At 35.7% G+C, this 58526-nt stretch overlaps 1 pseudogene; it reads right to left on the reverse strand.

Annotated features, from left to right (window-relative positions):
- Positions 1–34163: 34163 nt before the first annotated feature.
- Positions 34164–35453, reverse strand: LOC125873782 (uncharacterized; annotated as a pseudogene).
- Positions 35454–58526: the final 23073 nt, after the last annotated feature.

Genomic DNA, 58526 nt, shown 5'->3' on the forward strand with positions numbered 1-58526 from the left:
TTCTTCTTCTTCAAGTCAGAAGTGTTTTGGGGGAAAATGAAGGGGCTTTAGGTTTTTAGGTTTGGGAAATGATTATGTGGCACTGACGTGTAAATGGATTGAAGTTTGATTGATTGCAATTTCCATGTGGGAAACGTGGATCTCACGCGCACAATCAACAATAGATATTTACGAAAGTTTTATGCCACATCAGCCCACAGTATTTAAAAGGAACACATTATGGATGGTTCAAGGATTCAATAGGAAAATAGCATAGTTGAGGTACCTGTGGGGAAAACCCCAACAAGTTTAGGGATATGTTTATGTGTTTGGCCTTGTTTAAATTAGATTTGTTTACTGTATTAGTATTTGTTTTACTTTTATTCCCATTTCGGTTTGTAATTTGTATAAAATCCTAACTCTAACTCTATTTATGAAATAACTTGGGGAATCACTTAAGGAGGGAGGGGAATTACGTGTCAATTATTTATTTACTACAATTTATTTGTGCTAGAAAGCATGCCTATAGGACTATGATTATTGTTTGTTCATATCTAGCAATTTCACATCAGATCTGATCATGCTAAATATAAATGGATTTATTTTTTACTTTCATTAACCAAGTTAATCACTTACTACAACTTGTTTCTAAAATTTGGTCATTTGGTTAAGTACTAACTTTTTTGTCCCTTGCATCTAGGTATCTAATAAAATAATTCATAAATTGTTCGCAATTGTTTGTTTTTATTTTTGAATGTGTCCTTGCTCAAATTATTTTAGGACTTTACCAATAGTTTAGTATGTTCAAAGTTATATATCATGCCTGTAGAATTTTAATTAAATCTCTCTTGTATTTTGGGTGTAGAAATTTTGCCTATAGGTTGTTGATATTGGTTTTACCTTATTCTTCACTTAGAAATCATGCATATAGGACTCACTAAGTAAGTTCAATCTTAATTAATAAGATTAAATAATTTCAAAATGTTTACTCTTAATAAAATAATATGTAATAAAAATGTACTGCTTTTGAATATTATTTCCAGCATGCTAAAATTGTTTTAAATACCTGCTGCCTGATTAAATCCTGTTTGTAATTAATTTCTACATTCTGAATATTGTCTGCCACTTAAAATAAACCATTGAACTTTTAGCATTCTACTGCATTAATAATCTAATTTGTTTCTCCATTAGTAAATTATTTTCTATTTTGTAACTATATGTCTTCTGGCCATTTTTAAACAAATCCTATGACATAATCATTTTGTTTATATTTCTCTTTGTCAAAGTCATGGTTTAACTCTGTTTTCAAAATTTGGATTGGGCATGACCTTTTATTAAAATTATATATAAATACTATCTCCTAACTAGTAACATCCCGCCTTAGAAGGAATTAGAAACAGAAAGAAGTCATTTTTGGAAATTTTGGCAAGATATGTTGAGTATGAGTTTGGTCAACTTCAAACGACCATAACTTTCAGTACATGATGAGTTATGTGGGCTATAAGTTATCAAATGAAACGTATTTGAATTATCTTTCCAACGCCGCCGAGTTTGTAATTTTTGAGCTCATATGAGGGAGATATGCTCGTTTGAATTTGGGTTGTCCAGTTAAGGAAAGTTACCCAGATTTAAGAGGGGTATTTAGGTCTTTTCATTGCCTAATTAAGCTATTTCATTTTTAGTAATTTATTTAGGGTCTAAACTGATTTGGTTCAGTTTACGTACTCCAAATTAACTCTAGGGATTTGAGAGAAGAGAAAAGAGGAGAAAAACCAGGGTTTCATCGCGTTCTTGAGATTTCACTTGTGTATTTCTCCAAGGGTTAATCCCTACGAGGTATGTGAGATCACATAGCAGTGGATTCTTTCATCCACGCGCCAATCATGATTAAATTCATAATATTTACATTCTTCAAAGTAGAGTATATGAGTTCTTGTTGAATTTTGTTGTAGTTTTGTTTGATTCTTGATTAATGGATTTTAGAGGAGTTCTTGAGATGATTTGATGTAATTTAAGGTTGTTTTTGAGTAGATTCTAGTATACTTTAGTTCGGTATTAAAATCTAAGTGTTTGGGAAATAAACCAATCGAATCTAAATGATTTATGGTTGAAAAACGAACAAGAAGATTCATGGGTTTTATAGGCAGGGGGCTAGCGCACCACGCCATTCAATATGTGTCCCAACCCACAAGTACCCCCTAGATGTAACAAGACACAGAGAACCCTGAAAGGCTCCATGTAAGCCACTTATCATATCATAACATAAGTAATAGAACAACAAGAGTAAAAACGTATTTCCAGTTCAAAATTTTCATAAAGGTAAGCGGAAGTCTAGACTTGTCTCAATTAGCCATCTATTACAATACTTGAATCAAAATAGGGTCTCAGCCCTTACAACATAATCTAGAAATGAAATACAAGAATGAAATTACAATGATAATATTTGTCCTCGAATCATGAGGACTCACCATAAGCAAGGAGAAACGTACAAATCCAAGCTCTAGCAACAATGGACTAAACCCTACAGTTGGGGAAAATGTAGGAAAATAAGAGTTAGTACAAAGTTGCAATAAGTATGATAGTCATGCACAAATCATGAAAACATGATGAAAGGGACTTTTTAGTTGAATGTATGCAATTTACTAAGTTAAATCATCATTTGAAGATAATGGAAAAAGCATAAGTCATAAGTATTTTCATTACATGGTTCATCATAACATAAAAGAGACATACCATAAATACCCTCAAAGCATACTTGTGCAATGCATGAATAAGATCTCATAATCCCACCCATGCAAACAAAAGCTTCTCGAGTAACCATAGTTCACAATTCATATTCTTTTCATAGTGGGAATAAGCCTTAACCGACATATATAGACCATGTGAGCTTAATATGGAATCATGTGTTACCCACACAGAAAAGGGTTGTCCTACTTGTTGTAGCACTCCGAAAATCTAACGACCTAAGCAAGAGCCTAAATGATGACTAATGACTTAATGAGAGTAGAAATGATGCTTCAAGACTTAAATCGAAAGTAACTAAATTGGTAAGAAAGTGTTAGTGCTTAAACGTCAAGAAACGACCACGACGTCCGAAAACTAGTGCATGAACTAGTGAGGTGCTAGGTCTTGTGACTTGACTTTAGAGTGTCGTAGGTGGATTAAAGTTTGAAAAAGGGTTTAAAATGTAAGATTTCATGTTTAGGGTCCAAACGTCCAGGTACGACTCCCTAAGGATCACCCAAGGGGTCCTTGAGGAGAACCCAAACTTGGAACCAAAAAGAAAGAAGAAGCTGTCCAAAACAGGTAGGACTCACGAGGGGAAAACCACGAGGCGCAGGTTGAATCATGCCTCGTGGAAGGGATTCATGAGTCCATGCTTAGAATCCTCCAAGTGTCCTCCAAATCAACTCCCTCAGTCCCTAACCACGAGCATGTAGTACGGTCCGTAGACCGACTCACGCTTCGTGGAAGGGTCTCGTGAGTTGAGACTTAGTCTCCTCACCAAGACCCTTGTCTGCACCCTCTCAGTACCAAACCATGAGTGGCCAGCATGGTCCGTGGTTCAAACCACACCCGTGGGCTGGGACTCGTGGATGGCACTCGCGCTCACTGCCTCCACACGATTTAAGTAGGGGTAGTTTAGTAATCTACTAATTAATTTCTTACGGGTTAAAAATGTTTATAAATAGTTATATTAGGTACTTTAGGGTATTATTAAGGGATAGCAAGTCTTCCACCTTATAACTCCAAAATCACAAAAATCAAAACCCACTTCTCTCTAAACTCTCTCTCTAAAGACTCTAGAAGAAGAAGATTACATTGGAGTTAGGGTTTCAAGGTTTCTTCCCAAATTGCTTAGAGTTTCTCCATTGATTCTCAAGGAATCAACTAAGGTATGGTTGCTCTTCACTCTTGGGATCTTTTCCCCAAGCGGCCCTCTCGAAAGAATTGGATTTCAAAGTTTCCCAAATTCTAGGTTTTCTCTCAATTTCGTGGGTCACTTTCCAAATGTGTTTTCTTTGATTTATAATGATTAATTATGGTTGTATATTATGGTTTGCGGATGAATTAATGTAGTGTTGTTGGTTTTGAACAAATCCCCATAAGACCCATGAATTCCCCTTCTTTCCCACTTTAAACCCTAGTATGACTTTCATGGTGAATGAAGGATGAGAATCTAATATGTAATTGTGGAATTCATTATGGTATTATCATGTTTCTCTATATGACGAATGATTATCATTGAATTAGGGTTGAATCTTGATGTGATCCTTGAAGGCCATGTAGGAATATTGTTAAATTGATGAATGCTTATATATTGAATTGTTGATCCACTTATGGTGGAGGTGCTACTTGATTATGAATGGTAGTGATTGAGTTATGTTTCCTCTTCTCTACAACCCCAAATTGTTGACAAGTATGCTATCATATGAACATGAGTGTTAAGCTATGATTGTGGTAGTGTTGGTATGATGAATAAAAGGTAAATCTCATGAACACTATATGACTATGCTATGAATGAACATTGTTATATGTTGATGGTCCTATATATGATGAAAGTTTATTCTTATCTTAGAACTTGTGAGCTATATGATGAATGATGGGTTGAATCCCTAATGCATTCCTTATTGAATTAATGTGTAAGTAAAGGCCTAATATTACTTTAAAAGGGAATTATTCTTAGCACCGAGTGAACATGAATATGAGATGGAAGCTTTTACATTTAGCAAGTCCGGCTTCCCATATGGGTTCCTTTTACGTTTAGCAAGTTCGGGTTCCCAAAATATATATGTTGTCTCATGAGATGGAAACCTTCTGCGTTTAGCAAGTCCGGGTTTCTAGTAGCAATCTCCTTGTTCCTTAACTATGTTTGCTCACATAGGTATTAGCTAGTGGATCCACCTAGATGCTATTATGTCAGTTCTACCTTGGCAAGTGGAACGCTCTCTTTCCGGTGTGGGAGTAGAACACTGGATTCCATGAAGCTCACATGGTCTATGTCGGTTATTGCTAATGTCCCTATGTTTTAAGAAGATGATCTAATGTATGAATACGACTTATGTAAATGACTTATGAACTCTAACTAGGACTACTTGAGGGATACTACTTAGTATAGGTGAGGGTATGGGACTTTACCTATGCATTGCACAAGTGGGTTCTTTGAGAAGTTCTTATGTGAGTCCTTCATATATGGTAAGGTATGAATTATGTTAAGGTTGGTTTCACTTATTATGATGTTTATTATGTATGTGACTATACTTATGTCTTCTTGATAGCTTTACTTAGTATATATTGGGGTATGGGACTTCATATGTACATTGCACAAGTGAACTTGAAAGGGGGTCATGGGTGGTGTCTTATGATGGTGTAATGTAAATGGAACTCAAGTATGTAAGGTATAGGTTATGGCTTTTTGTTATGATCATGAATGTTTTTTACCTTGTAATGTGGATTGGCTAAATGTTCCTTGAATATGCATTATGGCTTCTAACTTGAAATAGCATGTTTTCAACTAAAGGTCCATTTTTGCATGACTTAAATGGTTTTAATTGCATGGCTTCCATACTTTGTACAATTGATTGTGCTAACCCATATTTCTTTTTTTTTCTACTAAGTGTAGATTCTGGGAACTGATTGTGCTACTAAGAGACTCAAGCTTGGATTTAGACTCTCTCCAAGACTTTTTGGTTTGTCCTCAAGTTCCGGGGACACACACACTATGACACTTATGTTCCTTATATTGTAATAGACTTCCTATGTACTTGTCATTTTGAGACAATTCTATTGTAAAAGGCTATGGTCCCTAATCGAGATTCTTATGTGTACTTAGATGGTTTCATTGAGATGATGATGTCTAGACATTCTACGTTCTATTTTCTATTATGAGACACTTTGACATTGATGTTGAAAAGCTTTTAAAATTCCGTGTTATTCAATGTCTATATGCAATGACGAATATGCTATGGGCTTGTATAAGACCCCTTCGGGGTCAAATACGTCGTGTTACACCTAGGGGTGCTCTCGGGGTGTGACACTTGCCTAAGGTAAGACCTTCTTGTTTTAGATTTTAGGTCGATCCACTAGCTAAATATCCTACGGGGGCATGTAGTTATAGGATAAGGAGGTTGTTACTAGCCCGCCCTTTCTAGTGGGGGAGCTTCCATCTCAAGAGATTGTTTCTAGAAACCCGACCTTTCTCACAGATAGTTTCCATCTCAGAGTCAATATACAATCAGTGGTAAGCATTTGTCCCATGGAGTACTCATTAAGTCATAACTTGTTCCATTAGGATAGATCATTAGATCATGTGTGAGAATAACCTTTCATCGTCCATGTCCACATATAACATTAGATTCAATTAGGTGAGAATTGCCTTTCAACCTAGAATTTCCATTATGTGAGAAAAACCTTTCACATTATGTTCATTATGTGTTCATGAGAATTTCATTTCAATCAACACAACAACATCATCATAATCATGGACACTTCACTCTCAAAGTGTTCTTATTGCATATACATAAATCTCATAATCATACATAATTCTCATACTTTTCCCTTCAAGGACCATAGATCATATTCAATCAACACATCTAGATTGAATACATTAGACATGGATAATAACATGATTCAAATAGTTCAATTACTACAAGCATAATCTCATAATATCCTTCTTTCATCAATTCATCCACATCATAAGTCATAAATGGGAAATATGGGGATTTCATGGATTCTTGGGTATTTCAACATACAAACCATAATAAATCATCAATTCAATCATAATATAATATAATTAAATAATTAGAATCATTTTTTAAAGGAATCCATGATTTGGAGTAAAACCCTACCTTTTGGGGAATTACTAGTTTTGAAATTGAGTTTGGAGGGACTCCATGGATGAAGAACATCCATGGATGAAGGACTACCATACCTTAGCAATGAAATTGAGTATAAAACCTTGCTCCTTCAACCCTGCATTCATCTTCTTTCTTCTTCTTCCTTGGAGTTCTAGAGAGGATTTTTTGGAGAGGGTTTGGGTCTTCTTTTTGGGATTTAGAATTATGAGGAATATGACTTTATTTGGGAACTTAAAAACCTTATATAGTTAGTCTAATTTAGTGTAAAACGACATCACTTAATATTAAGTAAAACCAGAAAACCCCAAAGTGCCCCTACACTTAACTGCCAAAATGCAGTTTCAAGCCTCACCCACGACCCCACGACCACAGTCTGTGGCGGACTCACGTGTCGTGCTATCAATCTGTGGTCTGGTCAAAGAGTTTCAACCATCCACGCCCCCTGACCTAAGGATGGTGGACCCACCTACGAGGCGTGTGTCCTGGTCTCGTGGGTCACTACCTCAGATGGCCTCCATGGTGCCCACCTACGAAACTGACCCAAGTGGCGTGGAAGGGCCTACGGGACGTAGGTCCCCTTCGTGGGTCACTATCCATGCAACATTTTTGGGTCCTCCTCAAGGACCTATTGTTGGTCCTTGGGGGTCGTAACTTGACGTTCTAACACGAAACTCTATATTTTTAGGTACAGAGAGGTACGTTTACGACTCTAACCCTCATGTTAAGCTCTAGTTTAGCCTACTAGTTTCCAAAGTGTTACAATATCTCCCTCCTGGGAACATTCATCCTCGAATGACAATCTAGACACCTTGGGGAAGTAAAGACTCAAAACTAGCAGCCCATCATGCATGAAACATCGAATAATACAAAATTCAAAGGAGGCAACATCAGCTCCAACTCAAACATAATCAATGCAACATAAGGAAGTAGAAACTACATCTAACAACCCACTATGCATGAAACTCAACATTTCTCATATTTATAGGAGGAACAACTTCTCCAACTAAAAGCATGCTCAACACAATATCATGAAGCCAATATGCAATTACTCTCAAAAGCATACCAAAGCAAGTTCATCAACTCATCTTATGAAGTCAAATAGGCAACTCATAATAAATGCACAGAAACATGAGGAACATAAATCATGAAAACTAATTCTCTTACTAAACATGAATTTCTCAAGAACATGCATAGCATAAGGAAATCATGGCAAAACACATAGACACACATGATTCCCAAAACACTAAAACTCAAGAGGAACTACATACCTCAAGCTTGAATAGGAGTAGAAGGAAAGAAATGAGGATATCGGGACTTCATATTGGCCTCGACCATCCAAGTAGCACCCTCAACTAGATGATTCCTCCATAAAACCTTCATGAAAACAATTTTCTTGTTTCTCAATCTCTTGACTGGACACTCTAGGATCTTTACCGGAACCTCTTCATATGAGAGACTTTTATCAACTACCAACCCTTCTAGGGGAATAATGGTAACCGGATCTCCAACACATTCCTTAAGCATAGAAACATGAAATACCGGATGAACCAGAGCCAACTCATAGGCAACTTTACCAACTCGTTTCAAAAAAATTTATGGGCCTACATACCGAGGACTAAGTTTCCCTTTCTTGCCAAACCTCATCACACCCTTCATGGGTGACATTTTCAAATAGACCCAATCGTTAACTTCAAATTCTAAATCCCTTCTTCTCACATCGGCATAAGACTTTTTTCTACTTTGTGTCGTTCTCAACCTCTCTCTAATGAGCTGGACTTTCTTAATAGATTCATAAACCAAGTCGGGACTAATAAGAGCAATTTCACCTAACTCAAACCAACCAACCGGATACCTACATCTCCTACCATACAAGGCTTCAAAGGGATCCATACTAATACTTTAATGATAACTATTATTGTAGGCAAACTCTATTAATGGAAAGTAGTCATCCCAATTACCCTTGAAATCTATAACACGTGCCCTTAACATGTCTTCCAATGTTCGAATGGTACGCTCCACTTTCCCATCGGTTTGGGGATGAAAAGTCGTGCTAAGCTTAACCTTAGTACCAGGCCGTTTTTGGAATGACTTTCAAAAGTGTGAAGTAAATTGAGTACCCCGATCCGAAATAATAGATAAAGGGACCCATGCAAGTTCACTATCTCACTTATATATAACTTGTCATAGTCTTCCGCTGAATGAGAGACCTTGACAAGAATGAAGTGGGCTGATTTTGTCATAGATCTATAATGACCCAAATAGAATCATGTTGCCTTCGGGTGCGAGGCAAACCCACAATAAAGTCCATATTTACATCTTCCCACTTCCAAGTGGGAATACTTATATTTTGGGACAAGCCTCCCGGCCTATGATGTTCAACCTTAACTTGTTGACAAGTAGGACATTTGGCTACAAATCCCATAATATCCTTCTTCATACCATTCCACCAATAAACGTTTCGTAGATTACGGTACATCTTAGTGGCTCACAGATGAATAGAATATCGAGAACTATAAGTTTTCTCTAAATTTACTCCCTCAAACCATCAACATCCGGAACACAAAACCGACTTTGGTACCTAAGCACCCCATCTCCCCCTAAGGAGAAAGACTCAACAGACTTCTTGAGTACCGACTTTTTTAACTCAACTAATATAGGATCAAGGCCTTGTTTAGACTTTACATCCATCACAAAGGACGATTCGGAACCATTATGGACCATGACACCACCGTTAGTGGAATCCACTAGTTGAACACCTAGTCGGGCCAACTATGCACCTCACAAACCAATTCTTTCTTTTCAACCTCTATATGAGCCACAATACCCATGGACAATCTACTAAGTGCATCCGCCACCACATTAGCTTTGCCGGGGTGATAAAGTACACTCATTTTATAATCCTTCAAGAGTTCTAACCACCTTCATTGCAGAAGATTCAAGTCCTTTCAACTAAACACATATTGAAGACTCTTGTGATCGGTGAAAACATCTACATGGACCCCATACAAATAATGTCTTCATATTATTAAGGTGAGCACAACCGCTGCTAATTCAAGATAATAGGTCGGATAATTCTTTTCATGGACTTTATGTTCCCTTGAAGCATAGGCAATCACCTTACCATTTTGCATAAGCACACATCCACACCCAATTTTAGAGGCATCATAATACACCACAAAACCATCCGTACCCTCTTGTAAGGTCAACACCAGAGCAGAAGTAAGTCTATCTTTCAACTCTTGAAAAATTTTCTCACGAGCTTCCGACCACACAAACTTAACTTTCTTTTGAGTCAAAGTTGTCAACAGGGAAGCAATAGAGGAAAACCCCTCAACAAACCTCCTCTAGTAACCGGGCAAACCCAAAAAGCTTTTAATGTCTGAAGGAGTTAGAGGTCTAGGCCAAATCTTGACTGCATTCGTGTTCTTAGGATATACCTCAATACCCTCACTTTACACAATATGACCAAGGAAAGCTACAGACCTTAACCAAAATTCATACTTAATAAACTTTACAAAAGGTTGTTAGTCCTTAAGAACTTGAAACACAATTCTCATATGGTCCACGTGTTCATTCTCACCCCTTGAATAGATCAAAACATCGTCGATAAAAACAACCACAAACATGTCTAGGTATTGCCTAAACACTCTATTCATCAAGTCCATAAATGTCGTCGAGGCATTTGTCAACCCTAATGACATAACCACAAATCATAGTGACCATACTGTGTTCTAAAGGCCGTCTTGGGAATATCAACCCCTCTCACCCTCAATTGGTGATAACCCGAACGAAGGTCAATTTTGGAGAAATAGCTAGCCCCTTGAAGTTGGTCGAACAAGTCATCAATTCTCGAAAGGGGATATTATTCTTGATGGTCAATTTATTCAATTGACGATAGTAGATGAACATTCTAAGAGACCCATCCTTCTTTCTAACAAACAACACAGGAGCACCCCATAGAGATATACTCGGTCGGATGAAACCCCTATCTAGCAATTCCTTTAATTGCTCTTTCAGCTCTTTTAACTCTTTTAACTCCGTCGGAGCCATTCTATAAGGGGAGATTGAAATAGGTTGTGTATCCGGTAAAAGATCTATGCCAAAATATATTTCCCACTCGGGAGGAATACCAGGCAAATCATCGGGGAAAACATCTAAAAACTCATTCAATATCGGAACTGACTCTAGAGAAGGGGTTTCGGATTCAATATCCCTCACCCTAACAAGATGGTAAATACACCCTTTGTAGATCATCTTCCTAGCTTTAAGACAAGAGAAAAATTGACCTTTTGGGATAGAATTTCCCCCCTTCTACTCTAGGATAGCCTCATTTGGAAATTCAAACTTAACCACCCGAGTCCTACAATTGATAGAGGTATAACATACATGCAACAAATCCATACCCAAAATCACATCAAAGTCTAACATGTTTAACTCCACCAAATCTACCAAAGTAATTCTATGGGACAAGGAAATGGGACAACTTCTACAAACTCTTTTAGCCACTACCGAGTCACCAACCGAGGTAGAAACTGAAAAAGGTTCTAATAACACTTCGGGGAGCATATTAAACTTCATGGACACATAAGGTATCACAAAGGACAAAGTAGCACCGGGATCTAATAAGATATACACATCAATAAGAAAGACTTTTAACATACCGGTCACCACATTTTGGGGAGCTCTCCTGGTCATCTCGGGATCGAAGAGCATAAAAGCAGTTTTGCTTTGGGGCATTGGAGTTTGAACCGCTTGTTCCTTGCCTTCTTTCCCCTTGGCCGAAAGTATTGGGCACTTTCTCAATTGATAACCACTCTTTCCACAACCAAAACACACGTCGGTGCCGGCTAGGCACTTAACATCATGATTCTTCCCACATTTTGCACAATTTGGCCTATTCACATAAGAGCCACCACTACTACCTCCTTGAGGTTTAGGGTTAGAAACCCTATCCTTGTTGACCCTTGGGGAAGCATTTGAGGAACCTTGGTTGGAGAACCTTTATTTGAACCTTGGTCGACCTTGTCCATCAGACTTAGCATTAGAGAAATTCTCATCACTGGTTCTAGCTCTTTTCACCTCTCTATTCTTTTCCTTGAGTTTCTCTTCTTTCATTTATTGGGTATGCATCATGAGACGTTAAATATCCATATTCGGGATAAGCATTGCTACATGGCATTCTTTAACTACCATGTTGAAAACTCCCAGAAAAAATTGATTCATCTTAGCCCATGAGTCTACCACCATAGTTAGAGCATACTTGGATAGTTGGGTGAACTTTAGAGCATACTCTTTCACACTCATACCTCCATGACGAAGGTTAATGAACTCTTGCATCTCTTCTTCCCTCAACTATAGGGGAAAGAATCTATCAAGAAATGCCAATTTGAACGACTCCCATTCTAGCAGACACACTCTTATGGGTCTCTCACCCTTCCACTAATCATACCAAACTTGAGCCACATCGTTTAGTTGATAGGCAGCTAACTCCACCTTCTCTTTCGAAGAAACCCTCATAATAGCAATTACTTTATAAACGTCGATAACCCTTTGGGGAACCTCTTCCACTTTGGAGCCATGAAATTCAGGAGGGTTCATTCTTGCAAAATCCCTAAACCTTGAAGCGGCTGAATTCACATTAGGATTCACATGAGCCATAACATCTCTATATGCCAAAACTGTCACCGCTTGAGCTTGAGTTGTCAAAACTTAAGCTTGAGTCGTCATAAGTTAGGCCAATATTTGAAAAGTCGACCTAGCCTCCACATCCGACATAGTCAAAGGATTAATCGGAGCTTTATTAGCTTGAGGAGCTTGATTAATTTGAGGAGCTTCCTCATTCACATTGTCACCCTCCATTCTTCTAGCGTTAGCCCTTCGTGTATTTATATCCTGAAGATACTAGAGAAGGGTTAGGAGAGGGACTTTATAGAGTTAAACTCTCTGGCACGACTAAGAGTAATGAAAGAAGTGAAATTTTCCTAAACATCTTATATCCTCTTATTCATAAGTGTGGCGCGCTTCACACTCATGAACAAGACTCTACTAAATGTGGCTTATGAGACATCATCCTAGAATCATTCTAAGCCTTGTGCTCTGATACAAAGTTTTTCATAGCCCAGGGGTGCCCGTAGATGTAACAAGGCACATAGAACTCGGAAAAGCTCCATGTAAGCCACTTAGCATATCATAACATAAGCAATAGAACAATAAGAGTAAAATGCATTTCAAGTCCAAACTTTTCATAAAGGAAAGTGGAAGTCTAGACTTGTCTCAATTAGCCATCTAATACAATACTTGAATAAAAATAGGCTCATAGCCCTTACAACATAATCCAGAAATGAAATACAAGAATGAAACTACAATGATAATATTCGTCCTCAAATCACGAGGACTCATCAAAAGCAAGGGGAAATGGATAAATTCAAACTCTAGCCACAATGGGGACCACCTTGGGAACCGAACCCTACACTTGGGCAAAATGTAGGAAAATATGGGTTAGTACAAAGTTGCACTAAGTAGGATAGTTATGCACAAAATCATGAAATCTAATGAGATATCCTAATGAAACAAGTTATGACTTAATGAGTACTCTGTGGGATAAATGCTTAGAACCGAGTGGATATTGACTATGATATGGAAGCTCTTCCATGAGAAAGGCCGGGTTTCTAGTAGCAATCTCTTGAGATTGAAGCTCCCCTACTAGAAAGGGGGGGTTTCTAGTAACAATCTCTTTATCCCATAACTACTTGACCCCGTAGGATATTTAGCTAGTGGATCCACCTAAAAGCTAACAAATGATGGTCATACCTTAGGAAAGTAGGACACCTCTTTTCGGTGAGGGAAACACCGGATTCCATGTTAAGCTCACATGGTCTTTGTCGGTTAAGGCTTATGCCCACTATGAAAAGAATATAGATTATGAACTATGGTTAGTCGAGAAGCTTTACTTAGCATGAGTGGGATTATGGCTTGTGCTATGATACAAAGGTTTTCACAATCCAAGGGTGCCCCTAGATGTAACAAGGCACATAGAACCCGGAAAAGCTCCATGTAAGCCACTTAGCATATCATAACATAAGCAATAGAACAATAAGAGTAAAACGCATTTCAAGTCCAAACTTTTCATAAAGGAAAGTGGAAGTCTAGACTTGTCTCAATTAGACATCTATTACAATACTTGAATAAAAATAGGGTCACAACCCTGACAACATAATCCAGAAATGAAATACAAGAATGAAATTACAATGATAATATCCGTCCTCGACTCATGAGGACTCATCAAAAGCAAGGAGAAATGAACAAATCCAAACTCTATCCACAATGGGGACAACCTTTGGGAACCGAACCCTACACTTTGGGAAAATGTAGGAAAATATGGGTTAGTACAAAGTTGCACTAAGTAGGATAGTCATGCACAAAATCATGAAAACATGCTAAAATGGACTTTTTAGTTGAATGTATGTAATTTACTAAGTTAAAGCATCATTTGAAGATAATGGAAAAAGCATAAGGCATAAGCATTTTCATGACATGGTTCATCATAGCATAAAAGAGACATACCATAAATACCCTCAAATCATACTTGTGCAATGCAAGAATAAGATCCCATAATCCCACCCATGCTAAGTAAAGCTTCTCGAGTAACCATAGTGCATAATCTATATTCTTTACATAGTGGGAATAAGCCTTAACTGACATAGACCATGTGAGCTTAACATGGAATCCGGTGTTACCCACACCGAAAAGGGGTGTCTTACTTTCCTAAGGTAAGACCATCATTTGTTAGCTTTTAGGTGGATCCACTAGTTAAATATCCTACGGGGTCAAGTAGTTATGGGATAAAGAGATTGTTACTAGAAACCCACCCTTTCTAGTGGGGGAGCTTCCATCTCAAGAGATTGCTACTAGAAACCCGGCATTTCTCATGGAAGAGCTTCCATCTCATAGTCAATATCCACTCGGTTCTAAGCATTTATCCCACGGAGTACTCATTAAGTCATAACTTGTTTCATTAGGATATCTCATTAGATCATGCGTGAGAATAACCTTTCACCGTTCATGTCTACATATAACATTATATTCAATTAGGTGAGAATTGCCTTTCAACCTAGAATATCCATTATGTGAGAAAAACCTTTCACATTATGTTCAGTATGTGTTCATGAGAATAGGCTTTCAATCTACACAACAACATCATCATAATCATGGACACTTTACTCTCAAAGTGTTCTTATGCATATACATAAATCTCATAATCATACACAATTCTCATACTTTGCCCTTCAAGGACCATAAATCATATTCAATCAACACATCTATAATGACTACATTAGACATGGATAATATTATGATTCAAATAGTTCAATTACTACAAGCATAATCTCAAAATATCCTTCTTTCATCAATTCATCCACGTCACAAGTCATAAATGGGAAATAAGGGGATTTCATGGATTCTTAGGAATTTCAACATATAAACCAAAATAAATCATCAATTCAATCATAATATAGTTTAATTAAATCATTATAATCATTTTTGAAAGGAATCTATGACTTGGAGTAAAACCATAGCTTTTGGGGAATTACTAGTTTTGAAATTGAGTTTGGAGGGACGCCATGGATAAAGACTATGCAAGGATGAAGGACTACCATACCTTAGCATTGGATTCCAATGAAATTGAGTAGAAAACCTTTCTCCTTCAACCCTAGCTTCACCTTCCTTCTTATTCTTCCTAGGAGTTCTAGAGAATATGTTTTTTGAGAGGGTTTGGGTGTTTCTTTTGGGATTTGGAATTATGAGAAGGATGACTTAATTTGGCACTTACAACCTTATATAGTTAGTCTAATTTAGTGTAAAATTACGTCAATTAATATTAACTAAAACTGTGAAACCCCAAAGTGCCCCTACACTTAACTGCCAAAAGGCAGTTTCAGGCCTCACCAACGACCCCATGACCCCGGTCTGTGGGTAGACTCACGTGGCGTTGTTTCTATCTGTGGTCTGGTTAGAGAGTTTCGACCATCCACACCCCTTGACTTATGGATCGTGGACCCACCCACGGGGCGTGGGTCCTGGTGTCATGGATCACTGTCTCTGGTGACCTCCATGGTGCCCACTTACAAAACTGACCTACGTGGCGTGGAAGGGCCTACGGGATGTAGGTCCCCTTCGTGGGTCACTGCCCAAGCAACATTTTTGGGTCCTTCTCAAGGACCCATAGTTGGTCTTTATGCGTCATACCTTGACGTTCTAAAACGAAACCCTATATTTTTAGGTACGGAGATGTACATTTACGACTCTAACCTTCATCTTAAGATCTAGTTTAGCCTACTAGTTTTCGGAGTGTTACAGTGCACCAACTTGAGGAGTCTGAAGGATGGGCTCTAGGGCGCCGCGCCACTCAGTGCGCCCCAACCAAGGTTTTGAAGGATAGGGTCTGGCGCCCTGCGCCACTCATTACGCCAGGATCGCCAGGTCCTCTACCCTTTCCCTCTTCTTTCCATTTGAGTTCCCTCGAATCGTACCTTTGTTTTCTAGTTGCTTTCTACACCCTAAGGTATGTGTAAACATTGAGAGGATCATCTATAACATGAGATCATAATCCTTGAATCCATAATTCAAATTCAAGGTAGAGCTAGGAGTCAAGTCAAGAGAGTTCTTAGAGTCTTTCACAAGTCTTTTACAATCGTTTTAAACTTGTTGTAATGACTTAAGCATCAAGTTTGAGAAAGAGTAGAACCGAGTTCATCTCTTTAAAATGATGTATGGGGACTAAGTACTCCCAAAGAGCAAATGTTTTCTCATTTAAGATAAAAGGAAACACAGATTTCAAAATGAGTTTCCATGAGCAGTTTTTAGTTCCATCTCTTTTAAGAGATAAGTTTTTGAATAATAAACTCAATCCATAGAGAAAGAGTTATGTTTTTAAACATATGAGCAGAGTATATTTTGGGAGTAGTATTGAGCACCAATATGGGATGAGTTCATAATAACTCAAGTCTCCATAAACCATGTAGTCATTGTGGGTAGAAAGGTTCATACTTTTGAGATGATTCCCTAATACTTTTAAGCATAGACTAGTGAATCCACTTAGTTGAGGCATTATATATCCCGGCTAGCTATAGGACAGTTTTGGCAGCATGGGCGAGACGTCGTATCATAGTGATGGTTGTCAGTTAGAGAATCTCCCAATAAGAGTTCATTTTTTGTATTCTTATATAGAATTGAGATATTGTTGTATTTTTCAATACTTAGAGATATTATCTACCTGTTTAAAATGCTTATTATAAAATGCATCTTTATTGTTGTTTTATTTCTACATTGAGTTGAGTATCCATGAGTTTAGTAAAGCTGAGGTAAGTGTTTCTTTCAAATTTCAGTTTAAGCTTATGTCATGTTTAGCTTTCTCCTCGCATGCTCGTACATTCAATGTACTGGTGCCATTTGGCCTGCATCATTTTATGATGCAGAGACAGGTAACTAGGATCAACATCCAGCGCTTCGTTGATCAAGTTAAGCATTCAGAGTCAATTGGTGAGCCCCCATGCTTTCCAGAGGATCCATTTTAATATTGTTTTAGTATTTCAGTCGTTAGGATGATCGGGGGTCTTGTCCCGACATCCCTCATAGTATTAGAGGCTTCATAGACAGATAGTTATAGTTCTTTAATCTTTACATTTAAATTGTTTTGTTATAAGACTTGAGTTGCCACTTTGGCTAGTTGAATGTTTTTTTCTAATACATTCTAAGTTATTTTGAGACATTTGAATAAAGTTGCATTTGATTTCTTGTATTAATGCTTAAAGTCTTCTGCTAAGAGTTTAGCCAGGCCAAGGTTCCCTAGGCGGGACTGGCACTCGAGAACCACTGTGGGGCCAAGCAAACCCTTTGCCTGGTTAGACTCTCAGCGGAAAACTTTAAGCATTAATAAAATAAATCAAATGCAACTTTACACAAGTGTCTCAAAATAACTTAGAATGTTTTAGAAATAAACATTCAACTACCCAAAGTGGAAACTCAAGTCTTATAACAAAACAATTGAAATGCAAAGACTAAAGAACTATAGTTATATGTCTATGAAGCCTCTAATACTATGATGGATCTTGGTACAAGATCCCCAATCATCCTAACAGCTGAAATACTAAAACAATATAAAAAGGGATCCTCCAGAAAGCAAAGAGGATCACCAACTGACTCTGAATGCTGAACTGGATCAACGAAGCGCTGGATGTTGATCCTGGTTACTTGTATCTGCATTATGAAATGATGCGTTCAAATGGAATCAGTACATTGAATGTACTAGCATGCGAGAGGAAAGCTAAACATGACATAAGCTTAAACTGAAATCTGAAAGAAACACTTACCTCAACTTTACTCAACTCATGGATACTCAACTCAATGCAGAAATAAAACAGCAATAAAGATGCAATTTATAATAAGCATTTTAAACAAGTAGATAACATCTCAAAGTATTGGAAAATACAATAATATCCACTACAAGAAAAATGGTTTTTAGCGAGGGGAAATTCGATCGCTATAAGTTCGTCACCGGTTGCTAAAAGCTTTGTCGTTAAAAGTCGATGATCAAAAAAATCTAGTCGTTATTTTCATTTTAACGACCAAATTTTCCTTTCGTTTATTGTCATTCCAGTCATTGAAAACCTTCAATTACAGTAGCAAATTCAATTTGTATAAGTTCTTTTAACAACTAGATTTTACCTTTCTTAATTGTGTGTGTACTAGATTTAACAACCAAAAACGTGATCAGTATATGCTTATTATCGTAGAAATGTTTAAAAACTAAATAGTCATCTTTCTTGAATTGAGATATGTATTAACTTTCGTAGTTAATTACAAAGAATTAAGCATCACAATACAAAATTATACATATCAAAATTGTACGACTCCCAACTAAATGAGAATATTATGTAACATGTACACATGATATATAATATCATTAAACAACTCCTATAAAGATAAAAAGAAAATGTCTCTCTTGTGCTTCAACTTCTTTTAATTTCTCAGTCACATATAATTTCTCTGCACTTTCTTCAAGGTTCTTACGATTTCAATTTTTTGATTTGTACAAAGAAAAAAATCAATGTTAGTTTAGTATAAAGTACTCCAAATGGCTACTAGTTTACCTATTTTATTTAACAAAACAAAGCCTTAATATAGGTTGCTCAAAACAGTACACATTTTTAGTATGACAACAGATATAGTCACACAAACAACTAAGAGGAAAACAAATAAATGCAATCATAGATGGAATACTTCCTGGAACTCGATTGACAAGACAATGATTGTGGATCCACTTATTATGCCCTTTTTAAGTTAAAAAACCTATAGATATCCACCAAGTCACCCGCAACAAACAAAAGATTATGATACAAGATTGCAAGTGTACATATCTAACAAAAAAAATCTCTTTTTTAATATCTCACGTGACGTTTATATCTTTACCAGTCAATTTTGATTGCATATCATACAATACTTCCTACTCTATTTATGAAAAAATAGAGTCATCAAGCAAGACAAATCATTCTTATATAAGCAGATACTACCCAATGAAAATTTTGCAATGGCTAGGAAACAAACAAAAACCTCTTGAATATTTAGATAAAATCACCACTTTCCAAGCTAATTAACCATTTACCTCTTATGTGACCAATTCCTTACGTTTAAAGTATCGCCATGCTACTATAGGATATCCACCATCGTAATCACTCCCGCATAAAAAGCCACATCACGCTAAGAGATCATTTACTGACAAAGAGATGCATTGTATTACACATTAAAAGTTCACATCAATGACCATAGGTATATATACCTACAGTCAAATGTTACAAGTTTGTGTGTTACATTAAAAGTTCACATCAATGACCATAGGTATATATACCTACAGTCAAACATTACAAGTTTGTGTGGTAAGATGAAGTGATGGCTACATGAAAAATAATTAGACTCACACATGAGAAGGCAGAAGATATAAGTAGATAAAAATGTGTCATTTCTAAGAGTTAAAGTTACACAATCACACGGTTTTAAAATTTACCAAGTTATAATGGATACATAAATGATCAGATAGTGACTCAACAACACCAAAATCCCAACAAGAACTGTAATGTCCGTGAAATATATAATATAAGACCACTACAGAAAACCTGGAATGTGCTATTTAAGCATATTTAATAAAAAGAAAGTAAACTTGTAGTCGTCATTCATGTGATCTGTGATGCAAATTTGTCCCGATGATTAATGTGCAAAGATAGAAAGTATTAGCATCTTTTATTATAGAATTATAACTCGAGGACAAAGCAAGAAAGTGAAGTAACTGACCCAAAATTCTTCCAATTGTGCTGCATTGATGGCCAAGCCTTTTGCCCATCAAGAAGGCGCTTACATTTGGAACATGTGACAACAAAATATGGACATAATTATAAATACATTTTTTCAATGTATAGCTGCAAATTGGAACCTATCCTGCTTTAGTTACTATGTTGTTTAGCTGACATGCAACTAGCACATAATTATTTGAGGTACCATTATTCATAATTTTCTCACTAAGTGAATTCAACTACTTCATATTAATGAACATCAATTGCTTCATATTTAACATATAAGAGAACCATCAAGATGAAAAACCACATTCAAATTGGAAGTCCAACTTTAGTTTCTCAATGTCTTTAACTAAGGATATAAATGTAGACCTACTTTCATGTAAAATTTCTAAGTGGAAGCGCTAAAAATATCTCAACGGCCATATATTTCCAAGTGAGTAATCTCGGGCAGGTACTAATATTTGTCATATGCAGTCACAATTGGTCATTTACAGAGAGATCAGAGGCTCTTTTGATGTTTGTATTTGTGTTAATCAAATTGCAAAGGCATTAAAAAAATTTAAGTCCCAACTCCCGTTGTTGTTATTAATTCCAACATGTTTTCTTACTCTCTTTTATCATTGTCATTATATAGGTTCTTGAAAATAGTTTATGCACATATTTGGTTCACATCAATTAGTGGCATCGGTTAGGTCCTGATACTCTAATAGCTTTGTCAAATGTTCATTGCTAAACTATAGCGCATTAGAGATGCTTCAGTTAAACTGCACTGGAACTCATACTGTTTTCCATCTTATTTATTTTATTACATGATCTGTAAATTGAATCTCATTGAATTGAGTTCCTTTCCTAGGAGGTAACTGTTGTAGGGAAAATATTCTAATTTTTCAAAAATGGATAAAATTCAAAAACAATTAAAACTGAAAGGAAGAGAGTTAAACTAAACTGGATAGGGGAGTTCTAGCTTTTTCCTTATCCAACCTCATTATTGAATATTACCTCACCTAAGTTAAATATGAGAACAAAAGTTCTACATGAGCTATGAAAAAATAGAACTTCATACTATTATTTAAAGTAGTTTTTGGTTTTATAGTTTATTTCGAATTCTTAAAGGTAGTTCCTTTCAGATTGTCTAACTGGACAAACCTAAAACCTACTATTTGATAAGAAGGTTAGCAAACAAAAATTGAATTTCATTATCGTTTTGACTCAAGGGACTACGATTTCTTAGTTTACAATATTCACTTATAATTTTTTTGGTTTGGATAGACTAATTTTACGTCTAAGAATTATAGAAAGGAAGATAGAGAGGCCGAGTGGGTTCTTTCTCAGAAACCTCTATAAGAGATAATCACCAATGTTTGAACCTAAAAGTGAGGACCGTTTATGATTGTTGAACAAGCTATGCGTTGAGTCAAAATAGTCATGTCTCTCATATACATTTACTCACATCTAGTGTTTACATGAAATAAATAATTGCATGACGAGTGTCTTGCATACATATGCATAAGTATATTCACTTTGAAGATTATATGACTTGGTTTGGTATCATTTTGAAGCAGAGCCAACACAATTTTTAGCTGCAACTCATAAACTTAGAAAAATATCCAACGAACGAAGAGAATTTCATATGGTCAGGAAAAAATTTTATGGAGAAAAATTAATTGATCACTCGAAGATGATGCTAAAAGTTAATGTATTTTGTTTACTTTCTCTCAAAAGTTGTTTTAACATGGGTTCTTAAATTCTAATTTTGTCAACAGACAAGAATCAATTTATCAGATTCAACTAATGGAACATTTCCCTCATCCATAGTTATACAAATGAATCAGATTACACCTCACAAACACCAAAAAAATTTAGAAGTCATGCAACAAGCTTATTTAAACTCATACTATTTTAAAAATAACATTATCTAATACTCCATAACTACATGAATTAAAGCAGATATCAATTGTACAATTGAACTTCCTAAAGCAATGTAAAAAATAAAAGTTGTCGTCCTGTATAGCTCATATATTTGTTCCATTATGTGGAAAACTTTCCAGTAGTCATTTTTTTAGATACCATTTAAGAAACATAACTATGACTTTAGCTTTAGAAATCTAAAGAAGCTAGAGAAAGTCCTAACCATAACTACAGAAAGTAAAGCAGAACTAAAAACACAAAAAACTTCAGAAGTCATGTAACAAACTTAATTCACCTAAATCTATTTGTAAAAACATCAGCATGGAATACTCTATAACTATCGAGAGTAAAGAGGGTGTCAGAAATGCAAAAAATGCTAAAAATGCAGCAGAATATACAAAAAAACCACAATAAATTATTTCTAAAGATGTCTGTAGAGACCAAAGTACAAGAAACTACAAATATAAGATAGAACATTAATACTGCTTCATATCATATACTTCTTTTCAACAATAACACCAATTCCTTTTTTCCCTAATTGACTATCTACCATAATTTTTATTTTAAAAGGGGTGATTGCACCCAAAGTGGCCGATTTGAGAAATCCAAACAGAGGAGTTGAAAACAGAATGCGGTATATCAACACCCAAATATACTTGTGTATGTTACAGTTAACTTCTTTGGTAGAAAGTTGTGTGGTGGCTACTGTAATAAACAGTACTTACACTTGAACCTCTTTAATTCCTCAATTAGTCAATCACATCAATTATAAGAATTACCCGTAAATAAAATAAGTAATTAAAAAATAAGATGCACCTCACATATAAATACATAAACTAAAATTAATATGCACTTCACATATAAAAGCAAAAACTTACACTGATAAGAATAGCACTCTAAGAATACCTTTTTTAATCATTAGCAGCAGTTGAATAGAGCAAGACCAACATACAAGAATGTGCGATGAGCAATTACGAGAGAACTTGAAGTTCTTTTAACACAAATATGTGTTTGTGTCTGCAAAATAAATTCTCAACTACAATAACACAAGAAGATTCATAACAATTGATTTACAATTCTATTCACTCAAGAAGTATAGATCAAGCATAAAAAAATAGAATAGAGATTAGAGTAATTGATAGAGAAGTGTGATGTAACCTTGAGAAACAAGAGATTAGGTGATAAAGCTCAGATTGCAATACCATAGAGAGGAGGAACCGACTTGCTTATTTTCCTAATAAATTAGTAAAAGAGGAGATCTAGCAGATCTCTATGTTTTGGGAAGCGGTGGGTGAAGAGTTGCAGATCTGAAAAACAAAAAGGAAAACATATAATGCCTTTTATTTTTTATTATATACTCCCTCCGTCCCTATTTACTTGTCCATATTTCCTCTTTTAGATGTCCCTATTTACTTGTCCATTTTGACAAGTCAAGAAAGGACAAAAAAAATTTCCTATTATACCCTCATTTAAACTTCTTGAAAATTTAAACTTCCCCCAACATTGATTAGTTATCTTGAATAAATTTATTTTGGAATCATAATTAATAAGGGCAAAATTGTAACTTCACTATGCTAATCATTGTTGCCTTAATATGTGTGTCATTTCTAAAGTGGACAACTAAATAGGGACGGAGGGAGTATTAAGTAATATTAATTATTGGCTGAAATCAGGATTTTTAACATCCGGATATTATCTCTAGCTAATATTAAACTAAAAATTAACTTTTAACGAGTGGAAAAATTTTTTTGTTACATATATATTTTTAACGACCAAATTTGAACCTGATCGCTAAGAATTTGTTGTTAAATGTCAAATTTCTTGTATTGATCTCAGTTGTATATAAGAATACAAAAATAAACTTAGTTTGGGAGATTCTCTAACCAACAACCATCACTTGAGCTATGTGATGATATAACATCTCGCCCACACAGCCCGAACTGTCCTATAACTTGTCGGGATATAGAATGCCTCAACTAAGTAGATCCACTAGTCTATGCTAAAAAGCATTACAAAATCATCTAACAAGTATGACCCTTTCTACCCACGATGGCTACATGTTTTATGGAGACCTGAGTTATTATGAACTCATCCCATATCGGTGCTCAATACTACTCCCAAAATATACTCTGCTCATATGTTTAAAAACATAACTCTTTCTCTATGGATTGAGTTTATTACTCAAAAACTTATCTCTTAAAAGAGATGGAACTCAAAACTACTCATGAAAACTCATTTGGAAATCGGTGTTTCCTCTTATCTTAAATGTGAAAACATTTGATTTTTGTGAGTACTTAGTCCCCATACATCAATTTAAAGAGATACACATCTCCACTCTTTCTCAAACTCAATGCTTTAATGTTTAAAACAAGTTTAAAATGATTGTAAAAGACTTTTGAAAGACTCTAAGAACTCCCTTGACTTGACTCCTAGCTCTACCTTGAATTTGAATTATGGATTCAAGGGTTATGATCTCATGTTATAGATTATCTCTCGATGTTTACACGTACCTTAGAGTGTAGAAAACAACTAGAAAATATAGGTACGATTCGAGGGAACTCACACGGATATAAGAGGGAAAGGGTAGGGGACCTGGCGACCCTGGCGTACTAAGTGGCACAGGGCGCCAGACCTTATCCTGCAGAACCTGGGTTGGGGCGCACTGAGTGGCGTGGCGCCCCAGAACCCATCCTACACACTCCTCATGTTGGTTCACTAAGTGGCGCGGTTCACCAGCCCCCTGCCCAGAAAACCCATGAATTTTCTTGTTCATTTTTCAACCCTAAATTGTCTAGATTCGATAGAAACACTTAGATTTGAATACCCAACCACATTATACAAGAATCTACCCAAAACAACATTAAATCACATCAAATCATCTCAAGAACTCCTCCAAAACCAATAAATCAAGAATCAAATGAAACTTCAACAAAATTCATCAAGAACTTATATACTCTACTTTCAAGAATATAAATAGGTAAAAGGGTCAAATGCCCCCTCAAGCTTTAGCCATATTTTCAACTACACACTTAACCTTTGCGGGGGTCCTATTACCGCCCTGAACCTTCTTTTTTATATTAGTTCACCCTCATACAATGATGTGTCCACATACGTGAACTCACCTCCGTGAGGTGCATAACAACGTAATAAAATATCCATGTGGAGTCCAAATAATCCTCCCAACGGTAACTTTACTCTTTATTTAACCATACATTTATTTTTTTATTCTTTTCCCAATTCATTTATCTCCATCCCTTTTGTTCTTGAACAAAAGCTCTCTTCTTTGTTGTTCATCCACCATTTTCAAAGCTTGAATTTAGTTGTTGTATCTTCTCCAACTAAGATTGAATTTAGGGTTTGCAATTTTCTCAAATTTCATATTGAACAATCGAAATCTTCCCCAATTCGACAACTTGATTTTTTTTCACTTTGTGTTATTAGGGTTAATAATGTCAAACGCAAAATTGAATAAGCTATGCATGGGAGAATCAGACCCAATGCTCAAAATCATAGTACGATGCAAACATGGAAGTTTGTTGCATATGCAGACTTCTTGGTCGAAGTCGAATCCCAGAAGACGATTTTGGTCTTGCCCCTAGTATGGTGTATGTGACTTTTCTTCAATTTTTGGATTTTGTTGGGTTTAACTGATGTGAATGTTAATAACATTAATATTATTATTTTTTCAGGAGAACAATTTTATTTTTTTTCGATGGAGAGACAGAGAAGAAATCGATCTAAGATCCCAATTTATCCTCCCAAAATTGGTGAACAAAATCAAAGAGTTGGAAGATGAAGTTTGGAGGAGACAGATTCAAATCAATGAGCAACAAGTTCTGATTGATAATTTGGCATTAGAGAAGAGGTTCAAACGAAAATAATCAGATTAATACCCTTGAAAAAAGAATATTATGATAAAGCTTTCTATACCTAAAAGTACGATGGATTCCGCACCCCCGAAAAATGGTATCAGAGCTATGGATAAAAATAAATATATTAGTAGAAAAATAAGAAAAATAAGAAGAAAATTAAACAAATTATATCCAGAATATAAACAACCTAATATCACAAAAATTGATAACGATAAATTAGATCAATTAATAGATAATGTATCTAAAATAGAATATAAATATATTCAATATTTAAAGATACAATGAATAACGAGAGTAACGAATATAGAGAAAAACTTACTGAAATAATTATAGCAAAACGACAAGAATTAAGACATATGCAAAATAGACTTAACAGTAATATATTTGCAGGAATTTGTAAAAAATCTATAGTAGCACAAAGAAAAACTATTTTATATCTACAAATACAAATAGAAAACTTAGAATATAAACTACAACACAATTTATAAATGAATAAAGAAGAATACGCAATAGATGAAAAAACATATGAAAACTAAGACGGACTAAAAATAATGATAATATTTTCTAACCTAGGAAGAAGATATAAAAAAATAGGTGACAATCTAAGTTTAATGTTAGAACAAGAAACAGTAAAATTAGAAGATAATTTAACTGCTATGATAAGAATAACAAAAGAAAATAAAGAAATAGATAGAAAAAAAGAAATTGAAAAAATAAAACAACAAGCAAAAAAGAAAGTACGACAATTAGAAGAAGTAAAAAATACTAAAATAATAGAACTAAAAAAAGAACTGGCAATATTGAAAGAAATGTATGAAATTAAACAAAAAGAAAAAGAACAAAAAACAAAATTAGCAAATGAGATAAATAAATTTAAAGAAAAATTACAATTAGAAGAACTAGAAGAAAAAGAAGAAAACCAAGATAATCTACCTGAAATAGGAATTGATGAAATAAATAATGATGATCTAGAAGAACAACATTCAGAAACAAGCGAAACATCTACGAAACTTTTAACAAACATAGATACAAAGAATTTAGAATTAAATACAGGAGACGTAGACATGGATGAAAAATCAAGTACGTTAGGAGTAAAAAATCCAAAAAATCCAAGATACTATAATACAAAATATGGACAATATGATAGAGAAAAAACTATGTGGATTAAAGATTGAATAAAAAATGGACACCTAAACCAATAACTGAACAACATAATTTTTTAGATTTAGACTGTGTAGCAGATATAAATAAAACAATCCAATTATGGATGAGATATATATCAAAACAATTAATAGATAACAAAATAGGAATGACAGAAACACCAGGATATATAGAAAGAACACTTATAGGAATAGTAAAATTATGGCTACAAAATTTATCAGATGAAGTTTAAAAACTTTAAGTAATAAAAAAATTGATGGTGAATTAGCTACTACAACTATGGAAATATTATACAAATACGAAATAGCTATAAGAAATGAATTTAGTAATATGACAACAGAAGTAGAAGAACAAAATAAAGAAAAGATTATAAATAGGAATCTAATGACAAAATTAGCAATATGTAGCATGTGTTATATAGATGAATATACATGTGCATTTAGAGAATACTATTATAAATGAACATATAGCATAGAAGAAAGTAAAGAAATAAGAAAATTATATTTTACAAAATTACCAGAACCTTTTAATTCAAAAGTAATAAAAAGTTGGAATGAAGCAAGATTAATAGATACCTTAGGAACTAAAATGAAATTCTTACAACGATGGTTTATAGAACTATGTGAAAAATATAAAGAAGAAATAAAAATGAAAAAATATTGGTAAAAAACTTAGCATGTTGCAAAAATAAAACAGCACCCCAATTCGGTTGTACAAACAGATACTATAAAAAGAAATATAATAAAAAATATAGCTCAAAATATAAATATAAAAAACCAAGAAGACGATACTATGTAAAAAACTATAAAACTAAAAGACCATATAGACCAAAGAAAAAATTAACAGAATGTACTTGTTACAATTGTGGAAAACTAGGACATATAGCTAAAAATTGTACATTACCTAAAAGTCCAAAGAAAAAATAAATATCAGAAATACTGGTAGACAATGAAAAATATACACAAATAGAGTACGTAGATTATGAATTAGAAAGTGAAGATAGTATATATGAATTATCAGAAAACGAAACAGACGAAATGGAAAATAATTCAGTAATAGAATTAGATAATGAATACTATATAAATGACTGAAACAGATATACAAATAATAACTAAATATCAAGATGAAGAATCGACAGAACAAAAAATAATATTTGATAATAATATATTTGAACAAATAAAAGGAAAAGAATTAGACCTAAGCGTAGAAAAATATTCGAAATACCAACAATAAGAAATTGGTTTAAACGACAAAAAGAAGAAAATTATGTAGTAAGTCAAAGAGAACATATCATAGATTGCAAATACATCAAAAGAAAGGCTAAAATACCAATAATAAACAAACGAATAATAAATAAAGAAATACAAGATATTAAGGCTAAAAATCCAATTAAATGTGTACATTTAGGAGGAACAGAAATACTAATAAAAGCATGTTTTGGAGAAGGAATAGATACACCCATAGAAATACACTTAGTGGATTATAGAATTATACAACCTATAGAAAAAAGTAAAATAAGTGCAGTAAAAGGTAACCTCATATATCAAAAATTTAAATTTATAATAAGTGCTAACTACTCAGTAGCAATAAATGACAGAAATATAGATAAATCACTAGTATTATATTGGAAAATGACAGGGATAGAACTAGCCCCAGGTAGTAAAACATTTACAGCTAGATGTAAAAACTTATATGTTTTAACAACAAAACATAAAATAATAGCAAAAAATAAAATAAAAAAATAAAAATAGAAAATCATTTTGAAAGAATAGTTACAATCATAGATAATAATGATTATAGTTATAATGAGATTGATATATAGAAGAAGATTTAGCAATAGTAAAAGAAAGATTAAGCACATCAAAAAGAATAAACTATGAAATACCCCAAATATCATCAAAAATGAGTACCTCAAGAAGAATAGATAAAACTCCACAAAAACCAACGGAAGAAGAAATAGAACCATATCATTACTAAATAACGGGAGTAATGGAACAACGAAAATACTTAATATTAATAAATACAGGACAAGAAGAAAACTATATTACAAGAGAATTAGTAACAGAAGATGAAATAATAACTACTGAACAATTATGCCCTGAACTACCAAAGGCATTAATATATACCGAAGAAACTACAGAAAAGAAAATAATCATTGGAGGAGTACCAATAGTAATAAAGTTTAAAGTATATCAAGGAGATAAAAATATCACTTTAGGAATAAAATGGTTAGAACAAATAAAACCATATAATTTAGAAGACAAACAGTTAACAATAAATTATAATAATAAGAAGATAATAATAAAAATTATAATAATAAGAAGATAATAATAAAAAGAACTTTCTTATGATAAAAACATGAAAATATATATACTTGCAAAAATAATAATAGAAGGATATTACAACAGATATTATATACCATTGATAGACACAGGAGCAGAAGCTAACATATGTAAATACAATTGCTCACCAGAAGATAAATGGGAAAAATTAAAAACACCGAAAACAAGATTTAATAATGAAGGAAGCATGATCACATATAAGACAAAAAATATAAAAATACAAATATGGGATAAGATATTAACTATAGAAGAAATATATAACTTTGAATTGACCACAAAAGATATGTTATTGGGAATGCCATTTTTAGAAAAGTTATACCCACATATAATAACAAAAACACACTGGTGGTTCACAACACCATATAAACAAAAAATAGGAGCAAAAAGAGTGAATAACAAAAAACGGAAAACAACATAATGGATAAAAGGTAGTGAAAAAATTACACAAAAATTAGAAAATATAAAAGAAGAAGACCCTAAAATAGAATTAATTATATTCTCTATAGATAAAGTAAAAATAATCCAAGATAAGTTAGAATTATTATATAGTGAGGATCCTTTACAAGGATGGGAGAAACATAAAACAAAAGTAAAAATTGAGCTAATTGATAATAATAGTATAATAACCCAAAAACTATTAAAGTATAATTTTAATGATTTAACCCAATTCAAGATACATATAAATGAATTACTAGAAAAATGATATATACAAGAAAGCAATAGTAAGCACACAAGCCCAACATTTATTGTAAATAAACATAGTGAACAAAAAAGAGGAAAAAGTAGAATGGTTATTGACTATAGAAATTTAAATGCAAAAACTAAAACATATAATTGCCCAATACCCAATAAAATATTAAAGATAAGACAAATACAAGGATATAATTATTTTAGCAAATTTGACTACAAATCAGGATTTTACCACTTAAAGTTAGAAGAAGAATCTAAAAAATTACAGCATTTACAGTACCACAAGGATTCTATGGAATGTATTACCATTTGGATATAAAAATGCACCAGGTAGATATCAACACTTTATGGATAACTACTTTAAACAACTAGAAAATTGTATAGTATACATTGATGATATATTATTATATTCTAAAACACAAGATGAACATATAAGATTGTTAGAAAAATTTGTACATATCATAGAATACTCAGGTATAAGCCTAAGTAAAAAGAAAGCAGATATAATGAAAAAACAAATAGAATTCTTAGGAATACAAATAGACAAAAATGGTATAAAAATGCAAACACATATAGTACAAAAGATAATAAATTCTGAAGAACAAATAGATACAAAAAAGAAATTACAATCATTTCTAGGATTAGTAAATCAAGTAAGAGAATATATACCTAATTTAGCAGAAAATTTAAGACCATTACATAAAAAATTAAAGAAAGATGTAGAATATCATTTTGATAATAAAGATCAAGAACAAATACGAAAAATAAAATTATTATGTAAAAAATTACCTAAACTATGCTTTCAGATGAAAATAAAAAATTCACCTATATAATGGAATCAGATGCAAGTGAAATAAGCTACGGAGGAGTATTAAAATATAGATATAATAAGGAAAAAGTAGAACACCATTGCAGATATTATTCAGGAACGTTTTATAAATCCCAAAATAAAATGGGAAATAAATAGAAAAGAATTATATTTTAAATGTTTATTAGCTTTTGAACCATACATTGTATATAACAAATTTATTGTAAGAACAGATAATATGCAGGTAAAATGGTGGATAACAAGAAAGGTACAAGACTCAGTAACAACCAAAGAGATACGGAGACTAGTATTAAATATATTAAATTTTACATTTACAATAGAAGTAATATGTACTGACAAGAATGTTATTGCAGATTACATCTCAAGACAAAGCTACCCAAACTGAGAAAGAAAATACTATAGAAGAAATACTCAAAGCTATGAACCTACTTTGCACAAAAGTAGAAAATATTGACAAAGAGCTACAATAAATAAAAAGTTAGCAGCATGACTATAAAAATGCTGAGCTAAGTCGATCAGAAGACTTAAAAATTCCAGAGCTACAAGGTGACGTTGGGAAACACCTAAAAACTCATAATGACTTGTTACATGCAGCTACAGGAAGCAAATCTGCAACAAGAGAAGAAAAAACCAGATATGTTAATACTAATATGAATAAAATATTCGAAAAACCGTTTATGCCAAAAACCCAAAAAGATCCATTATTCATACCACCTCAGCTAAACACATATAAAGAAAGCCTAGGACAAAACAAAAAGACTTATAACCATATAACCAGAGCCTACATAGAAAACATCCATAAAATACAGACTTTTCTGAACCAGAATCCAGATCCAAAAATATAAATAAAACCCATGAATATTATATTACACAAAATCTACAGGGATATAATAAGCTGATTGCACAATCGGGAACAAGTACCAATCTAGTAGGAACTTGCTACAACTATGGACTATTAAATACCGTATATACCCAAATAGGAGATGAGATATCAGCAATACCAGAGTTACACAAGGCATTTATGCATTATAAAAGGATAACTAAAGGAACACTCTTTTATATAAAGTTCTATTCAGCACCAGCAGAAATATTGTATGACGAAATTAAACCTATCATACAAGTTATAAAAATTGGATTGACTAGAGAAATGATAATACCAGAGAAAATAGAACGACAAGGCGAGATACAAAAGATCGAGATACCAGAATTTTATGCAAGAAAAAGAATTATTGGAATAGCTACTGTTTTAAATGAATTGACATTCAATTATTTAAATGGAAATTCAGTATGGAGTTATTATTCAAGGGAGCAAACTATGAAATATTCAAATTCCAGAGAAATTAGAGAAGCAGATATGGAAGAAATACGATAATGGATACTAAGCTTATTAAAACCAGAATACCAGCCAACTACAATAGCGATACGGAAGAATTTTATTTCACCGGAGATAATGACAAAATATTGCAAGACTATTGGACACAGATACCCAGATCACCAATGTTCAAAGTGTTATGGAAAAGATAACGTATTTCCAGTTGTCCAGCTAGAATAAAGAATCACCAGACAAGATAAGAAGCAAGAGACAAAAGATGACAAGATAAATTAAAGTTGTTTGACTTATTGTAAAAAAAGTTAGTGGAGTAGGAATATGTAAATTAAGTTAAGACAAGTGTAAAGTGGTAGGTGTGCATTATTAGTAAAGTGGTAGGTATACATTATTAGTAGACAAGTGTAAAGTGGTAGGTGTGCATTATTAAAGTAAAGTAGTGTGCGGATAAATGAAAAGTAGAAATAGTATAGGACAGATGTAAAAATAGTATAGGACCGATGTAAAGTATAGAAACATCTCTACTTGTATAAATAGAGAGCCATTAGTCACTTCTAAGGTAAGACTTTCTCAACGGAAAGCAAGCCTCTTTGTAAACAAAAATATTTCAATAAAATATCAAATTTCCAATCTAAGATATGGATCAAAACACAACAGAAATTACACTCATAGAAAAATAGGTATATCTATTTATGATTATGCGTAGCTAAATCTATTGATTCCTGAATATCATAGCATGATAAAATAAGTTTATATTAGTTATTATATTCTAAAATTATTTGAAGCATGTTTCTAGTTTGCTAACATGGGAAAAAAAAGGAAAAACTTCCAGAACTATGTCATCCTAAGGTTGAAACCGTAGGCAAGAAAAGCCGTGAGGGGAGTAAACAAAGTTGAGGCGCTGTTTAGGAAGAAAGTACCTTTGAAGGTACGGTGTTAGTAGTGACAGGAAAGCATGATTGAAAATAATCTAGTTTATAGTAATCTAATATGAATAATATTCATTGTGCATATGATATGAGGGAATTATTGATTAAAACAGCAGAACATTAATATGACTACTTACCCACATGATAAAATGATATTAACTTATGAAACATTGAATTTATATATTCTAAAAGATATAGAAATAATTGAATTAAGAAGAATAATATGGGATAAAATATTTAACTTTGAAGAATTAGAAGTAGCGACTCAAACCTAGTATGAAATAGATGAAATAGATATAGACCTAGAACGAATTAATATTAGCGATCTAGAATTAGAATACTCAGACTAATGATAAATTACGAATACCTCCAATATTGGCAAGCAAATATTGAAAATATAACATTATTAGGAGACGTAATAAAAGAAAATATAGAAATATATCAAAGAACCCAAGATATTCAATATATAGAATATATTCTAGAAAATATAAAAGAAATAATCAGATTAATACCCTGGAAAAAAGAATATTATGATAAAGCTTTCTATACCTAAAAGTACGATGGATTCCGCACCCCCGAAAAATGGTAATAGTGTACGTTTGATTGGAAGGTCATTTTGTGTATTTTGATTTGTGTTGTTGCCTTGTTCATCAATAACCTATTTCAAAGTAGGCTTCATTCAAGTATTGAACTAATTGAATTGCCATAACGTATGTGAGTAGTGAGTAGTGAAAGGAGTTGAAACTCTCTTTGGTTGGCATGTGTAATATGAGAAATTTTGTATATCAATATCATGAATCTTTTCGGATAAAGTAGTTGATATAGTAGTGTCTATATGACAACAAATAAGGGAGAAATTAAATAAAAATAACACCATTTGTAAAATAGAAGGCCTTTAATAGACATAATCGATTGTAAAACAGGCCTCACATAAGGTCAAACTACAATCAAAAACCAAAAACCAAAAAGAAAAACATAATTTGATGTTCAATACTAATACATCATCATTCAAAATGAGAAATGTTTTCATGCCTACTTAAAACAGTACTACAATATCATTACTTCCTAGATTAGATTGTTTGAACTACTTCCTCTTAATTTTTTTCTTTGTTCCTCTCTCATTTCTTGAAGTTTTCTTGTTGAGATTACTGCTTTTCCATTCCATTTCAACTTGGGTGCAGTACTTGGTTTGTAACCTATATCACCAGTAACATCAGCAAATTTTGTCACCTTTGTTGTACCAGTAGAGAAAATCTTACAACTTGACATCCCAGGCTGTATTCAAATTATGAAATAATTAGTGAGTGAGTGAGTTTGTAGTTAAACATAAAAAAAATAGTATAATTGAATCAATACAAAACACTTACATTAAGAGCTTTGAATCCATTTTCAGCTTGAAACACACCCATTCCAATGACTGCTTGCCTTTTGTATGAGGTTGTGCTTCCTCTACCCCTTCCTATTCCTTTGTTACTATTAGTTAACTGGTAATCAACAGGTGTAGAAGATCCAACATGGTAATTAGCAGGTGATGGACATGTAGGAGGTGCAATAGCTATTGCAGGTGGTCTTCCTCTTGCACTCTTTGCAGGTGCTACAGATGCATTAGGTGTTGTAGGTGCAATAGGTGGTCTTCATCTTGCACCTTTTTTAGGTGCTGCAGATGCACTAGGTTCTGCAAATGCACTTGGTGCTGCAGGTGGTCTTCCTCTTGACCTCTTTGCAGGTCCTGGAGATGCACTAGGTGCTGCAAGTGGTCTTCCTCTTGACCTCTTTACAGGTCCTGGAGATGCACTAGGTGCTGTAGGTGGTCTTTCCCTTAACCTCTTTGTAGAATGCTCATCTTTTGTTTGTGATTTCTATAAATATAGTTAAAAACAATTGTAGTTATTACATATGAGATCTCTATCACATACCAAATTAAAGTTAAAAATGGTTACCTTTGGTCTGCCTAAACCTGAAGTTTTGCCCTTTCCCTTGTCTGTATTTGATGGTTCTTCCCTTGTTGATGACTAAACCCTTTGTGGACATCCTCTCTTGTTGTGGCCTCTAACATTACAGATACTACATGTCATGGCAAGTCCAGTTCTAGATAGCTTTCCAGATTTTTTACTCTCACCAGCTTCCTTCTTTCTAAGTTTACCTGGCCTACCAGGCATGATTTTTATTTCTGGTGGTGCAATTGTGGGGTTAGTAGATACAGGCCACATCTCCATGTTTGTGACATGTTGAAGGACATTGGCATAAGTCCTCAAGTAAGTTGCCTTACTATAGCAGTTGTCAATGTAGTCAAGAGGTTCACATTTCTTAAAGTAAATGGCAGCCACAACATGTGCACCTGGTATGCCTTTTAACTGCCATACCCTACAACTACAAGTCCACATACCAAGATCGACACTGTGTTGAAATGGTCCTTCTCTCACTTCAAATCCATCAACTCCATTAAATTCAATATTACAATTCATTGACCTATGAATATTCTCCTGTAGTACCTTCAAAGACATTGGAGAGAAATCGCACATCCAAGTATTTGTGAACTCTCTTAACTTGGCTATTCTTTATAGTCAAGAATTTTGCCAAATTCCACAATATGATCACCCATGATATTTTTCAACACTTCAGCTCTTGCCCTCCTAACAGTAGTCTTGCCAACATGAATTTTAAATTTTTTCCTTATCAACTCTTACAACTTGAAAACTCTTATATTTGGCTGCTCATTAATCCTTTTTCTAAAATGTGTAGATATGAACTTTGCATTACACAAATAATTTCTAGTTGTGTTGTTACAACTATGCTTTGGATTGTAAGTCTTTATCATGAAATCATTTGTTGTTTTGTCAAGACATGCAAACAAAAGCCATGGACAACCATCCTTGCACCTACATCTAACTCTTTTTGGGTCATTCACACACTTCTCTATTTGAACTCTTTTCTGGACAACATATTTACTAACTGTTCTTCTAAATTCATTCACATCTGCAAAGACCATCCCCAACGACCATACAACTTTCTTGGCAGTAGGATCATGTATAATTTTCTGATTATTTCGCCTCCTCCTTGTTTTTACAGTTCTTGGTAAATTTACTCTTTCAGATTCAACACATTCATCACTAAATTCATCTTCATCTATTTCAAAACTTCTATTACCAGAACTTGCAAAATAAGGCTCATCACCTCCTAATTTTCCTTCAACACTTATTTTACCTGTTTGAATTTCGTCAAAACCTAAATCTGCTCCAGCTTCACCTACTGGTACCTCTTTAGTATCAGTTGGTACTCTCTCTTTTCTTTTTCTTCTCTGAAAAGATCTATTTTCAGCCTCAACTCCCTAACCTCTTCATGTACATCACTACCATAGTCCTCATTATCATCTCCCACTAATCCACATTCAGACTCAACACTATCTTCAGTTGAGTAATCAGAATCCTCTTCTTCTAAGAAATTAGATTCAACAGCGCCTGAAACTAGATCATCAACATCTTCAGTACTAGGATTTGCAGCAGTGACAGGAGTTGTAGTGGAAGGAGATCTAGGAGCAGCAGTTGTAGTGGGTGGAGTTTTAGTGAAAGGAGATCTTGGAGCAGAAGTTGTAGTGAGATGAGTTGGGGTAGAAGCAGATCTAGTATCAAAGGTAGTAAAAGGGTCTTCACCTACCCCACTTTGTTCATTTACTTTATTAAAAGTTGAACCAGATTCCTCAATATCCTTATGAGGAACATTTTCTAATAAAATAAGGGTGGGGTCCACAACTGCATCATCAATCAAGTGCTTTACATATACCTCCACAATATCTCCATCATCCAAAGAACAACTTAAGTCTAAAATATCCATATCATTATGAATATCTTCCAAAATACCACTGTTAGGAGGTTTAATACTAAATGTGCAAGTTGTTGTGTATCCTAATTCTTTAATGTAGCCTTTTAACTCAAAATAGGACAGTCCATCCACATCAACATCCAAAAACTATGTAACTTTCCCACCACTATAAACTGGCTGTCCACTACTCAAATCTAATACTCCACCGTGATACCATCTTAAATTAACCAAAATAAATCCACTCTTCTCCTACCTGAACAGAGGTAATACTAGTAAGGAATGAGAAACTCTACTTTCTGAGGTTGTACTTTACCAGTAAACTACAAGACTGTATAAATTCATGAAAACAAGTAAATAACTATTAAAATCCCTAATAAACTACATACTACGACACACATATCAAAATAGCATTTGAATGCGCAGTGCAACAAAACCTAATCAAACACTACCATCAAAACTAAAATCAAATATCAACATAACATTCAGTTGGTAAAGAATAACCTTCAATTAGAACTAACCCTAATAAACATTAAAAGGCCCTAATAAACTCCACACTACAACACACCATAGTCAAAATAGCATTTGAATACGCAATAAAAATAAAACCCTAATCAAACACTTCAAAATAGTATTCGACTAGTAAAGATCTAACCGTTTCTCAGAAGAAATAGTAAGTAAGCTTTCCGAGCAACGTGAGTAATGGAAGACCGTAGAGAAAAGGAAGAAGAACTAGAGATTTAGGAAGAAGATCGTAAAGATTAATCTAAGGAAGAAGAATGAGGATCAATTAGGTTCGTAAAAGGTAAAGGTAAAGTTTTATGATACGTGTCAATTTGTGAGTCGTGTAAAGTCATGGGGTCCACTAATATATACGTGGATAGCGCGTGTATATAAACATTTTTTATAAATCTGGTTTATGTGGACACATCAGGGTCTGAGGGTGAACTAATATAAAAAAAAAAAGGTTCAGGGGGGTAATAGGACCCCCGCAAAGGTTAAGTGTGTAGTTGGAAATATGGCTAAAGCTTGAGAGGGCATTTGACCCTTTTCTCAATATAAATACACTGAACATAATCATGATTGGCGTGTGGGTGAATGAAAAAAAGGTTGTGTGATCTCACATACCTTTTAGGGATTAACCCTTGGCGAAATTTGAAAGTGTAATCTCAAGAACTCGACAAAACCTTGGCTTTTCTCCTCTTTTCTCCTATATTCTCTTCTCTCAAAGCCTTAGTGTTAATGTTATACCTCGGAAACTAGTAGACTAACCTAGAAGCCATAAGTTAGGGTGCTAGGGTTTGATATGAGGATTAGAGTCGTAGATGAGACTTCCCATACTTTTTTTATTATTATTTTAACGACCCTTGGAGGGGTCAGGGGCTTAGCATCACCCCCAGACCTTAGCATAAATAAAGAAAAATTACAAGGAGGGGGACATAAACCTAACCTCCGAACCTATGGTGGTTCAGTAATTGATTTACCCGGGGGTTAATCAACTCATTACCTTACAAAAGAGATAAACCAAGAAACTAAGCACCTAAGAGAGGACTCCTCTCAATACAAAGCATCTAGGAATCGTAAATAAGGGAGACTCTCCCCTTACAAAAATAAACACTATACCTATTCTATAGAGCTATGATTTTCGATCATAGTTAGATTGAGAGGATTAGAATCGGCTCAAGGAGGTTCTTTGATCCTCTTGATTTTCCTTCTTCTGAAACTTGCCATCTCGATCATGTCTAATTGATAATAGGCTCTAGCTTCTTTTGGTAATTGTTGATTGTTGCAAAATATATGGGGACTTGTCAATTTGTGACTTTGTTTCGATAGGGAGTCAGCCATACAGTTGGCTTCCCTAAAGGTGTGTTTGCATCGAAAAATGTGTGCCTGTCTGATGAGCTCCTGAAGCTGTTGTAGCTGTGTGTTGATATTCCATGGAGGGGTGGCTTTCTGCGTGATCCAGTTCACTAATAGCTGCGAATCCACCTCCAAAATTACACTCTTGTAGCCCAGTTGGATTACCCATGACATGCCAAATATGGCTGCTCCTATTTTCGCTTGGTTTTTAGTGCCTTCCTCCAATGGCGTAGCAAAGGCTAATAACATTGCTCCTGTTTGGTTCCCTAAGGATACCACCTGCTCCAATTCTTCCAGGATTGGTGAGTGCACTGCCGTCTGTGTTAAGTTTGACCCACTGATCTGGAGGTTTTATCCACTTAACGGACATCACTTTAGTATCATGAACACACTTTTCTCCCAGCTGAAATAATTCCTTCCATTTTGAAGGCCATTTGATATGGAGAAAACTTGCATTCATTAGTTTATAGTTGTCCTTATAGATTGCATATTTGACTCGACTGATGTTAGACGACTTGCCTCCATATTTACTAGCGCAACGATTCTTCCAAAGGTTCCAGGAAATGAAAATTGGTGTAGCTTGTAGTAGTAGCTTGTGTGCCTCATTATGGTACTTAGTTGACCACCACTGTATGATGAGTTGGGGGAGGGAACTGTGCTCTATGATGATTCCAGCAGCTTCTGCAAAACTTCTCCACACATATATCACAAATCGTCCAGTGTTGAATGTATGTTCTATCGTATCTAGACCAGACCTGTTACAACAACAGAAACAATTTGTAGGCTCATTGCCAAAGCTGGTTAGTTTCTCGTTAGTAGGAAGTTTACCACGTAAAGTTCTCCACAAAAGAAAAGAAACTTTAAAAGGAATACTCTTATGCCAAATGAATGTGTTGAACATTGTTTTGGTCCTCTTCTCCCTGATCTCATTCCACGCAGAGGAACATGTAAACTTTCCATCGCTGGTGAGTTTCCAGATAGCCTGATCAGGAATATCCTGTTGTATTTAGAGTTGTGTAGATAGTATGTCAACGAGATAGTTACTAGGGGCTAGTTGAGTGAGCATGTTTATGTTCCATTGTCCCCCAACCCAAAACTCTGCTACAGTGATGTTGTTGAATCTATTACTGTCATGGGAGAACTGTGCAAGGGGTACGACACCAAGCCAATTGTCCCACCAAAAGGAGCAATTGCCTGAGTTGAGCTTCCACAGAATGTGATCCTCAATTCTATGTTTATTGTGCATCAGATGTTTCCAAGTTAAGGATTCTCCTGTGTCCCATTTCTTGCTAATAGGATTGGATCTTTGACAGTATTTGGCCTTCAAAAAATCTCCCCACAGGGTTTGTTTGGATCTAAAGCACCACCATTGTTTGTATTGGAAAGCCTTGCATACATCCGTAAGATTTCTCATGCCAATACCTCCCTGATCATAAGGAAAGCTTAAGTGTTTCCAAGAAGCCCAATGGTATTTTTTCCTCTCCTTCCTCCATCCCCAGAAGAAGTTAGCCATGATACCTTGGACCTGCTTTAGGATAGTAACAGGGGGAGTCACTACTGATAAGAGGTGGATACGTAGTGATTGCAACACATGTTTGACTAAAATTGCTCGACCACCATAGCTCAACAATCTTGTTTGCCAACCTGTAATTCTGCATAGAACTCTGTTAATAAGGTCAGAAAAGTAAACAGTCCTTGGTCTACCCACAAATAAGGGGCAACCAAGGTAAGTAAGTGTGCCCTCCCTCAATTTGAAGCCTATGATCCTCTTGATCCTATCCCTAGTGCTATTAAAGGCACTAGTATGGACCATGAAGTGGCTTTTGTCACAGTTAATCAGCTGGCCTGAGGTCTCTTCATAAATCTTCAGGGTTTGCATAATGAGTTTAAGAGTTTTCTGCCTTCCTGAGGTGAAGAGTATAATATCATCAGCAAAGCTTAAGTGATTCACTTGTGGACCCCTTGTTTCCATGAGAAAACCAGAATAGTCCGGATTGTTGTGGAGTCTGTTTAATGATCTGGACAGGACCTCAGCTCTTAAAATAAATAGGGCCGGGGATAGTGGGTCACCTTGTTTGAGACCTCTAGTGGATTGAAAGAAACCATGTCTTTTGCCATTGACGATAATAGAATACCAATTGTTAGCCATGATCCTCCAAACCATATAAATAAAGACTTCCTCAAATCCCATTCTTCTTAATATACGACCAAGAGACCCGATCATATGCTTTAGCCATGTCTAATTTAATAACAACATTGCTCCCAATGTTTGGCTTCTTAATATGATAGATGATTTCTTGTGCCAGCATAATGTTTTCTGATATGCTTCTTCCTTTGACGAATCCAGTTTGGTTGAGAGAAACCAAATTCGGTAGAATAGGACTAAGTCTAGAGCTCACTATTTTAGATATGATCTTGCTAGTGAAGTTACTAAGACTGATAGGCCTGAATTCATTGAGCTTGTTGGGGCTGTTCACTTTAGGAAGAAGCACTATGCAAGAATGAGAAAAATACTTGGGAATCATTTGACCACAAAAGAATGCATAGATGACATCAAGGAGGTCATGCTTAATAATATTCCAACACTTTTGAAAAAAATGTCCATTCATCCCATCCGGACCAGCTGCAGAGTTAGGATTCATAGAAAAGATCACTTCCTTCAACTCTTCCAAATTAGGCATGATAGTTAGGCTGTTATTCTGCTCCTCAGTGACCATCCTGGGAATACACTCCAATGCACCCTCATTGATGAGGTTGTTTTCCCCTGTAAATAGTTCTTGGAAGTGGTCACAGGCAGCTTCAGCAATAATATCATCCCCCTGCATCCATTCCCCATCTTCCCTGATAAGCTTGTGAATGAATAATTTCTTTCTTCTTCCCCTTATCAGTGAATGGAAATATTTTGTGTTGCAATCACCCTCTTTGAACCATTGTAATTGCGTTGACAACAACATATTCATCAATTAAAGGACCTTTATTCATTTGACAATTTTCAGACCTTTTATTCGGAGGGACATTAATAGAAGGGTCCATGTATTGTGTACGTAGAGGAGTGATATCCATGCCCAATTGATCATCAACCATGATAAACTTCTTACAGACTTACCCCTCCTTTTGTTGTTTCTCCTGTTGGTCACTGTTTTGTTGTTGTATGTTCAGTCTCTTTTTTGCAGCTTCTCTTTTTTTCTTGCTAGGCTTGTTCTTTCTTTTGGGAGTGTTCTCTTGGTTACTAGTACTTGCTTTGGCCCCCATATCTTTTGCCATGGAACCTTTATTGTGTATGCCTGTAGGTCTTACTTCCACTCCTGTAGGTCTTACTTCCACTTGCTGATGTTTCGTATTTTTTCCGGTATCACTTTGCTTTCCTGCTCCTGATTGTTCTTGTTTTTGTACCTTCTGTTGGTCTGAATTAGGGTGTTGGATTGTAGTGGTAGCAGGAGCTCTAAAGTCTAGACTATGTTCAAGGTGTGTAACCTCATGCATAACATGAGTCAAATTCCCCCCTTTGGACCCCCCTTCCTGCAAGTTAGTATGTCTCTCCTGACAACCCTCATCCATCCCTCCTTCAGCTTCAACAATGCCAGTAAGATAAGAAGTAATGGGGTTTATGGGATTTGGGAGCATTGAGTCAATACCTGTGCTCTTGTTATTTGCTTGCTTTTCTGATTGCTTGGTCTGTGCTCTTTGATTGGGTTCTGATTTGGACCTGTTTTGTGCTCCTTGGGCGGTTGTCTTTTCATTGTTGTTAGGCTCCTGACTATCTTCAGACGGTTTTCCCTGCACTTTAAGGTTAGTAAAAGAATTATGATTAGGAATGTTGTTTGTACCTGTGGGCTGAGTTGTGAATCGTGGGTGCTCTTTTGGGACTTTGTTTTGTGGTGAAGTTGGTCTCCACACTGCCTTCTGTATTTTCTCCTCTTGTGGCTTATTGTTTCTTCTTCTTGACACTTGCCAGTCATCTTCCTTTGGCTGTTCAGGTGATTGCTGATTGTTCCCTTCCTTACTGTTTTGGTGCTATTGTGTCTCTTGATCCCTTATTCTGCTTTGTCTGTGTTCATTTCCTTGTTGCTCTTGTTCCCCTTTGTGTATGTTTGCCATTTCTGTTCCTAACTCCTTCCTTCGTTTGAAGTCCTCATCCCTTATTTTGAAGTTGCAGTCACCTATCATGTGACCTTGATGTTTGCAATATGTACAATAAGGAGGGATATTCTCATATTCAATAGGTTTCCACCTCCATATAGTTAGATCTTCATCATCCAAACCAATCTAAATATGTCGAGGTCTAGCCTTGGTGAGGTCGACTTGGACTTTTACCTTGGCCATGCTAGCTCTAGTTCTCTTAATGGAGGTTGTATCTAAGTATAACACTTTGCCGACAGATTCTAGTAGAGGTGTGATGAATTCTTTTTTAAAGCAATGCCATGGAAGGCCTGGTAACAGTACCCATATAGGAACAATAGGTGTTTCTTCTTCAGGTCTAAAGGTGGGTGTCCAGGATTGTATTCTCATGAGTTTGCCCTCGATGGTCATTCTTTGTTGTGTCATACAGTGTTATAATCCAATTCATTGTCCAAATCAATAAACACATGCCTAGCATTATAGTGGGCAATATTGACCCCCCCCCCCCCATTCAGCTGAGTCTGTAAGATGAATCTTTTTCTAATGAGTTCTATTTTAGGCATAGTATTGCTGAATTTTCCTATAAGAGTGTATTTACAATCCACAGTCAATTTGTTCATGAAGTCGTCCATGTCATAAATAACTGCTGGTTGGCCCTGTTTAGTAGTGTGTCTGGGAGGGACCAATTATATCGAGGTTGCATGTGTAGCATGGATTTGTCTAAGTCTGGCAGCCAGAGTTTGGACCACAGTATAGGGTGCAGGTTCCGCATGCTGTCCTGTTTGGTTTTTTGGTTGTCATTTGGGATGGTGGGTTCTTTGGATAGATTGGATTGATTGGTTTGTTGAGCTTTCTGATTGGAGGTGATGAGTCTATCATAGTTGCTGGAAATTTTAGGGAAGTCTTTGTGATAACTATTAGGTTCCGAGTTCCCTCCATGATCAGGGAGTTGGTCTTGCCTTTTATTTTTCCCCCTATTCTGGTTCTGATCCACTTATTGGTGGGATTCATTATCTCCCCTGGCAGTTCATGATCAGTCAACATAACGGTCTTTTGCCCTTTTTCAGTGGCATTCAATTGATCCTCACTACTGGTCAAACTAACAGCATCTCCACTAGAGATATCATGAGAATACTTACCTGTTTGAGTATCCTCCGCAGTCGAATTTTTGCTTTGTGAACTGGTAGCTCTGGTCTGCTGTTCCTGCATCTGAACATGGTTAGTTTTATTAGTATAATTAATGGTCTTACCAGATTTTTGCTGCCCCTCAGTGTTTGTTGGTGTGTTCGTATGATTCACCCCAAATGAGAAATGGGATGAACTCTCCACTTCAATCACTTCCAATGTTGCATCCCCTGCATTATTGTGATGATCATTTTGGTCAGGATCTATTCTTGTATCTCCATGCTTCGCTTTCATCTTCATTTTTTGGTATTCCATTGAGATTTGATCCTGTTTATGCCCATTTGGACCAGCATGTTCTTGTGAATGTGTCCCCTGTGTTTCAGCTTCAGTTCTGCAGTTGGGTCCTTCAAACTCAACTTGTTGTTTGGCTGTAGAATCAATTAAACCTATTTGATTTTCCTCTTGACTGTGTTGTTGATGTAAATTGCTGGATATATTGGTGAGGTGGACCTCTTCCTCCAACCAGTAATTGCCCCTAGTAGCGCCGCCTTCATTTTTTGATTTTCCGGTTGTTCGCTCATCGGAATTCTTGTCGCCGACGATTGGGCCATCCATTTTACCTGAGATTGCAGTGAGAGGTACCTCTTCACCAGGTGAGCAAACCCCAATGGTCAAATCGCCATGAAATTGGTGGGAGGATGGACGAATTTGAAGGCCAAGTTCCTGCGATTTTTCGATAAAATTCCCAGAAATCGCCTCATCAGTCCTCTCAAATGGCACGATGGATTCACACGATTTTTTAGTATATTGTAGATCTTGATTAGTAGAGTCAATCCCTGTAAACAACTTTCCATGAATCAACTTCTCACGATCTTGGGAAATAATTTTGTGAATCCCGTCCAGCTCTCTTTCAGAAATCGCGATATGCATCGCTTCATTGTTTCGCGAATTCGTGGAGCTGTAGGACGAATTAGAAGGTGATTCCTGTTGGGTTTTGTTCATCTTCTCAAGGCGCCTCTGATGGTTTTCATCCGACGGCTTGAAACTGTTCACCGGCGGCTCACGCGCCATAGTAGTTAGTGAGCTAGCCATCTAAGCTGTAGCAGTTGTACAGATTATTGAGAGAGTTCCGCGAAGAGAGAGAAATTAGAGAGAGAAAAAAATTGAGAAATGGGGAAGCGATCAACTTCCCGTACTTGGAATGAGGGATTTAGGGGTTAAACATCAAGGCACGTGTTACACCCCATAGTTTAGAAGACCAATTAAAATTTAATTGAGGGTTGCAAGGGCAAGTGCCAAGGCAAAAGGACAAACCCTAAGCCAAAGGCCAAGGCTGCCCCAACCTTGGCAAGGTGCTGCCTCAAGTTCACGACAACATTCACGAACAGTAGCCTTGACCACGATTCATGGGAGATCTCATGAATTCTCCTTAGACTTGTGGGAGGCAAGGCCTTGAGGCCAAGCTACTGCCTAAGGACCACGAGCCACTTCACGTCCAGTGGTCTTGACCACGGCTCGTGGGAAGGCTCTTGGTCATGCCTTAGGTTGGTGGAGGCCAAGACTCAATGTCCTAGCTACTGGTCGAAGACTACGAGTAGGGCCATGGTTAGTGGTGAGGACCATGACCTGTGGTGTCTCTCGTGAAGCTTAGACAGTAGGCTGCCAAGGGAGGGGGTTTTTAAGAAATGCCAAACTTGGTATTTATTGGATGGGGTCATTTTACCTAGTCTTAAAACACCTATATAAGAAATTTTAAGCTTTTAACAACCCATTTAAGTTACTGTTTCACAAGACCCAAATCAAATCCCCAAAATAGTCTTCTCTCAAATATTTCTCTTTCTAGAAAACCCAAGACTTGAAAAAGAAGATAGAGCTTGAAGCTTAGGTCAAGCACAAGACTCCATTGTTGCAAGCTTGTGTAAGGGCTTTGAATCAAGGTATGTGATCATATTCATCTATGGGTTCTTCCACCCATAGAGCCCCTTAGATTTCCCCTAATTGTGAAGTTAAAAATCCAAATCTAGCTAGGGTTTCTTCCAACATTGTGGGTAGTGATGGATATGATTCCAATTGAGTGGATAATACCCAATAATGATTGATTTAGCATTGAATTGTGATAATATGATGGATTTATGTGATTTCCATGGTTACCCTAGTCTAATTGAAGAAGTTGAATTATGTGGGTTATTGCCATGAAAGGTGAAATTGAATGTTCATAGGTGATCTTCTAAAATCAATGGCATGTGTAGTAATTGTTCAAGGTTAGGAACATATAAACATGAATTGAACTAGACTTTATTGAATATGAAGGATCATGATTAGTAAAGTTCAAGTTGAACCTTTGTGATGAATTATAACTAGAACCACCTACTAACGAAGAATATGATTAGAATACCTTTAAATCTAGGTATAATGATGATAGTAAGGAGAAAAGCTTGAGAATAAGGCTTGTAGTCATCAAGGACACGGCTTTGGGAGTAAAAGCTAAATATGATGTGATCTTGTTGCGTATTATTGAAAGCATATTCTCATTTACACACTTAGGCATAAATATGCTAGTAGATACAAGGTTCTCTTACATAGAATGATTCTAGGTTGAAAAGATAATCACCTAAAATGAATCAAAGCATGTTAGACTAGAATAGCTTGAAGTTGTGACATAAGTCCCCTTCATGTATAACTTGACTTGGTAAAACAAGACCAAGATTGGTAGCTTAGGATTGAGGATCTATACTCCCCTAAGGGTAGCTTGATTTGGTATTGTAAGATGCATTTCATAGTAGCTTGAGTTAGGGATAGTCATGGTAGCCTAGGATTGAGGATCTATACTCTCATAATGGTAGCTTGAACTAGCATTTTTAGGATGCCTTCTTGATAGCATGACTTGGTTTGGACAAGACCATTTCATGGTAGCTTAGGATTGAGGAATTACACTCTCCTAAGAGTAGATTACATTAACATCATCGTGTTCTTGTAAGGGTAGCATGACATAGTTGGTTTAAGACTATATCATGGTAGCTAGGATGGAACACTTGTACCCTTCCTAGAATAGCTTGGGCTTGCATGATAGTGTACCTTCCAAGGTAGTTAGTTTAGCATACTATAGTTATGTTAGCAAGATGACTAGCTTCGTCTAGCCTAATAGGGTGTTATTCTTTGGTAGTCTAGAATGATAAATGGTAATCATTTGAATATGATTGTCTAAGGTGGTACGTAGTGTGGATAGTAGTATGTGATGATATTCATAAATTGCACAAGTATGACTTGCAGCTACTTATGAAGTGTTCTCTCATATAGTGTAGACTTAGCTTGGGTTGTTGCTATAGTTGCCTTCCAAGACATGATTAACTTAAGGTGATAATTCCCTTATCTATATGAAGTAAGCTAAAGAATGAGACTAAGTGAATGGTAGGTATGCATATGGTGACTTCAAGGTTATGCTAAGTGTGAATGGTATTATGGGATGCCCTTCATGCATTGCACAAGTGTGCTTTGAAGTTACGTAGATGTATAGTACTCTTATAATATGAAAGCCTAAGACTTGACCATGTATATAGACTATGATTAAGATGACCAAAAGGGATACTTATCTTGGATGGTATTATGGGTGTTATTCATGTGTTGCACAAGTATACTTTGAGGTTACTTGAGAATAGTACTTTTATGATATGAATGACTATGAGTTGGGTAAGACTTATATGATGCTAGTGTTAAAGACTCCACTTATGATTTTGATATTGTCTCTTATGCTTATATTTGATGTTTCATGAAGTGTTTCATATGATTATGTCTTATGTTGACTAACCCTTATGATATGCTCTTATGATATTATGCTAGCTAACATATTTAGTACAATTTGTACTAATGCATACTTTGCCTACATTCTCATCAAATGTAGGGTTTGGAGATTGAGTTTCATTCTTGGAGATAGCTTTCTAAGGAGCAAAGGAGTAGAAGATTTTGGTGAGTCCTCATATCTTCGAAGTCACAACCCACCATTTCCTTTATGTCTTTTATTTTCATGTTAAGACTGTTGTTTGGGCTATGTACCATGAATTTTATTCTAAAGATGTATTAGATGGTTTGAGACAAAAGTGTAGTAAAGACTTCCACTTGAATTTTATGAAAAGTTTTCGATTGTATGGATAGAAGTTTTTGAATGTTCCATACTTTTTCTATTATTTTATGTTATGATATGCTAAGGGCTTGTATGAGACCGCTTCGGGGTCAAGTACGCCATGTTACACCTAGGGTGTACCCTTGGATTCTGACAAACTTGGTATCAGAGCACAAGGTTTGAAATTGTTCTAGGATTGTCTCAAACCACATCTAGTAGAGTCTTGTTCATAGTGTGAAGCGCGCCACATTTATGAATAGGTGACTATTAGATGTTTAGAAAATCTCACTTCTTCATTTTCTAAGTCGTGTCATAGAGTTTGGCTCTAGTATGTCCTTCTTCTAATTAGTGCCCTATGGTTTTTCATGGTGGGGCTAATACAAGGGCAAATGCTAGGAGAGGTGAGTAAGGCAATGAGGATCAAGAGGTTCCTCCCTAAGTTCCACACCAAGCTCCTCCCTAAGCTCCTACTGATTCTCCGAATATGTCGAATACGGAGATTAGGTCGGCCTTTTTAATATTGGCCCAAGCCATGATGGCACATGTGAATAGGGAGGTGGTAGCTCCAGCAAACCCAATAAGGGGGATCACTGCTTCTAGAGTAAGAGAGTTCTTGATGATGAACCCTCAGAAGTTTTGTGGCTCCAATGTAGAAGAGGATCCTAATGGGTTTATAGAGAAGGTTTATAAGGTGCTAGCTATCATGGGGGTGACTTCGGTAGAAAAATCAGAACTAGTCGCTTACCAATTAAAGGATGTTGCCCAAATATGGTATGAGCAATTGAAAGATGCTAGGTCGGTAAAAGTAGTACCTATAGAGTGGGAAATGTTTAAGAAGGCATTTCTTGATAGGTTCTTCCCCTGAGAGTTGAGGGAAGCTAAGGTGGAAGAATTCATCAACCTTAAGCAAGGTAGTATGAGTGTTAAGGAGTATTTCTTGAAATTTACTCTATTGACTAAGTATGCTCCAGCTATGGTAGCGAGTCCAAGAGATATGATGAGTAGGTATTTGACGGTGTGTCCAAAATAGTAGCAAAAGAATGTCGTACGGCAATACTCCATGATGATATAGATATCTTACGTCTTATGGTGTATGCTCAACAAATGGAGGAAGAAAAACTTGAAGAGGAAAAATCTAGGGACAAAATGAGGTCTAGGTTGGATAATGATAAGTCCTTTCATGATGGGTCCGATGGACATGGTCGTTCTAGGAATCAACAAAAGTTTTCCAGACAAGGATTTTATAATGCTCCTAAGCATAAGGATGAGAGGGTTTCTACCCCTAGGCCACAACGGATAGGTAATGAGTCCATATGGCCCCCTTGTGCTAGGTGTGGTAAGAAACATGAGGGTAGGTGTTTGGCTGGTAGAGAGGATTGCTTTAGTTGTGCTGAGAGTGGCCACAAGATGAAAGATTGCCCAAAGGCAAAGACTACGAGAACAAAGGGTAAGCAAGTTGCCACTAGTGATCCGGATGAGAGTACTCAAAAGAAGAATAGGTTTTATGCTCTCCAATCTAGAGAAGATCAAGAGTGATCTCCTCATATTGCTTCCGGTATGTGTTTTATGCTTTAGTAATTACCGGATTTCTTGTCTTTTGTTAATTGGTATATTGGACTTTGTAGTTGTCCTTAATATGAATGATGTTTAAAGGAGTTTGTGTAGACTTACTCCCAAGGGGGAGGTAGTGTGCCTATCTAGCAAGGTTAAATTGTATATATGTGTTGCCATGATTTCTTTATATGCATGTTCATATAAAAGTTTAGGTCTTGATAGAAATGACTTATATGCATAGTATGGCCTCATGTTGTAGTGCATTTGAGTAGGGTTGCATATAGACTTCATAAGATGAATTAATGAGAATGTTTAGCTAGGAGATGCTAGTTCCTCCTTGATATGAGTATATATGGAAGTTCATGCATTTCGGGTTGAAAGATGTAGTTCCTACTCCCTTGTGTTGCATTGAGTATGTTTAGCTTGGAGTTGAAGTTTACCTCCTTGGTTGTGTGCTTTTTTCGATGTATTGCAAGAATGATGGGCTGCTGGTCTAGAGTCGTTTCCTTTAAGAAGTGTTTAGAATCATCATTCGAGGACGAATGTTCCCAAGGGGGATATATTGTTATACCCCAGAAACTAGTACACTTAACTAGAACCCTTAAGTTAGTGTGCTAGAGTTTGATATGAGGATTAGAGTCGTAGATGAGATTTCCTGTACTTGGAATGAGGGTTTTAGGGGTTAAACGTTAAGGTACGTGTTACACCCCATAGCTTAGAAGACCATTTAAGATTTAATTGAGGGTTGCAAGGGCAAGTGCCAAGGCAAAGAGGCAAAGCCTAAGACAAAGGCCAAGGCTGCCCCAACCTTGGCAAGGTGCTACCTCAAGTTCACGACCACCTTCACAACCAGTGGACTTGACCACGGTTCGTGGGAGGTCTCGTGAATCCCCCTTAGACTTGTGGGAGGCAAGGCCTTGAGGCCAATCTACAGCCTAAGGACCACGAGCCACTTCAGGTCCAATGGTCTTGACCACAACTCGTGGGAAGGCATGGTCATGCCTTAGATTGGTGGAGGCCAAGAATCAATTTCCTAGCTACTGGTCCAAGACCACGAGCAGGACCACGGTCAGTAGTGAGGACCACGACCCGTGGTGCCTCTCGTGAAGCTTAGACAGTAGGCTGCCAAGGGAGGGGTTTTTTAGGAAATTCCAAACTTGGTAGTAATTGGATGGGGTAGTTTTACCTAGTATTAAAACCCCTATACAAGATATTTTAAGATTTTAACCACCCATTTAAGTTACTATTTCACAAGATCCAAATCAAATCCCCAAAGTAGTCTTCTCTCAAATATTTCTCTCTCTAGAAAACCCAAGACTTGAAGAAGAAGAAGATAGAGCTTAAAGCTTAGGTCAAGAACAAGACTCCATTGTTGCAAGCTTGTGTAAAGGCTTTGAGTCAAAGTATGTTAGCTTATTCATCTATGGGTTCTTCCACCCATAGATCTCCTTAGATTTCCCCCAATTGTGAAGTTCAAAACACAAATCTAACTAGGGTTTCTTTCTACATTGTGTGTAGTGATGGGTATGATTCTAATTGAGTGGCTAATACCCAATTATGATTGATTTAGCATTGAATTGTGATAATATGATGAATTTATGTGATTTACATGGTTACCCTAGTATAATTGAAGAAGTTGAATTATGTGGGTTTTTACCATGAAAGGTGAAATTGAAGGTTCATAGGTGATCTTCGAAAATCAATGTCATGTGTAGTAATTATTCAAGGTTTAGAACATATAAACATGAATTGAACTAGACTTTATTGAATATGAAGGATCATGACTAGTAAAGTTCAAGTTGAACCTTTATGATCAATTATTACTAGAATCACCTACTAATAAAGAATGTGATAAGAATACCTTGAAATCTAGGTATAATGATGATAGTAAGGAGTAAAACTTTATAATAAGGCTTGTAGTCATCTAAATATGTTGCGATCTTGTTGTTTATTGTTGAAAGGATATTCTCATTGACACACTTAGGCATAAATATGCTAGTAGATACAAGGTTCTCTCACATAGAATAATTCTAGGTTGAAAAGTTAATCACCTAAAATGAATCAAAGCATGTTAGACTAGAATAGCTTGAAGTTGTGACATATGTCCCCTTTATGTATAGCTTGACTTGGTAAAACAAGACCAAGATTGGCAGCTTAGAATTGAGGATCTATACTCTCCTAAGGGTAGCTTGATTTGGCATTGTAAGATGCATTTCATGGTAACTTGAGTTAGGGATAGTCATGAAAGCCTAAGATTGAGGATCTATACTCTCCTGAAGGTAGCTTGAACTAGCATTTTTAGGATGACTTCATGATAGCATCACTTGGTTTGGCCAAGACCATTTCATGGTAGCTTAGGATTGAGGAATTATACTCTCCTATGAGTAGCTTACATTAACATCATAGTGTTCTTGTAAGGGTAGCATGACTTAGTTGGTTAATATTATTTCATGGTAGCTAGGATGGAACACTTGTACCCTTCCTAGAATAACTTAGGCTTGCATGATAGTGTGCCTTCCAAGGTGGTTATTTTATCATAATATTGTTATGTTAGCAAGATGACTAGCTTGGTCTAGCCTAATAGGGTGCTATTCTTTGGTAATCTAGAATGATAGATGGCAATCATTTGAATATGATAGCCTAAGGTGGTACTTAATGTGGATAGTAGTATGGGATGCTATTCATACATTGCACAAGTATGACTTGAAGCTACTTATGAAGTGTTCTCTCATATAGTGTAGACTTAGCTTGGGTTGTTGTTATAGTTGCCTTACAACACATGATTGACTTAAGGTGATAATTCTCTTGTATTTATGAAGTAACATAAAGAATGAGACTAAGTGAGTGGTAGGTATGCATATGGTGAATTCAAGCTTATACTTAGAGTGAATGGTATCGTGGGATTCCCTTCATGCATTGCACAAGTGTGATTTGAGGTTACTTAGGGGTGTAGTACTCTTATGATATGAGATTCTAAGACTTGACCATGTATATAGACTATGATTTAGATGACCAAAAGGGATACTTAGCTTGGATGGTGTTATGGGATGCTATTCATGTATTGCACAAGTATTCTTTGAGGTTACTTGAGAATAATACTTTTATGATATGAATGACTAAGAGTTGGGCAAGGCTTATATGATGCTAGTGTTGGAGACTTCACTTACGATTATGATATTGTCTCTTATTCTTATATTTGATGTTTCATGAAGTGTTTCATATGATTATGTCTTATGTTGAATAACCCTTATGATATGCTCTTACGATATTAAGCTAGCTAACATATTTAGTACAATTTGTACTAATGCATACTTTGCCTACATTCTCATCAAATGTAGGGTTTGGACATTTAGTTCCATTCTTGGAAATAGGTTTCTAAGGAGCAAAGGATTTGAAGATTTTGGTGAGTCCTCATAACTTTGAGGACAAAACCCACCATTTCCTTTATGTCTTTTATTTTCATGTTGAGACTATTGTATAGGCTATTTCCCAAGAGTTTTATTCTAAAGATGTATTAGATGGTTTGAGACAAAAGTGTAGTGAAGACTTCCGCTTGCATTTTATGAAAAGTTTTCGATTGTATGGATAAAAGTTTTTAATTTTTTCGTACTTTTTCTATTATCTTATGTTAAGATATGCTAAGGTCTTGTATGAGACCCCTTCGGGGTCAAGTACCCCATGTGTAACCTTGGGTCGTGAACCAAATCAATTTAAACCTCAAATAAATTACTAAAAATGAAATAACTTAATTGGGTAATGAAAATACCAAAATACCCCTCGTAAATCTAAGGCGGGATGTTACATAACCTATAGTTAGTGGGAAAGTAAAAGAAATTACGAGGTCTAATTCCAACTTTTAATTAAGCCGACACGTCCCCGGGAGTATTATTATCTACCCAAGGTTTTTTCAAAAAGGGATTATGTGTATTTATATGTCAATATTTAGGTGATTATATGTAAATCAAAACCTTTTATTCAAAAATATATTATTACTAATTTTCTAAGATCGACCTCAAATAAAAAAGTGTTCATATGGTGGAAGAGTGCGTTTAATAATATCATGGTATCATCCCTATAAAGAAACAAACATTTTTTTAGTTTTAAAAAACTTTTATTCGCGACTTCCTCTCAATTTTCAAAGTACTTTATGCTTGCATATTTTATCACCTTTTGGGGTAGTTAACAATTAAAATTGGACTTTATTTTATACACTTGTGCATTTTCTGTCACCTCTCTTATCTCTCAGTTTATATTTATATTAATTTTTTAATATTTATTTAGTTTTATCACCTAGTTTTCATGCTTAATTAATTAATTAATAGTAACATTGATTGCTACTTGTAACCCCCACATAAATTGTATGTTTATACGGTCGGGAACCATAGTTGTGGACCTCGAGGGGTGCAAGCTGGAATTTGGGACTCTGATGTCCAAGTGAAGACCACAGAGCCCAAGACGGGTCGTGGTCCTCCTGAAGAGCCGTGAAGATGCTCATGGTAATGAAGCAGTGGGCATGGAGATTTTGAAGTTGTTGACCAAAGGTTAAGTAAAGACCACGACGCCTTTGATGGGCCGTGGTCCCTTTCACGAATCTTCAAGTAGACCATGAAGAAGATCCAGTAAGCAAGCCTTACAGAGTGAATGTTGATTCGACTAAGTGAAGACCATGGAAGGCCTCACGGGATGTGATCCTCACAACGGTCCGTGATAAGGATCGTCATGGATTTCCAGTGTGCAGGCATTGGGGAGTGAAATTTTGATTTGGCCAAGTGAAGACCACGAGCACCCAGACGGACCGTGATCTCTATGACGGTTCGTGGTGTTGTCTGTGGTGACTTTCCAGTACACTGGCTTTGAAGAACCAAGTTTGCAAATTCCTAAGTAAGGATCTCAAAGGGCTTCACGGACCATGAAACCCTTGACGGATCGTCAGATCGTCCGTGAAGTTGCCTGATATCTCAGTCCTACTTTGAGTAGGACACATTTTACACACTTCATTTGAATTAATTAAGTCATTTTTTATTTTTATCTCATCATATCTGGAACGAGCAACTACGTTTGAAATATTCTTAGCTTTGATTTTGAACGATTAACATTAAATCAAGTTTAGGAGTTGGATTTTGGTTTTGAATTATCAAGTGTTTCCTGATTTTGCCTACTTTCTTAAGTACTTTCTCTTCACGTTTTCATTAAAAATTTCTATTTGTTTAGTTGAAATCATGAGTAGTTAAACACCACAACTGGGATTGTGGGATCCATGACGGAAATCTAAGTATGAATTTGTAAAACAAGTAGAAGACGATTTATATTTTCAAAGCATATTTAAGTTTTTGTTATTCATTTATTTTAATGAGTGTACGCACTAGAGTTAGCCTGTATCTTTCAATTGTTCGAGAGAAAACTGATAGTTAGGAAAAAGCTGAGTTAACATAATGAAATGGAGTCAAAGTTCGAGTTCGAGAGAAGAGAACTTTAACATCATAATAAGCGAGAGTAAAACTTGTTAACACTCTAGGAACGAGAGGACTTGAGTGAAAGTTATCTAACTAGACTGAGAAGTGTTAGATATATCTGACTCGCATGTACTTTGCAGAGATGAATTGCCTGTAACTCATTTACGGAAAAACACTAGATGCAACGTTATGGGGAACACAGCCCTAGTTTCATTCAGTTATAAATACAACTTTAAAATCAATACTTTGTTATTTGTTAATCCGGATCTTGCTTAACAATCTTGGTCACTAAAACTTTACAGTTAAACTCATTTTACATTCTGTAATTGTTTTCTCTAGGAAATAATGACAACATTTGGGTAAATGCAACAGTGAAATTATTTCTGTAAAGAAGTTCTCTGTGGGATCAACCTCAACTCATGTTGAGTTCTATAAATTCACTTAGGCCATTTATACTTCTTAATTGAAGTGTAAGTTTGGACGTATCAAATTTTGGTGCAGCTGCCGGGGATTTTTAATTCAGAAGTGTTTTACTAGCAATTATTCAAATTGTAGTTATATTTCCTACTTTTACGTTATGTTCTTTGTAAATGTCTTTTATAGGTAAGTTCTATAGTGTGTGCCAAATACCAGAAGTAAGGCAGCCCCATTGATTCCTTAAGACCCGGAACTTTGAAAGACTATCCGCAAGATGGTTAATGCACAGGAACTTGAGGCACAAAGGCAACGATTGGGACTTGAAGCTGAGACCGTTGCAAGAGGTGCTCAGCAAAATGTTGTGAACAACCCGCCTAGGGTGGTGGATGAAAATCTAGGAGTGGATGAAATAGCTCCTCCCCACCGCCAACCAATAGCTCCAAGGGGTCAAGAACATCAACCGGCTCATATGATGTTCAAAGAGGATTACTTAGATTTGGATGGAGCTGGAGCCATTGGAGTAATAATATTACATGTACTACCTCCAGGTGTAAAATTTACTATCACCAGCACAATGATTAAATTGTTGAACTTGAAAGGTATGTTCAGAGGTGTAGCTGGTGATGATGTGAATCAACATTTAATGAACTTTGTGGCTATATGAAAATCAGAAGAAATTCCTAGAGTGAGACAGACAGCCATGAGGTCAAGGCTATTTCCATTCTCTCTCACTGGGAAGGCAACAAATTTGCTGAATGAGATGCCGCATAATTCAATTAGAACATGCTGAAGGGAGCTTTTTGTCACACCCCAACCCTAGGTGACGTGGACAAGTAATGAACACATACTTTACAAGTCACCTATGATGAGAAAGTAAACTATTATTATGCAGATATATTTACTAATGAGAAACTTCATATACAACAGATGTTGACTAGCTAAACCGATACATGTGACAAGTGAAACTATGAATTCAGATGATAGCTTTAAAATGTCTACAAAACCTCTACTAGAATCCAAGACTGTACCAATATGAAATACGCCTAGTAAAGACTCGGCAAAGCCCTGAATCAACCTGGAGCTCACCAACAACCGCTAAGTATCATGTGCTTCTATTGGGGAGATCTACTAGTTGAGTACATGTACCTGCAACATGAAATGCAGCGTCCCCAATAAGGGACGTTTGTACGAAAGAATGTACTGAATATGTAAGGCATAATACAACCATATGTAAAATGAGAGCTCAAGTGAAACAAAATACCAATAGATAAGGATTAGAGACAACCTTTGCTTATACTTGTGGAATCGTGTATGTTACATTCTTTTCTTTACTTTCCTTTGCATTATAATATTTATAAGACATATGATTCAAATGACCAGCTGATCAGCGGTAGAAGAGGATGACCCATGCTAGGAGTTTCAACCCCTGGGATGCTGTCCTCATATTTTCGCAAATTGGGATCGCCCATGCTAGGATTTCGCCCTTGAGCTGCCACCCTTCTATATCAATTGGGATCGGCCCATGCTAGGCTTTCACCCCTGAGCTGCCACCCTTAATTATATAGATTGCTTTACTTAGATTCTTTAATCTTTGAGATTGTTGTTTTGATGTTTATAACTCTTTTGAGATTGTTGTTTTGGTGGTCATAATCATTGTTGAGATTTGGAACTATGGACCAGTAGCAGAAGACATGAATATGGACTTACGATAATAACAATGACATGGGAAGCAATTGTGACACCAACGTAATACTTAGGAGCTTATATGACTCAGTAAGCATTTTGACATCTCAAATTGAAGCACATATCAAGTGAAGACATTTAACATTCAGCCAAGAGATTTGAACTCTATATGATAGCAAAAATACTCACTAACTAATATCAAATACAAGGTATACATGAACGTGGAACCATGGGAGAACGTAGGCAGATTCAACTTAAGGACGGATACATATTCCAAGTAAGTACATATAAAATGTACAATAGAGCAAGTAGGGATCTTGTGAGGTAACATTATAGTCTAACACAATGGGAGTAATAACCAATAAAGGGAACATATGAACATGTTAAAACATGACATATATGATGGAATAAACAATTGAAGCAAGTCGGCAAAATATGGGCAGATTGTATATCTAACATATAAATATATGTACCATGTGTAATCTAGGTTACGTGCATGCTAATAATACTTGGTAGAGTAAGCACGTACATTTATTAATAAACTCATATTAGAGTACTCACTTTATAATGCTCTAGGGAGTAGGAACTGCAACTATGGATCAGTCACTACCAAGGGCACTTAGAAAGCTTACTTTGTAACACAAGTGTTGGATTCATGCCAAAGAAATAGGAAATCAAATAGCCTTATATACCTTGCTATACAATTCAATACGTATAACTTAAGCTCCTTCTCTTCAGATTACTAATCTACAATAAAATAAGTTGTAAGGCTAGTGTTAGTAGCTAATCAATCAATTTGAGCTACTTGATCTCACCCAAATAGTAAGCATGCAATATCTAGCCAGTGTTTTGTTTCCTTCCCTTTCCCTTTAATAGCGTCTATATATTGTACAACCTTCGTATCAAGTCCTCCCCAAAACTCCCTGCAATATTTAAATCCTTTAACGTCTCCATAACTTTCCCGCACATCCAATCACATCCCTTATCATAACATACATAAAACAATCCTTAAACATAATAATGTAACATAAGCACTATTAATCATGGTTTCTGATCACCAACACTTGAAGAGCTAACATTACTTTTAAAGTGCTCAAACAAGCTCATAACTGAATTTAAAGAGGACTCCCCTCCATGGTTGTCCC

The sequence above is a fragment of the Solanum stenotomum genome, chromosome 8 (genome assembly GCF_019186545.1).
Source record: "Solanum stenotomum isolate F172 chromosome 8, ASM1918654v1, whole genome shotgun sequence".
NCBI lineage: Eukaryota > Viridiplantae > Streptophyta > Magnoliopsida > Solanales > Solanaceae > Solanum > Solanum stenotomum.